Source organism: Spea bombifrons, chromosome 2 (genome assembly GCF_027358695.1).
Source record: "Spea bombifrons isolate aSpeBom1 chromosome 2, aSpeBom1.2.pri, whole genome shotgun sequence".
NCBI classification, from domain to species: Eukaryota; Metazoa; Chordata; class Amphibia; order Anura; family Pelobatidae; genus Spea; species Spea bombifrons.
In genome coordinates, this window is record NC_071088.1 from 49,230,830 (window position 1) to 49,302,918 (window position 72,089).

Here is a 72,089-nt window from a genome sequence, read left to right on the forward strand (position 1 = left end):
GCACTAAAACCAGGACCCTGTCCCCAGGATTAAAGGCCCTCAACCTGGCAGATCTGTTATAAATTCTGCTCTGGGCCTCCTGCGCTCTTTGCAGATGCGTTTTAACTATAGGCATCACCGTCGCTATTCGCTCCTGCATCTGAGCCACATGTTCAATAACACTCTTATATGGGGTGGCCTCGGTCTCCCAAGTTTCTTTGGCAATATCTAACAAACCCCGTGGATGTCGGCCATACACTAACTCAAAGGGGGAAAACCCTGTAGACGCTTGGGGCACCTCCCGGATAGAGAACATGAGGTAGGGTAATAGACAGTCCCAATCCCGACCATCCCTTTCTACCACCTTTTTTAGCATATGCTTTAGGGTTTTGTTAAACCTCTCCACTAACCCGTCTGTTTGAGGGTGGTACACTGAGGTACGGAGGTGAGTGATTTTAAACAACTTACACAGGTCTTTCATGACCCGTGACATAAAGGGCGTACCCTGGTCAGTAAGAATTTCTTTAGGGATCCCCGTGCGAGAGAACATGTAAAACAACTCCCTAGCAATATTTTTGGAGGCCATGTTTCTTAAGGGTACCGCCTCTGGGTACCGGGTAGCATAATCCAAGACAACCAAAATGTATTGGTGTCCCCTAGCAGATTTGACAATGGGCCCTACCAAATCCATGGCAACTCTCTCAAATGGTACTTCAATGATGGGAAGTGGCACCAAGGGGCTACGGAAGTGTGGTGTTGGGGCACTCTTCTGGCATGTGGGGCATGACTCACAATACCTTTTTACTTCTTCATATACCCCAGGCCAATAAAACCTTTGGAGGACCCTCTCTTGTGTTTTATTAGTCCCCAAGTGCCCCCCAAACACATGGTTATGGGCTATGTCCAGCACCAGGTGTCGGTATGGTTTTGGCACCAGAAGCTGTTCCACAATTTCCTTGTTAACTTTGGTGACCCGGTACACTAGATCCCCATTCATGGCAAAATGCGGAAATTTCTGGTCAGCTTCGGGTTCCTGTGGTACCCCATTTACTACCGTGACATTTGCCCGTGCAGTTCCCAGAGTGGGGTCTCTCACTTGCTCGGTCCCGAAGTTACCCCGAGACATTTCTAAATCTAAGACCTGTTGGCCGGGTAGGGAAGTTTCTTCTTCTTCCTCCCCAGCTAACACCTGCAAGGGGAAAGAATCTTCACTATACATTTCAGGTGGGCCTAGATCCTTTTCATCATGCCCCTTACTGGTATCATTGTTCCCAATGGCCGTCTCACCTGACCCATTATTTACAGGGAGGGTTACAGACTCTGCCGGAGTTTGTTCCCCAGCTGCAGAAACTTTCCCCCTTCTCCACAACTCCCAGAACAAGGGGAAATCGCGGCCTAAAATAACCGCACGCATAAGTCTTTTTACAACTCCGACTTCGTAGGTCACAGTTCCAGATGGGGTCACCAACTTAATGGGGGCCACAGGGTAAGCTACAATATCCCCGTGGATGCATAGCACTCTTATGTGCTTGTTCGGCACGTAGTCCATAGTCACAAGGCCAGCCCGAACCAAAGTCACCAGGCTACCCGAGTCCAAAAGTGCCTTCACGGAGCAGTCACCTATCTTCACCATACAAAAATGCGGCTCAGTCTCTGATTCTGGAATGGCTGCACAAACAGGTTCTGCAAACAGGGACTGACGCCGACTAGCGTCACACACCATGGGCTCTGAGTTAAGAGGGCAATAGGCGGCTATGTGTCCCCACTCATGGCACCTCCAGCACTGGGGGGTCCCTGGCCTCCTTAGTAGGGAGCCCTTTCTAGGATTGTGGGGTCCCAGGGGTTCAGGATCAGTCTTTTGCCCTTGCCCAAACTCTAGAGCCCTGCTCTCTCTCACATTTTTCCATACACCTCCAGCTGGAACTCTCTTACCCAAAGATGTCGCGGGTCTGACAGTCTTGGAAGGTGTTGGTGCCGCAGGAACCTCACGGAGGAAGTCCTCGGTTGCTATGAACCTTTCCACCATGTTGACCAGCTGCTCAGCAGTTCTGGGGTCTCCATGCCCAACCCACCGTTGTAGCTCCGCCGGGAGGGCGCGGAGGTAGTGGTCCACTACCACCTTTTCCACAATCTGGGCTGGTGTAGTGGATTCTGGTTCCAGCCACTTGCGTACAAGATGAATCAGATCATACATCTGGGACCTGGCAGGCTTGTCCATGGTGTATTTCCAACAGTGGACTCTCTTGGCCCGAACAGCGGGCGTAACACCCAGGCGAGCAAGGATCTCCATTTTTAGTTTTGTAAAGTCCCGGACATCCTGCTCCCCGAGGTCATAGTAGGCCTTTTGCGGTTCACCAGTCAGGAAGGGTGCAATCACTTCTGCCCACTCTGCAACTGGCAGTCTCTCTCTCTCCGCCACTCTCTCAAATACGGTGAGGTATGCCTCAACGTCGTCGTCGGGTGTCATTTTTTGTAAGCCCCGCTGAACGGCCCTCCTCACGTTAACAGTCTCAAGGGGGCTTGCCTCCACTTGTTGGGACTGAGCCACAACAGTCTCTCTGAGCGCAGCAATCTGCTCCATTAACAGGCGATTCGTTTCCTGTTGTTGGGCCATAGTCTGCTGTTGCGCATGTTGCTGGGCGTGAAAAGCCTCTGCATGAAACTTCCGTTGCTGTTCCAAGGCCTGCTCATGTCTCAGGTTAGCCTGTATCAGCTGCTTTATCACTTCCTCCATTGTGCCGGATGGGCCTTACAGTGCTGCAGCCTTCACTCAGGACATATGCTTCCGGCCCTTTAAATGTCCACAAAATTCAGATGCAGTGTTTTGTCATGCCGTTGCTCCTAGCACCACTGTGCCCGCATTCTCCACCAATTGTAGGGGACAGCTCACGCATGGGGCGGCAATGACAGTTTCACACAGGTTTCCAACGTAAAAGCGCGTTTATTTAGATGTTGTAGTCACAGAGCACCTTGTAAACAAAACAAACTATAAGCCTGTCCGGCTCTAACTAAACAGCAGGATACCTCTCTAGCAGCCTAAGGTCTGACGCAAAGCAAAGTAACCAGTTTTGTATGGGGTAAAGCTTCATACCTGGTGAGCTGCAGCGCTGGCTGTAGCTGCTCCTTCATTCAGTTTCTCCCTCCACCTGCAAACTTAACAGCCCTCTCTTTTAAGGCTTCCTCCCCAGTAACGAGCTTAGGAAGCCTCACCTGAGAGCACCTGGGTTTGCTACCATGCCTGGCAGAGGTAACCAGGTGAGATATATATACCATCAACCACGCTCCCATACACTTTACCACAATATATATATATAATGTGTATGTGTGTGTATATATATATATATATATATATATGTATGTAATATATATATATATATATTTGGGCTACTGAAAGTTAGGGGAGGTGGGGGTTAATTTAGGGGCAGTTATGGTTAGTGGGGTGTTTAGGGTTAATTTAGGGGCAGTTATGGTTAATTGGGTGTTTAGGTTAATTTAGGGGCAGTTATGTTAATAGGGTGTTTAGGGTTAATTTAGGAGCAGCTGTGGTTAATGGGGTGTTTGGGGTTAATTTGAGGCAGTTGTGGTTAATGGTGTGTTTAGGGTTAATTTAGGGGATGCTGTGGTTGATGGGGTCTTTAGGGTTAATTTAGGGGATGCTGTGGTTAAGGGGGTGTTAAGGGTTAATTTAGGGGCAGTTATGGTTAATGGGGAGTTTAGGGTTAATTTAGGGGAATCTAAATCCTGGGGGCAGTGAAGTGACATATCTGGGGGTATAAGGCATATACAGTATATAAGGCATATGTGGGGAGGGCAGTGTGGCATGTCTGGGGAGGACGGAGTGGTGTATCAGGGTGTATAAGGCATATCTGGGGGTAGAGTGGCATATTTGGGGGTAGAGAAGTGGCATGTCTGGGAGGCAGGGTGGCATGTCTGGGGAGGATGGAGTGGGGTATCAGGGGATATAAGGCGTATCAGGCACAGTGGCAGATGTGGGAGGCAGCGTGGAGTGGCAGATGTGGGAGGCAGCGTGGCATATGTGGGAGGCATTGTGGAGTGGCAGATGTGGGAGGCAGCATGGCGTGGCATATGTGGGGAGGGCAGTGTGGCATGTCTGGGGAGGACGGAGTGGTGTATCAGGGTGTATAAGGCATATCTGGGGGTAGAGTGGCATATCTGGGGGTAGAGAAGTGGCATGTCTGGGAGGCAGGGTGGCATGTCTGGGGAGGATGGAGTGGGGTATCAGGGGATATAAGGCGTATCAGGCACAGTGGCAGATGTGGGAGGCAGCGTGGAGTGGCAGATGTGGGAGGCAGCGTGGAGTGGCAGATGTGGGAGGCAGCGTGGAGTGGCAGATGTGGGAGGCATTGTGGAGTGGCAGATGTGGGAGGCAGCATGGCGTGGCATATGTGGGAGGCAGCATGGCGTGGCATATGTGGGAGGCAGCGTGGAGTGGCAGATGTGGGAGGCAGCGTGGTGTGGTAAATGTGGGAGGCAGCGTGGAGTGCTGTGGTAGGCAGCGTGGCATATGTGGGGGGGCAGCATGGCATGTCTGGGAGGCAGCGTAGCAAGCCTGGGCTCAAATGTGCATATATTGGGGGGCTGGTTGGGAAATAAAGACAAGAAATTTATTATCAAAGTTTTTTTATTCTGCTGTTTGTATTTAACATCATTTGTTTAGTAAATTATTTTAAATAAATGAAAAATTTACATTCATTTTTTTTATCCGATTAATCGATTAATCGAAAAAATAATCGGCCAACTAATCGATTATTAAAATAATCGTTAGTTGCAGCCCTACTCCTAACCCCTCCTACTCCCCCCCCTATAAGAGCCCCAGCAGCCCCAATACCTCCAGAAAGTACCAGGAACACAAGACAGCTTGCAAGAATAATTTTAATACAAAAACGTACAGGGAGGGATATATGTACTGACACTATACTAAGGAAAAAATAATTTATGGTAAGTAAAATTACTATTTTTCCTGTCATATAGTGTCAGTACCACGGGGATATAGCAAGATGCCCCCTCTGGGTGGGAAATACGGTCACGAGGTAACTGCCTGAAGCACCTTACGCCCGAAATCAGCATCAGAGGAGGAGAAGATGTCTAGCCGGTAATGCTTGATAAACGTGTGAAAGGAAGACCAAGTAGCTGCCTTGCATATTTCTTCCGGAGATGCCGAAGACCTTTCAGCCCAGGACGTAGCCATAGCTCTGGTGCAGTGAGCAGTAACGTGAGATGAAAGAACCTGACCGCTGAGAGTGTAGGATAAGCGAATAGTGTCGGAAAGCCATCGAGATATCATGTGCTTGGAGGCTGCATTGCCTGTGGATCTACCAAAATAATTAACAAACAATTGATCCATAGAGCGGAAAAGAGCAGTGCGGTCTATATAAATTCGTAGAGCTCTGCAGACGTCTAGAGTGTGCCAGAGAGGATTCTTCCGGAGTAGCAGGAGACGGGAAGAAGGAGGGTAAAATTAACGGCTGATTGACATTAAATTCAGAGATAACCTTGGGCAAAAAAGAAGGCTTAACGTACAAGACGACTTTATCTTGGTGAAAAATCGTAAATTCTGGAGCCGCGGAAAGAGCCTGAAGTTCACTGACCCTCCTTGCCGAGGTATTGGCTACCAAAAAAGCCGTCTTGAGAGATAAAAACTTTAGAGATACCACTTCCAAAGGTTCGAACGGTTCGGAGCAGAGTGTTTGGAGGACCGATGTCAAATCCCAGGAAGGAAAATGTGAACGTCTGGGTGGCCATTGAATGGTAGCTGCCTTAAAGAAACGCCTGACGAGAACTTGTGACGCCAGTTCAGACAGGAGAAAATGGCTCAGGGCTGAAACCTGGCCCTTAAGCGTCGAGACCGTGAGACCCGCTGAAAAACCTTCCTGCAAAAAATCCAGAATGGAACTTGTTGAGGGAGAAGAGAAATCCAAACCTTTGGTAACACACCAGTGAAGAAATTTATTCCAGACTCGAAAATAAATAGTGGACGTAGATCTTCGTACTGAACCCAGGAGGACCTCTGACATAGAATTGGAAAGGCCTCTGTCCTGGAGAATCATCCTTGCAGCAGCCAGGCCGTCAATCTGAATCGTAGAAGAACATCCCTGGATAGGTTCTTGTTTTCCAGAAGATGGGAGGATACTGGCAGCTCCCATACTGAAATCGCCATACTGAGCAGCTCCAAAAACCAACTTCGATTCGGCCAATAAGGGAGAATAGCTAAAACCCTGGCTCCGTCTACCCGGATTTTTAGGAGGATCCGAGGAATCATGGCTACTGGAGGAAACACATAAGCCATCTTGAAAGACCAAACCACTGACATTCCGTCTAGCAGGGGAGGATTGTCCTGCCTGTAAAGGGAGGCGAAAACTGGCAATTTGCTGTTTTGTCTGGTCGCCATAAGGTCTATATCTGGCAGGCCGAATCCTCGAACTAGGAGAGAAAAGATGCTCTTGTCCAGGGACCAGTTTGCTTGGGAGCAACAAGATCTGCTGAGATCGTCTGCCAGACTGTTGTCTACTCCTTTGATATGTGTCGCTACTAAATCCTCTAGGTTTCTTTGGGCCCAGCGCATTATTTCGTCTGACAGGTCCTGTAGCCTTGGAATTCGGGTGCCACCCTGCCTGTTTATATATGAGACTGTGGTGGCATTGTCAGACTGAATCCTCACAGCTTTTCCCCGTAATCTTGGACCGAATGTCTTGAGTGCCAGAAACACAGCTTTCAGTTCCCGAAAGTTTGATGATTGGGCTTGATCGATTAAGGACCAGCTGCCCTGACTGCAGAGGTCGAGCAAATGAGCTCCCCAGCCTACCTTGGAGGCATCCTTGGTGAGGGTGACCCAATGACGTGGTAGAAAAGATCGCCCTTGGGCGAGGCGCCCCTCCGCTTTCCACCAATTCAGCCGGAGTAGAACCTTCTTGGACACCGTGAAGGTGACATCCAGATCCTCCGGTCTCCTGGACCACTGTTGTAGGATGTCCCATTGCAGTGGTCTCAACTGTGCCTTGGACCAGCTTACTGCCGGAATACAAGCTGTAAGACTGCCCAGGATACTCATAGCCATCCTGAAGGGAAGGGTTGGATTTTGTTCCAAAAAGGAAACCTGATTCTTTACTTTCTTGATCTTTGAGCGTGGGAGATATACCGTATTTGCTCGATTATAAGACGACCCCGATTATAAGACGACCCCCCAAAATCAAAATATTAATTTAGGAAAAAAACAAAAAGCCTGAATATAAGACGACCCTATAGGAAAAAAAGTTTTACCAGTAAATATTAATTCATGTAAATATATTTTTTAAATTTACTTTTATTTGCCAACCTGCCCCCCCCCAGTTATGCCACTCTGCCCCCAGAAATGCTTTATACCCCCCCTATTTGCCACTCTGCCCCATGATATGCCTTATACCCCTATATGCCACTCTGGCATATAGGGGGTTAAAAGGCATATCATGGGGCTGAGTGGCATATAGGGGGTTAAAATGCATTTCTGGAGGTATATATGCATATCATGGGGCTGAGTGGCATATAGGGGGTTAAAATGCATTTCTGGAGGTCCAGAAATGCATTTTAACCCCCTATATGCCACTCAGTCCCATGATATGCCTTTTAACCCAGCATGTACTGGCTGCCTTGGCTTGATAGGAGTGTGATTGCTGCTAACAGCAATCACACTCCTATCAAGCCAAGGCAGCCAGTACATGCTGGAACCTGGGGATGATAGTAGTGGGATTACAGCCTCCCTATGCCATGCTACAACCCCCACCCCCCTTACACATCCATGCTATCACACACAAACACACATTCACAAACATTTAAATACTCATTCATTCCATTAATCACACATACTTCACACATTAATCACACATACTTACCCAAAAACCCTCCCCCACCCCCTTACCTGAACTGCAGATCTCTCACTCGAAGACTTCTGCAGGGGACCGGCTGTACCAGCAACTTCTCTGGCCCTGCCCCCAGAGGAGGGAGGGGGAGATAGAGTTCTGTGAGGAAGCTACAAGCTTCCTGTCCTCCTGCTTCTAACGGAAGAGACGCTGCTCGCGACCGGTAAGCAGCATGGCCCCAGCCATTTTTTTGGGGTCTGATTAGAAGACGACCCCGATTATAAGACGAGGGGTATTTTTCAGAGCATTTGCTCTGGAAAAAACCTCGTCTTATAATCGAGCAAATACGGTAGTCTTGATTAGACGGAATCCACTATGAGCCCCAGAAACTGGATCTTCGTTGGTTGGAATGAGGTTGGATTTTTTGTGGTTTATGATCCAGCCGTGCTCCCCCAAGCATCGGGTCGTAAAGCTGAGATGTGCCAGGAGCTCCTGAGAAGAACTTGCTTTCAGAAGCCAATCGTCCAGATAAGGGACGACTGTGACTCCTTATTTCCGTAAAGCTGCTGCAATAGGGGTTAGAAGTTTCGTGAAGACCCGAGGAGCTGACGACAGGCATATACAGTATATAAGGCATATGTGGGGAGGGCAGTGTGGCATGTCTGGGGAGGACGGAGTGGTGTATCAGGGTGTATAAGGCATATCTGGGGGTAGAGTGGCATATTTGGGGGTAGAGAAGTGGCATGTCTGGGAGGCAGGGTGGCATGTCTGGGGAGGATGGAGTGGGGTATCAGGGGATATAAGGCGTATCAGGCACAGTGGCAGATGTGGGAGGCAGCGTGGAGTGGCAGATGTGGGAGGCAGCGTGGCATATGTGGGAGGCATTGTGGAGTGGCAGATGTGGGAGGCAGCATGGCGTGGCATATGTGGGGAGGGCAGTGTGGCATGTCTGGGGAGGACGGAGTGGTGTATCAGGGTGTATAAGGCATATCTGGGGGTAGAGTGGCATATCTGGGGGTAGAGAAGTGGCATGTCTGGGAGGCAGGGTGGCATGTCTGGGGAGGATGGAGTGGGGTATCAGGGGATATAAGGCGTATCAGGCACAGTGGCAGATGTGGGAGGCAGCGTGGAGTGGCAGATGTGGGAGGCAGCGTGGAGTGGCAGATGTGGGAGGCAGCGTGGAGTGGCAGATGTGGGAGGCATTGTGGAGTGGCAGATGTGGGAGGCAGCATGGCGTGGCATATGTGGGAGGCAGCATGGCGTGGCATATGTGGGAGGCAGCGTGGAGTGGCAGATGTGGGAGGCAGCGTGGTGTGGTAAATGTGGGAGGCAGCGTGGAGTGCTGTGGTAGGCAGCGTGGCATATGTGGGGGGGCAGCATGGCATGTCTGGGAGGCAGCGTAGCAAGCCTGGGCTCAAATGTGCATATATTGGGGGGCTGGTTGGGAAATAAAGACAAGAAATTTATTATCAAAGTTTTTTTATTCTGCTGTTTGTATTTAACATCATTTGTTTAGTAAATTATTTTAAATAAATGAAAAATTTACATTCATTTTTTTTATCCGATTAATCGATTAATCGAAAAAATAATCGGCCAACTAATCGATTATTAAAATAATCGTTAGTTGCAGCCCTACTCCTAACCCCTCCTACTCCCCCCCCTATAAGAGCCCCAGCAGCCCCAATACCTCCAGAAAGTACCAGGAACACAAGACAGCTTGCAAGAATAATTTTAATACAAAAACGTACAGGGAGGGATATATGTACTGACACTATACTAAGGAAAAAATAATTTATGGTAAGTAAAATTACTATTTTTCCTGTCATATAGTGTCAGTACCACGGGGATATAGCAAGATGCCCCCTCTGGGTGGGAAATACGGTCACGAGGTAACTGCCTGAAGCACCTTACGCCCGAAATCAGCATCAGAGGAGGAGAAGATGTCTAGCCGGTAATGCTTGATAAACGTGTGAAAGGAAGACCAAGTAGCTGCCTTGCATATTTCTTCCGGAGATGCCGAAGACCTTTCAGCCCAGGACGTAGCCATAGCTCTGGTGCAGTGAGCAGTAACGTGAGATGAAAGAACCTGACCGCTGAGAGTGTAGGATAAGCGAATAGTGTCGGAAAGCCATCGAGATATCATGTGCTTGGAGGCTGCATTGCCTGTGGATCTACCAAAATAATTAACAAACAATTGATCCATAGAGCGGAAAAGAGCAGTGCGGTCTATATAAATTCGTAGAGCTCTGCAGACGTCTAGAGTGTGCCAGAGAGGATTCTTCCGGAGTAGCAGGAGACGGGAAGAAGGAGGGTAAAATTAACGGCTGATTGACATTAAATTCAGAGATAACCTTGGGCAAAAAAGAAGGCTTAACGTACAAGACGACTTTATCTTGGTGAAAAATCGTAAATTCTGGAGCCGCGGAAAGAGCCTGAAGTTCACTGACCCTCCTTGCCGAGGTATTGGCTACCAAAAAAGCCGTCTTGAGAGATAAAAACTTTAGAGATACCACTTCCAAAGGTTCGAACGGTTCGGAGCAGAGTGTTTGGAGGACCGATGTCAAATCCCAGGAAGGAAAATGTGAACGTCTGGGTGGCCATTGAATGGTAGCTGCCTTAAAGAAACGCCTGACGAGAACTTGTGACGCCAGTTCAGACAGGAGAAAATGGCTCAGGGCTGAAACCTGGCCCTTAAGCGTCGAGACCGTGAGACCCGCTGAAAAACCTTCCTGCAAAAAATCCAGAATGGAACTTGTTGAGGGAGAAGAGAAATCCAAACCTTTGGTAACACACCAGTGAAGAAATTTATTCCAGACTCGAAAATAAATAGTGGACGTAGATCTTCGTACTGAACCCAGGAGGACCTCTGACATAGAATTGGAAAGGCCTCTGTCCTGGAGAATCATCCTTGCAGCAGCCAGGCCGTCAATCTGAATCGTAGAAGAACATCCCTGGATAGGTTCTTGTTTTCCAGAAGATGGGAGGATACTGGCAGCTCCCATACTGAAATCGCCATACTGAGCAGCTCCAAAAACCAACTTCGATTCGGCCAATAAGGGAGAATAGCTAAAACCCTGGCTCCGTCTACCCGGATTTTTAGGAGGATCCGAGGAATCATGGCTACTGGAGGAAACACATAAGCCATCTTGAAAGACCAAACCACTGACATTCCGTCTAGCAGGGGAGGATTGTCCTGCCTGTAAAGGGAGGCGAAAACTGGCAATTTGCTGTTTTGTCTGGTCGCCATAAGGTCTATATCTGGCAGGCCGAATCCTCGAACTAGGAGAGAAAAGATGCTCTTGTCCAGGGACCAGTTTGCTTGGGAGCAACAAGATCTGCTGAGATCGTCTGCCAGACTGTTGTCTACTCCTTTGATATGTGTCGCTACTAAATCCTCTAGGTTTCTTTGGGCCCAGCGCATTATTTCGTCTGACAGGTCCTGTAGCCTTGGAATTCGGGTGCCACCCTGCCTGTTTATATATGAGACTGTGGTGGCATTGTCAGACTGAATCCTCACAGCTTTTCCCCGTAATCTTGGACCGAATGTCTTGAGTGCCAGAAACACAGCTTTCAGTTCCCGAAAGTTTGATGATTGGGCTTGATCGATTAAGGACCAGCTGCCCTGACTGCAGAGGTCGAGCAAATGAGCTCCCCAGCCTACCTTGGAGGCATCCTTGGTGAGGGTGACCCAATGACGTGGTAGAAAAGATCGCCCTTGGGCGAGGCGCCCCTCCGCTTTCCACCAATTCAGCCGGAGTAGAACCTTCTTGGACACCGTGAAGGTGACATCCAGATCCTCCGGTCTCCTGGACCACTGTTGTAGGATGTCCCATTGCAGTGGTCTCAACTGTGCCTTGGACCAGCTTACTGCCGGAATACAAGCTGTAAGACTGCCCAGGATACTCATAGCCATCCTGAAGGGAAGGGTTGGATTTTGTTCCAAAAAGGAAACCTGATTCTTTACTTTCTTGATCTTTGAGCGTGGGAGATATACCGTATTTGCTCGATTATAAGACGACCCCGATTATAAGACGACCCCCCAAAATCAAAATATTAATTTAGGAAAAAAACAAAAAGCCTGAATATAAGACGACCCTATAGGAAAAAAAGTTTTACCAGTAAATATTAATTCATGTAAATATATTTTTTAAATTTACTTTTATTTGCCAACCTGCCCCCCCCCCAGTTATGCCACTCTGCCCCCAGAAATGCTTTATACCCCCCCTATTTGCCACTCTGCCCCATGATATGCCTTATACCCCTATATGCCACTCTGGCATATAGGGGGTTAAAAGGCATATCATGGGGCTGAGTGGCATATAGGGGGTTAAAATGCATTTCTGGAGGTATATATGCATATCATGGGGCTGAGTGGCATATAGGGGGTTAAAATGCATTTCTGGAGGTCCAGAAATGCATTTTAACCCCCTATATGCCACTCAGTCCCATGATATGCCTTTTAACCCAGCATGTACTGGCTGCCTTGGCTTGATAGGAGTGTGATTGCTGCTAACAGCAATCACACTCCTATCAAGCCAAGGCAGCCAGTACATGCTGGAACCTGGGGATGATAGTAGTGGGATTACAGCCTCCCTATGCCATGCTACAACCCCCACCCCCCTTACACATCCATGCTATCACACACAAACACACATTCACAAACATTTAAATACTCATTCATTCCATTAATCACACATACTTCACACATTAATCACACATACTTACCCAAAAACCCTCCCCCACCCCCTTACCTGAACTGCAGATCTCTCACTCGAAGACTTCTGCAGGGGACCGGCTGTACCAGCAACTTCTCTGGCCCTGCCCCCAGAGGAGGGAGGGGGAGATAGAGTTCTGTGAGGAAGCTACAAGCTTCCTGTCCTCCTGCTTCTAACGGAAGAGACGCTGCTCGCGACCGATAAGCAGCATGGCCCCAGCCATTTTTTTGGGGTCTGATTAGAAGACGACCCCGATTATAAGACGAGGGGTATTTTTCAGAGCATTTGCTCTGGAAAAAACCTCGTCTTATAATCGAGCAAATACGGTAGTCTTGATTAGACGGAATCCACTATGAGCCCCAGAAACTGGATCTTCGTTGGTTGGAATGAGGTTGGATTTTTTGTGGTTTATGATCCAGCCGTGCTCCCCCAAGCATCGGGTCGTAAAGCTGAGATGTGCCAGGAGCTCCTGAGAAGAACTTGCTTTCAGAAGCCAATCGTCCAGATAAGGGACGACTGTGACTCCTTATTTCCGTAAAGCTGCTGCAATAGGGGTTAGAAGTTTCGTGAAGACCCGAGGAGCTGACGACAGGCCAAAAGGGAGAGAAGTGAACTGAAAATGACGAACTCTTGTCCCGACTCTTATGGCAAACCTGAGATACTTCCTGGAGGCTGTGGCGATAGGCACATGGAGATAAGCATCTTTTAGGTGTAATGTAACCATAAAGTCCCCTTGTCTCAACAGGTGGGTAACCGTGAGAATGGATTCCATTCTGAAGTGACAGTAAGGAATACAAGCATTGACTCTCTTTAGATCCAGGATTGGACAAAAGGACCCATCTGGTTTTGAGACCAGGAAGAGACGGGAATAAACTCCCTGAAACTCCTGATTCTTTGGAACAGGCTCTATGACACCCTTTTTTAGAAGGGTAAGGCTTTCGGCAAACAGTGCTGAGTTCTTCACCTGAGAGGGGTGAAACATAATCAGGAACAGAGGACGTGGAATTCTGAAAAATTTGATCCTGTACCCGTCCGCAATGATCCTGAGGACCCAGGAGTTGTTTGTGGTTTGTCTCCATTTTGGTAGGAACCATTGCAGACGACCTCCAACACCGTCAGACCTTCCTGCCCTCTGGTTTCTTAGGATGTTCCTGAAACTTTCTCTCGTGTTGTTTATGAAAGGTTTGAGCTTTGAACACTGGTTGAAAAGGCCTGGAAGGTCTATACTGGTATCGTTTGTTCCATCTGCTTTTCCTATCCTGAGGAAGTGCCTTTTTAGTATCAGACATGTGTCTGATCAGTTCCTCTAAGGAAGAACCGAATAGTTTGGTTCTTTCAAAGGGTAGGTCGCATAGTGTAGATTTGGAAGCAGTATCTGCTGCCCAGGAGCGTAGCCATAATGCCCTTCTAGCAACGGAAGACAAACCCATGTTACGGGCTGATAGCTTAAGGCTCTCTTCTGCAGCTTCCAACAAGAAGCTATTAGCCAGTCTCAGGTTTTTAAACAGATTAGACAAACCTTCATCCATAGAGTCTGAAAGACTGCCCTCTAAGGACTGCAACCAGATACTTTGCGCTTTAGCCACAGATGCGCTAGATAACGCCACCTTGCCCTGGAACCCAGATGACTGGTACACTCGTCTACAGGACGTTTCTGCCCTCTTATCCATAGGATCCTTTAGACCAGCCACTTCACTAATGGGAATGGTCGTACGCTTGGAAAGCTGGGCTATCTGGACGTCTACTTTAGGGATATCTTCCCATTTCTCATCGGCCTGAATGTGAAAAAGCTGCTTAAAGTGCTTTGATATAAAGGCTCTTTTGCCTGGATTATTCCACTCTCTATACATGAGATTCTGCATGTTAGATAACATAGGCAACCCTTTAGGGTGCGCCGACAGGTCTGAATCCTGAAAAAGCCGTGAGACTTCCTTAACAAATTTACGTAGTTCCTGTGGAGGAAAATTGGTCTCATCCTCTGACTCTTCGCTAGATGAAGCCGAATAGGATGAGCTAGAGACCTCTCCAGAGGATAAATAAGAATGAGGGGAAATTGATACCCTTTTACGTTTGTGGGATTTAATTCTTACGGGTTCCACAGGTTTAGCTGTTGCTGCCTTAAACGTGTCAAACGTTTGTGCCAGGTTGTCCTGGAACCAACCTAGGAAAGACTGCATGTCTTTTTGTTTCCCTTTTGCCAAACTCTCGGCGGAGCAGGCATTGCAAAATTTCTTTTTACAACCATCCGGCAACGGAGTGGCACATTCAGTGCACGATAAAGGTTTAGTTTTAACCACAGCCTTTTTTTTGGAGCAGGTGTAATAGATTTCTCCTTATCCGGCTTATCTGGTGAAACCGGACCAGACATCTAATATAAAAAAAAATCCGTGTGGGGGGGCTGGTGACACGGAAATCCCAGTGTTGACAAGCTCCTCTGCTGTCAGACTGGGCAGCACAGCCATTATATGAACAAGAGAACAAGAGAAAACTGTCACGCATGCTCAGTAGCCTGCCAGTACTCTTGGTGGAACGCAGCACCGCTGTGCGCATTCTCCAAATTTTGCCGGCATAAGAGTGTGGCGTCTAAACGGCCTCGCTCTGCTCACCACCCGGGGAGCAATCGGAGGGAACCTCGGACACAACCCGTGTGTCACACCAACGAAAAAGAAAAAGGTCCGTCCCTGAGAAGGGACAAGGAAGAACTGGAGGTATTGGGGCATCTTAACCACTTCGTTTCTAGGTCCCTGTCCCTAGGAAGAGCGACACCTCGTGGTACTGACACTATACGACAGGAAAATTAATATATATATATAAAAAATTTCCCTTTCTAAATTGGTCTATCTACATATGCAAGGTTTCAATAAAAGGGGGGGCTTGCTTGTCCAAACAAATATCCTACATATAAATTTATGTAGTATATAATATTAAAAAAAAAAGGGGGGGGGGAAAATCACACTTAAGACTTAAGATAAACTTCTTAGCCACCTAAGAATCAGGGCGTTTTGCCATTCTAAGCATGGGAATGAAATGCAGTAAAGTCTGACCATGTGACTTCTTAATAAGGAGGAGACCCAAGAGACTTTCTGACCAGAGAATTTCCTGAACCTAAAGGCAGCTTGTGGTATAAGCATGTGAAACAAAGATTCAATGCCTCAAACACGCGCTTTACATCTCTCTAAAATAGACGGAGTTGACACATTTGCAAAGTTTAAAACACAAAAACATTCTTACAAAGTACAACCTTTAATATAGTAAAAAAAAAAAAAAATCTGGAGCAAAATGATCTGGGAAAAACATTAACTGAATAACATTTAAAATTTAGACCCGCATTCATTAAATTATATAGGGGCAGCTGGCTTTTTATAAAGGTATTTTATCTTCTTAAATGTCATACATAGGTCTCCTAAAGCCCCATGTTCGTTAAACACCCACAGAAGAATGAAGCAGAAATTGCAGTTAAAGGAATGGTGATGTATTATCAAAGACCGATAACCAAATGTACAGCAACACTTTTTTGCCTCAGGGGTTGAATTAATTAAAAATGGGCTGAAAAACTTTCACGGCTACGATTTGACTGTTCCATAAATCCATTGGCAAGATGTCCTTGTGACCATGTTTACATTACAATTAGTACAAAATATCCAGGGTCAAGTCGAATGCAAAAGTGTCAGGATGAACTTCTATCGATCAGGACGTGCCATACCAGGCCGTGACTGGAGCATCATGGGGCGAGAAGGCGGTCGCATCATAGGAGGTCCAGGCATCATAGACATGTGGGCGCCTATAGGTGGTCTCATCCCTGGACCTAGAAGGGAGAAAAGAACACTTAAAGATTACAATGAATTCTTAAATGTAGGTAACATTACAAAATAAAAATAGGAATCGCCAATGAATAAAAAGATACAAAGGTCTATCCAAAATGGTTTTACATCATAAGGGAAACATGCTTTAAGAATTGTAAAACCAACAGACAGACCCAGGTGAAATTATAGCAGCAGGGTCTTCTTAACGCAAAGTTAAGGAAGTTGAATGGGCACTTCTCCTGCCTTGGTGAACCACAGAGTTCAAACCTTGTGAGGTGGCTATACACAACCCAGTAAAATAAGCAACATACTTCCTACTAGAGGACTGCATTGGGAGGCGGGTCCCACCAAAAAAAACTCGCGGGCGGTCTTGCTGGTGCTGCGGACAAGAGTGGGGGATCAGGCACTGTACCTGCGGGTCCCAGTAATCCTGCGCAGTCCCGCAATGCTGCCTTCTCACTGCTCCCTTACAGCGTCTCCTCTCTTGCTCCACCCAGGAACAAAACTGAGTCACGTGATGCGACATCACTTCCCATGACTCCGCCTTGTCCCTGGGCGAGTAAGAAAAGAGACGCTGTGAGGGAGCAACTCGAGGGCAGCCTTGCGGGACCGCGTGGAAAATCTGCAGTTCAGGTAAGGAGGTGGGCTTGATTAGCCTCAAATGTGGCGGGAGTGGAACACCCACATTGCAGGAGCAGGCGGTATTGGGCAAAAAATCAGCGGGATTAAAAAAGCAGTCCCGTACAGGGCTCTACTTCCTACAATATTGGTGGCATACAAAAAATATCAGTATGGCTGCCCCTATCAGGAAGAGAAAGTTCCTCGCCTGCAAACTTCTGGTTTTCAAAACAATTCTTAAACCCTTCACGACCAAGACGTAGGGGATATTACATAAAACTGGTCCTCGACTGCTCCTAAATCATTGTCATTTTGCACTGGCAGATCGTAATCCCATCTGAGAGCCCAGGTCCACAATTTGTCACCCAGAGCTGTAAAACTGAATTTAACAGCACTATAACCAATCATCCTAACATCGGTTCGGGCATTTCCTTCCTGCAAAGTCACCACTGATATAGCAGAGAGCTATTAGGTCTATTGCCACAGTAACTCACTGACTGATCACACAATATGCAATCAGCCGATGTGTCTGCATGTATGCTGGAGCCGTGACAGAGCTGTTGAAGGGGTCAGATATCACAGAGGTCGCCCTATGTGAAGAGAATCATACAAAGACTCTAAAGTGGGTCTCTATAAATTGTATACATTTGTGTAAAACCACACACCCCAAAAAACACCTTTGTTAAACAAAACAATATTAAATTTAGCCAAATTCTGGAAAGTAATATTAGCATACGATGTAAAGTACAAGCTAAATATGGAACTTACCGTGCCCCACCGGCATCATTCCAGGAGGTGGTGGTCCCATCATTGGCATCATAGGAGGGCCTGCCATGGGAGGAGCAGGCATCATTCCAGGACGTGGAGGGCCACCTAAAGAGAAATAAATCATATATAGATCTCTATCTATCTATAGAGAGTTTGATAGATATAACCCATTAAAAAAAGGATTAGGTATATGGACCAAATGACATAAACGTGGAAAAAAATAATGTCTGCTTACCCAAGGTAGGTGGGGGGGGCATCATGGCACCACCAGCTGGTGGAGCTGCGAAAGGCGTTGGAGGTATCTTACCCTGCTGAAAAGCAGCAGCTGTGAGAGTAAATGGCACATGTTTCTTGTAAGTTTTTAAACATAAAAAAGTAAACAAATTGGAAGGGATACATGTGTAACCAGTACCCAAAGGAACTTCTTATAAGGTATCAAAGTAAAACTGCAGAAAGATATACATTTTTATGTCATGCAGAATACACTTCAAATATCCTTTAAAAGTGTCATAAGGTGACACACTTAGTGACATCATGGCTAAACTAGTACTTTGAATCTTTCACTCACTGGTTTTGTCAATGAGACTCTGTGCCTGTTCTTCCATCCATTTTTGATAGTAGTCTTTAACATTTTCCTTGTGCTTTCTTCCGCTGCAATGTGTTTTGCGTACTGAAGGCTAAACAAAAAAAAAAACATACACGGATAAACCATCACCATCACATATTTACACTAACCTATAACTTTTCATGTTTTCAACTCCTAGATATGTTAAATTGTAACCTAATTTGCGGCAAAGATCAGTCACATTGTGGCAGGTCATAGATTTGTAGTATCCTGGTCTTAAGTTCTCACTTCCCTTCAACCCATCCTTAAAAAGCCTGCCTGATTCAATGAGCAACTTAATAGGCATGAGATAAATTATCCAGACCCTGAAATGAAAGTTCAGATACCTTTTCCTGTTGTATATACACACCAGGTAGGTTAAACATATTTTAATCTGTAATTCGCCCTACACCGGCGGAGGTAGCAGACGTTGCCACACCGCAAACAGACGCAGCCAGGGGGAGAAGCTACCTTGAACATTAGGGACATTTGAAGCATGATTTCAGCCAGGAAGCAAACTGGCAAAAGATGCTGGCACCACCACCAGCATTGGGAAAGGCGAATGAGTGGGCTTTAATAGATGGAACTATAGATCATACTTTTCGCTATTTTTTTTTTTTTTTTTTACATATACTCAGAATTAGAAGTAAAAATCATAGTTTATTTGCACTTTCTTCCATTGAAGGTTAATAAAGGAATACCCCAGCCGTCCCCAAACAGAGCTACCAATGGAGAATTCCATTTTTGCACCCTAATTTTGGCTAAAGTGCTTTATACACATGTCTAAGGGAGGGGAGTCATATCAGACCCACTTGAACTCTCCTATGAGTTTTGGCAAGCAAATCATACCTCCTGCAAACCTACCAGATACCTTGGAAATGCTTGTCAGGACATAAAATCAAGCATTTAAAAATAAACTCTAAAATTCATCCAAGTGTTCACAATAGGAAAAAAATGTTTTAAAGTTAAGCTACCAGTGTCAAGAACACATATCCACTGAAATCATATCCACCGCCTGCAGCTTTTATAAAGACGACATTGGAGACTGGAGGTTAGTATAATAAAGCGCACAGAGATGCGTTCCTACAAAGAAAATAGGTAGAGGTGGATTATGGGACAAATGCATGTGGGTGGATTTTGCAAGTACCCTAACACAGGAATTAGACATTTTCACCCCACTTTTCTACTGCCTTCCTTCTACTAAAGGAAACCACACAAAAAGAAAGCTGCTCAATCTTGAGCAGGAGGACATGTTAAGCTTTGTTCGCAAGGATGCAAGTTAACATCACAAACTTGCCAGCTGTGCTGCAGCCACACATTTGTAGAATAAACGGAGGTACTAATGCACCAGGAAGAAACATACAGTTTAATTTACTGAAAGAAATACGGGAAGACTAAAATTAAAAACAGCAAAACGCACTACAAAACGGACACATGCAGCCCCACACAAAAAAAAAAAAAAAAAAACAAGACAATATGGACTTCTACCGTGACACCAAACAATAAGCATAACTGAGTTTTCCGGTTTTATTATTTAAAAAAAAAGTATTAACTCTACATTGGTACTTACGGAATCATGGGTAAGATATGTATCGCAGTAATCACAATAAAACCTACAAATAAAGACAAAGGGTCAAATACAAAAGGCACCGTCAAACATAACAAGTGTACGCATGTAAAATTGCTCTAGAAAACCCACACCACATAAATTAAAGCGGATGTTTGGGTTTTTTTGTTTGGGTTTTAATGCCCGTGCCTGTTACAAGGCGAAAATATACACCGGTCTTACTTAGGCATGATAGCGATGGCCACCCACTCTTTAACGTCGCAACAGGAAATGATATCGTTCTCAGCTCGTCGCTGTTGTAGCAAAGCCTGGCCGGAAATGACATCACAAACGAACCTGGCGATCTAAGTCTCCATGTTTGTTGAGGGTGTGCCTTTATTGACATATTCAAGTATCATGTGGAACCCAAACTGAATGTATGGATGGAGTAGGATGTTTATGTGAAGTAAGCGCGAGTTATCCGCAAGACAACGTTTTGGTTTTTTTATGCGTCCGTTCCCGCCATACGAAAAGGTCACCATGGGTGGAGCTGTGCGTTGTGTGCATGTTCGCTCGCCGGTCTCGTGATGTCATGACGCAGTGCGGTGCTTAGGAAGCGGAGAGGCCCTCAGCGGCCTTCTGCGGAACCCGGGACTGGGGCCTGGGGATAGGGGGCCCTGGTTTTGCAAAATTGGTTTGTGAAAAAAGAACCCGTGCCGGAATCACCTCCTAGGCTTTGCAGAAGTTGTCAGCGTTTTGGTCAAAAGTCATTTTCAGGATATGGGAGGATACATTTAAAGGGATTGTACAGCTCAAAGGTCAGTGCATCATGGGGGGGGGCGGTGTAATACGGCTCCAGGTGGGCTGAAGATGATCCAGCTGAGATATTCTGGAGGACGATTCGGTCAGTGTTCAACCCTCGCGGTTCTCACGCAATGAGTTCTGGGTTTACGGGATTGGAGGGCGGGGAGATGTCAGGTTGAAAGCCCAGGTGTCTAAGTTGTTTCTATATATTTTTTTTCTTCTATTTTTTCGAATTCTGATCTATGTCAGTGAGGTTATAACGAGATTGTACTGTTACAGATAAGTGTTGCTGTTATGGAGGGGATGGACGTTGATCTCGATCCAGAGCTAATGCAAAAGTTTAGTTGTTTGGGAACTACAGATAAAGATGTCCTCATCTCCGAGTTCCAGCGTCTGCTTGGTTTTCAGCTCAATCCTGCAGGCTGTGCCTTCTTCTTGGACATGACCAACTGGTAAGTTGTAGTTTTGTGGTGTAGTAGAGCTCACTAATAACAAAATAGTGTCTAAAATGTTTGAGGTGTTTTCTGTAAATTTGGTGGAATTGTTTATATGTGAGATTCTTATTAGCTAGCGATTTAGTGTGTGTTAATCTCCTCTGTTGTAAATGGGCAGAGGATGGTGACAATTTACATCTTTGGTATTTGGAGTGGTTGAGGGCAACAAGGTCATGTGGTACCAATTTAATACACTCATTTTACTTATAAACTTTTGTTCATACCAAGGAATTATAAAATTTGTGTTAGAACAAGCCTACTTTTAGTTTCCCAAACTCCATGTCAGGTGTGTTACAGTTTACAGTTACTATCCAATTGCTTGTCACACAGATCAAAAACAATATGAGCCGCCATTTGTTGAGGTGAAGGGGTTAAACAGCGGTCTGGGGGTATGTAGTGGCAGTCAGGCCCGGGTGCTACTACACAGTTAAAGACATTACATTAGGCTCGCAGTCGGTTTAGCGCTTGTGCCCACTGGCAAGCAGGAGATGTGTTCAGCTAACTTCTGTGCATGTGGTGGCTCGAGGAGTAAACATCATGCATGTTGACAAGGGCGATGTTAGTAAACTTTTTCATTGCCTTTCTGTTTCTCACTCTGATCGTAAGACAGAGAGAGACTGAGCAGTTGCTACAGTGTCACACAAGCGTTCCAAAGTTTACATTTGCTTGTTGTACGATTTGCATAAGCACACCTGCCCTTTTCTTCTTTTTTTTTTTTAAAGCGATTTTATTGAGTTTTCAGAGGTAAGTATAAACATGATAAAGTACATCAACATCCAATAACATACTTGACCTTAAGCCTCCCTGTTTTTTTCAGGGGGTCTGGGTGCATATGTCAACTTGTTACATACAGGATGGAGATTATAACATTACAAATTTTTGCAGTACTAACGTTCAATTATATTTGCAGCCATATGTTTCTATATCTATGAATGTCGTACCTCGTGTTATACTCCTCTGTTATTTTAAATGTACTTTGTATGTTTAGATTCAAACGTTGCTGAGCCATGTTGAGTAACTCTGGTTGTCATTTTGCATACTACTTTTCTTTTTTTTTTTTATTATCTAGTTAATCTTATTAATTTGGGTGCAAGGGCAGTTGTATGAGAATTAGTTTCTCTAGGAAGAGGCAAATGCCATTCTGGCATTTGTTACTGATGCCACTGCATCAGAATTTGATGCACATGACTTCCGTCTTGCAAACTACCCAGATCAGTCTGACTCCCCTGGTTTCATGTTAGAGAAGAGTGGCTACCTCCTTGAGGAACCTAGCCTGAAATTATTGCTTTCACCACCAACAGTGGGAGCAGAGTGGATGTCAAGATTGACACCACTCCACATTAGAGATTGGAGGTAGGTTTTTTTCCAAAGCCATTTTTTTTCCCGGAAAAATTGAAACAAAATGGAGTGTGGAATATCTTCTTTTACAATGACAAATAATATGTTTGACAAGGTATTCAAACTATACTACATGAAGGCCTTTATGAAAGATGCACAAATAATGCCAGTTACTTAACTTTTCCATTTGTTATTAGTGCTAAGGTGCAAATCTGATTGGGTGACTGTGATTGCTCTCCTTGTCAAATCCATGTAGGAGCCTTACATGTTAGTACAATGATTTTAAATTTAATTCTTAAAGTAATGGGGAGCCAGTGGGATATTTCACAGAGTGGGAAGAGCGGTGTGCAAGGAAGATAAGCCTAGCAGCAGCATTTAGGACAGACTGCAGAAAAGAGAGAGAGATGAGACAGTAGACTGCCAACCAGAAGAGTGTTGCAGTATTTCGTGTGGTTAATGGTAATACAGAATTCAGGTGCTGGGGTGGAGATGGAAGGAGGGAAGATAATTAATTCAGTTTTCGAACAATTAAGTTTCAGGTAGCATTGTGACCTCCATGAAGAAATAGCAGACAAGCAGTTTGTAATACAGGCCATTAGCCTAAGCTTCTTTAGCAAGGCAGTGGTTGTCATGGAGGTGTGTTTGGGGTTGTTATCATGTTGGAATACTGCCCTGCAGCCTAGTCTCCGAAGGGAGGGGACCATTCTCTGCTTCAGTATGTCACAGTACATGTTGACGTTCATGGTTCCCTATATGAACTGTAGCTCCCCAGTGCCAGCAGCACTCATGCAGGCCCAGACCATGAAACCGCTGCATGGTCTTGCCCACCGTGCTACAGCTCAGTTTCAGGGTCTTGATCTTCTTTAAGCCTAGGCCATCTTTATGTAGAGCAACAAAGTGGGTGTACTCACTTTCGTTGCCAAGGTTTAGACATTAATGGCTGTATGCCAGTTATTTTGAGGGGACAGCACATTTACACTGTTATACAGGCTGTACACTCACTACTTTACATTGTGACAGAGTGTCATTTCTTCAGTGTTTTCACATGAAAAGATATAAAATATTTATAAAAATGTAAGGGGTGTGAGATACTGTATATGATTGCTATCAGCAATCACACTCCTATTATGCCCAGGCAACCAGAACCTGGGCATGATAGGAACGTGATTACAGCCTCCCTATGCCATGCTACTCCCCCCACACACACACACTTACACATTTGTGCTATCACACACACACGCACTCTCATTCATATACTCATATTCATTCCCTTAATCACGCATACTTGCTCATACAACTTCCCCCACCCCGTTACCTGTACTGCAGATTTCTCACTCGCAATAATCCTGTATTTATTTATAAAAGTATTGTGTCAGTGTGGGGAGGACGGAGTGGCATATCAGGGGGTATAAGGCATATGAGGGGAGGACGGCGTGGCATATCAGGGGGTATAAGGTATATAAGGCATATGAGGGGAGGACGGCGTGGCATATCAGGGGGTATAATCGAAAAAATAATCGGCCAACTAATCGATTATGAAAATTATTTTACACCTGAGAATTGTATTTTCAGCCTTTTTACCATGTAACTTCCCTTTCTTATTTAGTGTACCTCATAAATGATGCATTGTTTTTGTTCTTCGTGGCAAGCAGCACTTATTACGTTTGTTCAGCTCTTCACCTAAAGTCATATATATATATAATTAGTAGAAGTATTATTAAACGCTCATCTACAGATGCCAGACAAGCCAGAAGGCTTGTTTTTCCCTCAGAAATCTCATGGTGCTGCCACAACCACAAGGGATTCTGGGTAGGCACATGCAAATAAGGTTAACAATTATCACCTTTGCCTCTGTATCCACTTTATACATGGATCCCTTGAAAGTAATTGCCCGCTGTACAAAACTCATGAAGAGGTGCAATAGCCAGATCACCGCTCATGGATAGCTGTTTTGTCCTTCATGGGACTCGTCAGCATGAAGTTGTGATACTGGCTTAATAGCTGAGGCTTGGGGTAGCTAAGAAATACCATTACATAAAGCAGCAAAACTTGATCTGCCTCCCAGAGACAACAGGGTCAGTAAAAAGATTAACAATACAATAGGGGTCCCAACCTCCACTATTACTGGCCAATATCAGTTCCAAGGTTTGGCCGGGGTAAATGTCTGTAGTGGTGGAACTGGGGGCGGGACTGACTTATACAACACATTAATGCACCATGGGGTGGGGGGAACTGACATGAAACTAAAACAATGGTGGTCACTCCCTGGTTGCAGATCCTGGCTGTCTGCCAGAGATAATGGGATGATATACTGCTGGGGGTAGCCACAGAAGTCTTTACGAAAAGTCAGAGCCCATAGTCAATAGGGAGGAGGCTGGCTCTCAGGCCTCTCCAGGGCCCCAGTGATGGATGGTTCCGTCACACCCCGTTTGACTTTGCCCCCCAGATATGCCTTATACAGCCCTATATATACCTCTCTGTCTTAGACTCAGCATGGTAGGCAAGAGCCATTTACGCTCATAAGCTATATCATGACAAATGTTTATTTTAGTAAGAGAGTCGGCTTTAGTAGGCTCCCTAACTGTATATTTTTACTTTCAACTTTTGCCTTTATTTAACTTACACAATTTTTTTTCACTCACAGGAATCTACAGGCTGCCATTGGAGCATATTATGACTTTGAAAGTCCCAGTGTCACAATCCCTTGCATGTCCTTTGTGGAAGATGTTACAATCGGGGAAGGGGAATCTGTGCCACCAGACACCCAATTTACCAAGACATGGAGGATCCAAAACACTGGTAAAAACGGTATTTGTTTAATGTTAAACTTCTTGCTGTCGAAGTACGATTAACCCCTTGATGACAATTGCCGGTCCGGGCACGTCACCGAAAATCAAGTCGATAACGACAATTGACGTGCCAGGACCGAATGAGGCATTCAGCAACGCCATGATCGGCACAAACTTTGTATGGCGGCGGGCGCCCATTTTAAAAGCGTTCAATTCCAACTTCAATGGTGTCGCTGGAATGCCTCGATCAGGACACTTACCTTGGGATGGACTGTGACCGCTCCGGAGAGCGGTCACAGCCGCCGCTGCAGGTGATCTTCGCCATCAAGGAAGATGGCGGCCGCCCTGTAAAAAAAAACAATAAAGACTAAAAAGTTCGCTAGACGGTCTCCAGACCCTCTAGAGAACTCTGGCTCCACTTGCAGGTTGAATACAGGTACTGCATTCACCATGCAAGTCAATGGAGCTCAGCTTTCTAATCACAGTGTGATTAGTAAAAATAAATTAAAAATAAAATTAATAATTAGAAAAAAATAGTAAAAAAACAGTAAAATGTAAAAATAATTTCCCACTGATGTCACTATCAGGGGAACCTTCAAGTTGAAAAAAAAATGTAAAAAAAGGCAAAAAAAAAAAAAAAAAAAAAAAAATATATATATATATATATATATATATATATATAAAAAATATATTTTTGTGAGCAAGTCCTAAAATTAGCTTATTAGCTTAAAACAATTCTCGCATGGAATATTAAATGCCCATGGGGTGTCTACTTTTAAAAAATGTATGGTTTGATGGGGTAAATTGAATTGGCCGGGTTCAACAAGGTCCCAATTAACACGGGGGGGAAGGATGGCCACACATCTAATTTCCAATTAGAAAAATGCACACGTACCAAATGTGGCCTTTTAGTTCCCCCAAAAAATGACAAACCCATGCATGTGGGGTATCTCTGTGCTCAGGAGATGTTGCTGAACACATATTGGGGTGTCGTGTGACAGTGGCATATACCAGGAGCTGTAAATAAAGTAGGTGTGTGTGGGGAAAAATACACACACAAAAATACTACTGCAAACTTTGAAGCAATGCTGGTGGTAAAATGTGTGCATGCAAAGAGTTAAAATACCAGCATTTAAAATACCCTGTGGTGTGTAGTTTTCAAAAATATATGGTTTTGTTGGGCACACTGAAATGGCCCGGCTCAAAGATGTACCAAATAGGGCATGGGCAGTGGATCCCCAAATGCCAAAGTTCAACATTGAAAAATGTGCATGCCCCAAATGTGGCCCTTTTGCCCCCAAACAGCCAGGCAAAATCATTCATGTGGGGTATCACTGCACTCAGGAGATGTTGCTGAACACATATTGGGGTGTTTTGTGATAGTGACATATACGAGAACTTTTGAATTCATACCTGAAGTAAAATGTGTGTGACAAAACAAATGCAAAAAATGACTACCACAAAGTTTGACAAAGACTGGTGGTAGATATGGTGCATGGAAAGAGTTAAAATACTAGCATTTGAAATACCCTGGGGTGTCTAGTTTTCAAAAATATATGGGTTTATTGGGCACACTGAAATGGCCCGGCTCAAAGATGTACCAAATAGGGCATGGGCAGAGGATCCCCAAATGTCAAAGTTCAACATTGAAAAATGTGCATGCCCCAAATGTGGCCCTTTTGCCCCCAAACAGCCAGGTAAAATCATTCATGTGAGGTATCGCTGTACTCAGGAGATGTTGCTGAACACATATTGGGGTGTTTAATGATAGTGACGTATACAGAACCTGTTTATTCATACCTGAAGTAAAATGTGTGTGAAAAAACAAATGCAAAAAAATTACTACCATAAAGTTTGACAAAGGCTGATGGTAGAATAAGTGCTTGGAAAGGGTTAAAATACTAGCATTTGGAATACCCTGGGCTGTCTAGTTTTCAAAAATATATGACTTGATGGGGTAAATTGCATTGGCCGGCTTCAAAGATACCCGAAATGGCACATGGGGGAAGAATTACCAGATTTGGAAAAAATGGCTTTGAAATAGCAAAACACTACCTGTACTTATTGCCCCATAATGTGTAGAAAAAAGCAAAAAAACATAAAAACATTGGGTATTTCTAAACTCAGGACAAATAGTAGAATCTATTTCGCAGGTTTTTTTTATTACCCTTTATAGATGAGTAAAAGATTTTTCAACTAAAAGTTAGAAACAGTCATTTTTTTCTAAATGTTTCACCATATTTTATACTTTTTTTAATAGTACCGTATTTGCTCGATTATAAGACGAGGTTTTTTCCAGAGCAAATGCTCTGAAAAATACCCCTCGTCTTCTAATCGGGGTCGTCTTCTAATCAGACCTCAAATCGAGGTCTGATTAGGAGACTAAGATCCAGATCCCCCGCACCGCTGCAGGGGACCTGGATCCTCCTATCTCACCCCCCCCCCCATCATACACACACTTACCGGTGCTTCCTGCTGTGTTGCGGGGCAGCAGGTTGACGTCTACGCGATCCGCGTAGACAACGTCCGCTGCAGCTGGAAGGAGGTGTGGCTAGCAGCGGGGGTTGTCTGCATCCGTCGCGTAGACCTTCCCCGACTGTCAGTGATCAGAGCTCCCCGCACCGGTGCCGGGAACTCTGATCTCTGACAGCCGGGGAAAGTATACGCGACGGACGCATACAAACCCCCGCTGCCAACTCCACCTCCTTTCGGCTGCAGCGGAAGGCGACGTCAACCCGCTGCCCCGGCTGGAAGCACCGGTAAGAGAGGGGTGAGAGAGAGAGAGAGAGAGAGAGAGAGTGTGTGTGTGTGTGTGTGTGTGTTAGTTAAATGGGGGTATAGGGTGTGTGTGTGTGTTAAATGGGGGCATAGGGCATTTCTGGAGTGGCGTTAAGGGGGCATTTAATAGAGCACTCTGCCTCCTGAAATGCCTTATACCTCCCTATATTGCACTCTGCCCCATAATATGCCTTTTAACCCCCTAAATGACAGAGTGGCATATATAGGGGTAGAAGGCATTTCTGGAGGCAGAGTGCTCTATACAATGCCTTTTAACTCCCTCAATGCCACTCTGCCTCCTGAAATGCCTTATACCTCCCTATATGCCACTCTGCCCCATAATATGCATTTTAACCCCCTAAATGCCAGAATGGGATATAGGGGTATCAGACATTTCTGGAGGCAGAGTGGCACATAGGGGGTCAAAAGGCATACCATGGGGCACTGGCATATAGAGGGTTAAAAGGCATATCATGGGCCACAGTGCCATATTGGAGTGGCAAGCCTGGGTGCAGATGTGCGTAACTAGGGGACAGGTTGGAAAATACAAGAAATAAAAACAAAAAAAATATTTTTCTCAATCATAGCTTTTATTAAAAAAAAATAGTTTACATGAATTAACATTTACTGGTAAAACTTTTTTCCTTTGGGGTCGTCTTATATTCAGGCTTTTTCTTTTTTCCTAAGTTAATATTCAGATTTTGGGGGGTCGTCTTATAATCAGGGTCGTCTTATAATTGAGCAAATACGGTAAATAATATGATACAATCAAAACAATGTCATCTAAAGAAAGCCCTTCTTGTCCTGAAAAAAACAATATATAATGTGTGTGGGTTCAGTAAACAGGAAAGAAGAAAATTACAGCTAAACACGAGCAGCGCAGAAATGTTAAAACGGCCATTGTCACGAAGGGTACAAAAAGTAAAATCAGCCTTTGTCACGAAGGGGTTAAGATATGAACTATCATAATAAAACATTGCAGCCTCTGTAAAGTGGTTTTAAGAACACTTTAGATTATGCTGGATTTCACTGTCTTAAAGTAATATGAGCCAGTAAAACCACACAGGAGAACCAGCTGTTGAATGACAGCCTGATTGCGGCTTTCAGCTGCAGACGTAATTGCTGTGATCTTGAAGGCAGGTCAAGCAGACTCCTGCTGCTTGATCACTGTGAACTGTGATAAGCGCAAAGACCAACATTTCTCAGTCTAAATGTCTGTGTGTGTTTGTGTATATATATACATACACACACCGTATTGGCTCAATTATAGGCTGTACCCGAATATAGGCCGCACCCTAAAAGTTAGGTGCTTTTTTAAAGAAAAAATGTTCTAAGTAAAAAAACCACTTAGTGGAACAGATATGCTGCCGATGTGCCCCCCGAGATATGCAGCAACTCTATCCCCCCCGAGATATGTTGCCACTCTGCCCCCAAGATGTGCCCCCCCCCTAGACTTGTGCAGACTCCCCTGGGGCAGAGTTAAAACGCATCCTGTAGACGTTCACCGGCTGCGGCGATGCGAGCATAAACAACCTCCGCTACCGGCACATCTGCACAATGTGCTTAAACAATCTCCCTTGCCGGGACCACGTGGGAATTCCCGGTAAGGGATATTGTTAAAGCACATCGTGCAGATGTGCCAGCAGCGGAGGCTGTTCACGAGCATCGCCGGTGAACGTCTGCACGATGCACTTATACAACCACCCGTGCCGGCACCCCCCACCCCCACCCGTGGAAAGTGCCGGCAGGGGAGGCTGTCTGAGCGTATCGGAAAGACGGAGAGTAGGTTGCAGGTCCCTGGCGTCGGGCAATACTAATTGCGCCTATATTCGGGCAGATACGGTATATATATGTATATGGGCTGCAACAACTAATCGATAAAATCTATAATCGATAATGAAAATCGTTGCCAACACATTTAATTATCGATTAGTTGAAACTATTTTATCGAATATATAAATCTCACCTCAAATAGAGGTCGTATAATAACACTAAGATACAGATCGGCCGCAACGCTGCAACCTCCTCTCTGAGAGCCGGCGGGCATTGGGCCCAAAGTGTCAATATTTTGTGTGACAACCATTATTTTCCAGCACTGCCTTAATCCTCTTGGGCATGGAGTTCACCAGAGCTTCACAGGTTACCACTGGAGTCCTCTTCCACTCCTCCATGATGACATCATGGAGCTGGTGGACCTTGCGCTCCCCCACCTTCCATTTGAGGATGCCCCACAGATGCTCAATAGGGTTTAGGTCTAGAGACATGCTTGGGCAGTCCATCACCTTTACCCTCAGCTTCATTAGCAAGACAGTGATTGTCTTGCAGATGTGTTTGGAGTCGTTATCATGTTGGAATACTGCCCTGTGGCCCAGTCTCTGAAGGGAGGGGAACATGTTGGCATTCATGGTTCCCTCAATGAACTGTAGCTCCCCAGTGCCGGCAGCACTCATTCAGGCCCCGACCATGACACCTCCACCACCATGCTTGACTCTAGGTAACACACACTTGTCTTTGTACGCCTCACCTGGTTGCCGCCACACAGGCTTGACACCATCTGAACCAAAAAATTAAAGTTTTTATTTTGGTCTCATCGGACCACAGGACATGGTTCCAGTAATCCATGATGTCTTTAGTCTGCTTGTCTTCAGCAAACTGTTTGCGGGCTTTCTTGTACATCATCTTTAGAAGACGCTATCTTCTGGGACGACAGGCATGCAGACCAATTTGATGCAGTCTGTGGCGTATGGTCAGAGTACTGACAGGCTGACCCGCACCCCTTCAACCTCTGCAGCAATGCTGGCAGCACTCATGTGTATTTACCAAAGACGACCTCTGGATATGATGCTGAGCCACGTGCACTCAACTTCTTTGGTCGACCATGGTGAGGCCTGTTCGGAGTGGAACCTGTATGGTCTTGCCCACCGTTCTGTACTCTGGCATATAGGGGCTAAAAGGCATATCGTGGGACAGAGTGGCATATAAGGGGGTTTAAGGCATTTCTGGAGGCAGAGTGGCATATAGGGGGTTAAAGGGTATTTCTGGAGGCAGAGTGGCATACAGGGGGTTAAAAGGCATATCATGGGGCGCTCTGTCCCATCCCCCCGGACTTACCACTGCTTCTGACTCCCTGGTGTCTGGTGGGGGCAGCCGGTGTTCCGCCGGAACCACTATGAGCACCGGAAGGTCATGTGATGCCGGTGCTGCGTCATAGAAGCTATGGTGGAAGTACAAGCAGTAGCGGGGGTTGTCTCCGTTCATCGCGCGGACGTTCACCGGCTGGCAGAGAAGAGCATTCTCCACGCTGGGGGGAATTCTCTCTGGCAGTCGGGGAACGTCTGCGCAATGCGCGTAGACAACCTCCGCTGCTACCGACACTTTCGCCGGTGTAAGTGCCGGCAGCCGCTGAGGTTACCAAACAGGAGGATCCAGGTCCCCTGCAGCGCTGCAGAGGATCTGGATTTTAGTCTCGTAGTCAGACCTCATTTGAGGTCCGATTATAAGACGAGGAGAATTTTTCACAGCACTTGCTCTGGAAAAAAACTTCGTCTTATAATCAAGCAAACACGGTACCGGTTATTCACCTTAATATTATCTAAAAACATACGTTTTTTTGTGGAATGTTTTCAGTTTTCGCAATGCAATTTTCCTTCCCCATGGTTCCTACTTTTTTTTTTTTCTTTCTTTTCTACACCCAGGGTCAGAAGCATGGCCCCCTGGGGTATGCCTACGGTATGTTGGTGGTGACCAATTTGGCCATGTAAACATGGTTTTGGTGCGCTCGCTTGACGCCCAGGAAATGACAGATGTGAGTGTACCGATGTGCAGTCCAAGCCAGGCTGGAATGTACCAGGGCCAATGGAGAATGTGTACGGCTACCGGCCTGTATTTTGGAGGTGAGTGAAAGTATGTCGTTTTTCATAACATATAGTGGTAGTTAAAATTACTTAGTGCCCTCATTTATTATCCCTTGTACACATATTTCTCTTCTTGCATTTTTTTTATCCTCTATTCATTTTTTGCCTATTTGCTAATGTGTTCCTACTCGTAGCTTTTTATTTTTTCTTATTCATGAAATGTTTTGTCGTTACTTTGGGAGTGCAGGGAATACATGTGCATACATTTTTAATGTGTTGTGCTCCCTCCTCTGCAGGTTATAACCCCTCTACAGGTTATTACATACTCTTTCTTTGCCCTTTCTCAGCTTTCCTTCCTTTCTTTAATCTTAACCTGTATGTATGCTGTATTACATGCTCTTCATTTTTTATGAACACCTGCCTTTACTTGAAAAGCACCACTGATTTAATATGAATTAGAAATGATCCTCGCATATAACAGAATAAACTGTTCTGAAAAAACAGTTTAATTTTATATTTGAAATGCTCACAAAGGAAGTGTTTTTTCCATAAATAAATACTGTAGCGTTTATAATAAAACCAGCCCTCAAGAAATTTTATTTATTAATACAATATGTTTAGCTTTTTAGGTGATTGTCTGTGTAAGAAAAAGGTAAATAGTAGGGCTGCAACTAACGATTATTTTCATAATCGATTAGTTGGCCGATTATTTTTTCGATTAATCAATTAATCGGATAAAAAAATGAATGTACATTATTAAATTATTTTAAATAAATGAAAAAACAAATTATGTTAAATACAAACAGCAGAATAAAAAAAAACTTGTCTTTATTTCCCAACCAGCCCCCCCAGTTTATGCACATTTGAGCCCAGGCTTGCCATGCTGCCTCCCACATATGCCACTCCACGCTGCCTCCCACATATGCCACTCCACGCTGCCTCCCACATATGCCACTCCACGCTGCCTCCCACATATTCCACTCCACGCTGCCTCCCACATATGCCACTGTGCCTGATATACCTTATACCCCCTGATACACCACTCCATCCTCCCCAGACATGCCACACTGCCCTCCCCACATATGCCTTATATACCGTATATGCCTTATACCCCCAGATATGTCACTCCATCCTCCCCAGATATGCCTTATACCCCCTCAGATATCTCATAGTCCCCTCATAGAGTCACAGACCTGTTCACAGCACAATGACACCATACTTTTATAAATAAGTACTGGGTTAATCTTCACTGCCCCCAGGATTTAGATTCCCCTTAGTCTGCCCCCCTTTACCTCTAACTGCGCCTTAAGTTAACTTTATTAAATTAACCCTCAGTCCTCATCATTAAATTAACCCTAAACACCCCATTAACCATAACTACCCCTAAATTAACTCTAAATACCCCATCAAACGCAACTACCCTAAATTAACCCTAAACACCCCATCAAACACAACTACCCTAAACACCTCATTAACCACAACTGCCTCAAATTAACCCCAAACACCCCATTAACCACAGCTGCTCCTATATTAACCCTAAACACCCTATTAACCATAACTGCCCCTAAATTAACCCTAAACACCCCATTAACCATAGCTGCCCCTAAACATCCCATTAACCATAACTGCCCCTAAATTAACCCCCACCTCCCCTAACTTTCAGCAGCCCAAATATTAATTTTATACTTACAGTTAGATGAGTGTCACAGCCATGTGGTTTTGGCCTTCTGGGAGAAGGAAGGGGCGGGGTCAGTTGTCACAGTGATTACAGGGAGGGACTGGTAAGTAGGAGCTGCTGCTGTGAGTCAGACTAAACGGATTATATAATGAGGGGTATTTTTCAGAGCGTTTGCTCTGAAAAAACCCTCATTTTATAATCGATAATCGATTCAACTAATCGATAATGAAATTCGTTGGCAACGATTTTCATTATCGATTTTATCGATTAGTTGTTGCAGCCCTAGTAAATACAGTGTGGGATAAACTGGCAGTATGCAGCTAAAACCAGCTAAGTCCTGTTACTGGTTTTATATCCCAATAAGGTGCAGTTTTGTCCACATAATACAGTAACCTGCCTGTACAGGCTGAGGTTCTGTCCTGCTTTATTCCATATTCCCATCTTGAACGCGTTCCCCAGTTTTATCTTCCTTGCTACCATGTTTGTTTAGAACAATCTTGCAAAGTTTTTATTTTTATATAATGTATGTAATTTTATGTTCACTCAGTGGTGAATACTACATTCCTCACTAAATAACCCTGTTGGGGTTTCTGTGCCGACTCCTGTTTGATTAGATTTTTGTTTTTATTATTTTCTTAGTTATCCATTCTAAGCAAGACTTGCCTGATGCCTCAAGTTTCTGCCAATTTTAAAGAAATGGAGAAGTGAATATCTGAGTTTTAGAATCTTTGTTAGAATAATATACTAGGGATAATATTTGACATCGCATGTGCTGTGCAGGAACCTCACGATGTTTCCATGATAAAAACAAGTTTGAAATGCTCACAAATAATGAACAGCTTGTGCATGGTATTTCTGTACTTCACTGATAAGGTAAAAGGGGAAAATGAAACAAGCAAACTGTAAAAAGGAGCAACATAAAGACCAAGAACAAAAAAAAAAGTAGCATGTTAATAGCCTAGTGGTTGTAATTAACAGATAACAAATCTTTCTTTCTTCAAACTTGTTGTTCTAGATCTGACATAAAAATAGAATTAGGATTGCCTATGTATATTCAACACATATATATATTGTGACAAGGGCTTAATTGAAAAAAACTCAGGGAATAAAATATACAGATATTGAAAAAAAAAAACAGAGTAGCTTGATATATTTCTGTGAGTGATTATTTGATTGGGCCAGGTAGCCCTTTGGAGCACCTTAATGAGGCAGGCACTGCAGCACCCAGGCAGGGCTAGTCTTAAAACCAGGTGGCTCTGAGCGTAGAACGTAACTTCCAGGAAAGAGGGGTGTCCGTCACCATGCCAGCCCTCTGCTGGAGGAGCAGGGTTGGTTGAAAAGATAATCAATCTCAATCTAACTGGCCCAAAACCAAGATACCACAAGGTGTGTTCCTACAGACATCTGCTTCAGCGATTTTTAGTATTTCAAATGAAAAAAGAAATATGATGGTGTTCTATGTTGAACCCAGCAATTGTGAAAATGTCTGTCGTGAACCATATATGCACCTATTCCCGGTTAAAATGATTTTAGCATTGTACTAACACATACACTCATTGTAGCACTGTACACTGATACATGCTGTAACACCATACACTGACTAACCCCCCCCCACACACACACTCATCCATTGTAACCTTCCCACACACACTTATTGTAACCCTGTATACCGACAGGTTAAAATAAATGTGTGTGCGGGTCTGAGTATTTCAGAAACTGCTGGGATTTTCACACACAAGCATCTTTAGGGTTTACAAAGAATGGTCTGAAAAGAAGAAAATATCCAGTGAGCGGCAGTTGTGTGGATGAAAATGCCTTGTTGAGGTCAGAGGAGATTTGCATCACTGGTCTGTTGTTTAAACCGCTGATCTCAGCGATCGGAAGGTCTTTAAAAACTTTTTTTTTGTTTATGAGGCTTCCGGAAAAACCGCAATACCACGAAAACGCCAGGATCAAAGGCTAATAACGCTACCACGTACATGTACGGGCATTGTCACTAACACATTGCATCGTCACCCCGAACTATGATTGAGGAGAAAAAAAAATTGTTTTTATTTGCCACTCTGCCCCCAGTTATGCACATCTTCCTCCCTGATATGCCTTTAGCCCCCCATATGCCACTCTGCCCCCAGAAAACCGGAAGGTCATGTGATGCCGGCGCTCCGTCATAGAAGCCCCAGAGGAAGTGCGGGCAGTAGCAGAGGATGTCTGCGCGCATCGCGCAGACGTCCACCAGCTGCCAGATAGGAGGATCCAGGTCCCCTGCAGCGCTGCGGGGGATCTGAATCTTAGTCTTGTAGTTATACCTCTATTTGAGGTCTGATTATAAGATGACCTCGAATATAAGACCAGGGATATTTTGTGCAAAGGAGGACCTGATGAAGAACTTTGTGTGGTTTGTTGTGTCTATTGTATGTAAATTACCTCTTTGTACTGTTTAACCCCTTAAGGACCGGGCTCATTTTTTCTTTTTGTACCCTGTGGGACCGAGGCTGTTTTTAATACTTTTGTGGTGCTTGTGTTCAGCTGTAATTTTCTCCTCGCCCATTTCGTGTACCCACATAAGTTATATATTGTTTTTTCAGGACAGGATGGGCTTTCTTCAGATACCATTATTTTGATCGTATCATCTTATTTACTATAAAAAAAAAAAAAAAAACTGTTAAAAATTGAAAAAAAACACATTTTATGACTTTTATTTGAAAAATCTTTTACTCGCCTAAAAAAGCAAGTAAAAAAACTAGCTAAATAGATTCTACTACTTGTCCTGAGTTTAGAAATACCCAATGTTTTTATGTTTTTTTGCTGTTTTTTGTAAGTTATAGGACAATAAGTACAAGCAGCGTTTTATGATTTCCAAACCTTTTTTAACAAATCTGGTCAGTCTGCCTCCATCTCCTCTTTGGAACATCTTTGAAGCTGGTTAACTCAATTTAACCCCGTCAAACCATATATTTTTGAAAACTAGACACCCCAGGGTATTTCAAATGCTGTTATTTTAACCCTTTCCATGCACCAATTATACAACTACACTTTGTCAAACTTTGTAATAGTAATTTTTTTTATTTTTTTCCACACAAATTGTACTTTAGTTATAGATATACAGGTCCTGGTATATGTCACTGTCAAACAACCCCCCAATATGTGTTCAGGAACATCTCCTGAGTACAGCGATACCCCACATGCATGGGTTTGTCAGATTGTTTGGCTGGTAAAAGGCTACTTTTGAGGCAACACAGACTTTTAGCATCTGGTCATTCTGCCTCCATCTCCTCTTTGGAATATCTTTGAATCCGGTTAACTCAATTTAACCCCGTCAAACAATATATTTTTGAAAACTAGACACCCTAGGGTATTTCAAATGCTGTTATTTTAACCCTTTCCATGCACCCATTATACAACCACACTTTGTCAAACTTTGTAATGGTAATTTTTTTTTCCCACACAAATTGTACTTTAGTTATAGATATACAGGTTCTGGTATATGTCACTGTCAAACAACACCCCAATGTGTGTTCAGGAACATCTCCTGAGTGCAGTGATACCCCACATGCATGGCTTTGTCATGTTGTTTGAGATTTAAAATGCCACATTTGGGAAGTGTGCTTTTTTTCTCCATTTTGGTCAGTCTGTACCTATGCCCTATCTTTGAGCTCGGCCACTCCAATTTACCCCATCAGCCATTTTTTTTTATATTAGACACCCCTTGGCTCTTTGAAGTGCTTTTATTTTAACTCTTTGTTGAGATTTTTGAGAAATTTTAGCACTTGCTCAAAATAATAAACTTTATTTTTGTATTTTATTTTTTTTAATACTTTTTTTAATATTTTTTTTACACATTTTGCTGGTACTGGATGGTTCCTCTAGTGACATCACTGCATAATTATTTTTAAATGTTAGCACATTTTTTTTTTTTTTTTGAATATTTTACTGATCGCATTGTCATTAGAAAGCTGGGCTCCATTGACTTGCATGGTTGGATGCAGTACCTGTATTCAACCTGCAAGTGGAGCCAGAGTTCTCTAGAGGGTCTGGAGACCATCTAGCGAACTTTTAAAACTTGATTGTTTTTTTTTTTTACAGGGCGGCCGCCATCTTGCTGATGGTGAAGATCACCGGCAGCGGCGGCTGTGACCGCTCTCCTGAGCGGTCACAGTCCATCCAGAGGTAAGTGTTTGGTGTCGCTGGATGCCTCCTGATCGAGGCATTCCAGCGACACCATTTAAGTTTAGGTGGTGATCGTTGATCGCCTCCTAAACACTTTTAAAACGTGCGTATGGCGGCTGTTGACGCCCCGGGGAGGGGCCAGACATGGTCCCCGGTGCCGATCTCGGCGTTACTGAATGCCTTGACATCGAGGCATTACAGCAACGCCGTTTAAGCGAAGAAAGTGATCGTTGATCACTTTCTAAGCTTATTAAATTTTTTGACGGTTCAGGACCGTCAAAGGTCGTTAAGTGACAGTTTTTCTGTGACGGTCCTGAACCGGCAAAGGTCGTTAAGGGGTTAAATAACCCTGTGTTTCCAAATAAACTGAGTCCCGTTTTCACCTCAACATGAGTGGTGTCTGATGCTTGGGGTGGGCTACTATGATCCTTTTATTGTCCTTTTCAGGACAATAGCCACACTGTGTAGCTAAGCTTCGGCTTCCTCCCTTCTCTCTACAACTCTGGTTCTGTCTGGCGCAGAAGGGGTTAATCACTTGTGTCCCGGCAGGAGAAAGCAACGTTTGGCGGGAGGACTCAGTCAGGGTACAGGCCGTTCCCGTCACACTCTGCACCCTGTAATAGTGATGTTTATTTCACTACTTGTGGCAAGGTTTCAATCCTACTCTGAAAATTTTAACCAAACACATTATTTTAAATACACATTTTTTATTTTTATTTTATTAATTTTAATAGATACATACATTAGTACATACATAAATATATGCATAACATACATACATACATACATACATATAAAAATACATACAGGGTACATAAACAAGCATTCAAAGAAATGGTGTATTGTTATGTTAATTCTCTTTCTCCATATCCCTCCATGTCTTAATTCTTATTGAGATTTTGTTTTAAGAGAAATGAAATATGTCCAATCATAATATAGTTAAAATTCACCCATTCTAATCGCATACAATCATCCATCTCTATAATAATAATAGCTTAGGTATCTCCTAAAATTTTCTGGGTATTTTTATCTATTTATTACTTTACTGTCGCAATCTCTGAATGTGCAAGGGGAAATCCGTGATTTCCAGATATCCATTTATTTCTTGCATTTAGCTATACCTGCATAGTATCCCTCTTCCATTTTACATTGGAATTGAGTTTGAGCATATATCTCATTCCAAGATATTCTGCTTGTTTTATTATTTTACGAGTATTACCAGTTAAATGTCTACCTGCAATAAATCCAGCTTGATCTAAGTGGATTATTTCTGGGAGGTATATCTTAAGTTTTTCTGCCAGTATCTTTTAGTATATTTTAATATCTATATTTATCTGTGATATTGGTCTATAGTTCGATACACTATTTTATTAGGCTTTAATATCGGGCATATGGAGGCCTGTGGCATCTCGGGTGGGAAACTAGAGCCATCCACAATTTCGCCAAAAGATTTAAATAATAATGGAATGACAATTTATTTAAATGATAGATAAAATGCTGCCGTATATACATCTGGTCCTGGAGCTTTTTTTCTCTCTAAATTTCCAATAACTTTTTTAAATACACAAATTTAACCCCTTCAATCCCAGGTCTCGGAGCAATTTTTTCATTTTTGCGCTATGTCGGTTCAGCGATTATTCTTTTTCCTGCGAATAGTGTACACGTAAACTATATATTATTTTTTTCAAGGAGAGATAGAGCTTTCTTTTGATACCATAGTTAGATGATTAGCTGAAAATTTTGAATGAGAAATTTAGTAAAAACTAGCGAAAATTAGAAAAAAAAGTGATGGAAAATCCCCCTCCAAGTTTATCAGTTAAGGTGTCCTGATTTCTGAAATACCTAATTTAAATAGATTTTCCTTACTTTCCCAGCACTTATAGGGAACGTACTATAAGGTATACATTATTCTTAGCATTTTTATGTTTTTGGCTTAAGGTGTTTGGGGGTTGTGAATGGGGCAGGAGGGGTATACTGGGTAGATGTTGTGTTAGGGCAATGGAATGTAAAGGTTTATATATATATATATATATATATATATATTTTTTTTTTTTTTTTTTAATGGTTAGAGTTCCTCTTAGGGACCTCTTGAACATGTTATTAATGCCAGCGATATCACAATGACATCACTTAGCTCACTTTATTATTTTGATTATTATTGTATTATTTTGGTGACTTATTTGTTTGTTTTTTTTAAATCACTAACCTTTTTTCTCTTCGTTTTCTGTTTCAGCCTTGGAGGAGGGTGAGAAACATGGTTTCTCACTCCCCTCCCTGTGATCCGCCTGCACACTGTGATCTCTATGCAAGTCCCTACAGACTTGCATAGAGATCATAGCATCTGTGCCTCGTCAGAGGACAGGATATCCCCCGCAGGGTCTCTACAGATCCTGCAGAGGATATCCTGTCCTCCGATGACCTTCCGGGTGACCTCAGCAGTGACGCGACCTGGAAGGGAATGCCAGATCACGTGTTCCGCATTTAAAAATGTAACAGTTTTCCGACTTTCGTGCCGGAAGCTGTTACATCAGATCGGACAGCAGAAAGCCGGCGATGCCGTCTTCTGCTGTCGGTGAAGAGTCTAGGCTGTCAAACGACAGCCTGATCTCCCTTGCAGCAGCAGGGATGTGTCCCTGCTGCTGCAAGAAGGGCAGGACGTACTGGTACGTCCATAGGGGACTGAAAGGGTTAAACCAAACAATTAATAAATTAACTATAATATTTAGAAGCAAACACAAATGTTAATCATATAACTCTCAATCTCTATATGTTATTTTCAACATTATGTATACCACCACCATCAGAGAAGAAATTTATTTATATAAACCATACAACACTGGCACTCAAGACAGACATGCTATTTGCAAAAATGCTCCCGCACTGCTCAGCGTGTCTGGAGGAAATCTCGCTCTGAAGCGGACTACAACCACTACAAGTTCATCCTCCACGCTTACACATCTGCCCTTCAGCTAGCTAAACAAATATACTTTTCTCCCCTCATTTCATCTTTCTTCCGACCCCAAAATACTTTTCTCCACCTTTCACTCGCTCCTCGCCCCACCCACTAAAAACAAACCAATCCCGTTCCCTGGATCAAAAATACCCTTATAACCCCACCTTAAAACATAACTTTTATTAATATGTTTGTTAAAAGGTATAACCAAAAAAAAGGATTTTTAAAAAACACCAGTGTCACCAGTCCTACCATGAAAGGTATACGTCACTGTAACATAAGGGCATATGCCCACAGTTGTATAACACTAATAATATCGGATCATATATACTGTTGATGGCTGCAGTCCTAACAACAGAAATAATTGAATTATGACCAGTGACACAGGCTTATTAAAAACTCAGACGAATAGCCCCCCTGACATGTTTGGCTCCTCAGAGCTTCATCAGAGGTCTGGGCTAATGGCTTCCAAATGGAGACTGTTTGGCCTTATATCTCCTTTGTTAATGACATCACAGATTCACCCCACCCACACCACCTGCCTTTAGTGCCCAAGATATTGCAGACTATTTCCAAAATAAAACACAATCCATCCGCAACAAAATTCCTGTGCATGGTCTCTACGTTCCTCATCCCTCCCCAATCAACCCTTCGGCCTCTCTCAACTCCTTCCCCCCAACCACAGTGAACAAAGTTCATGCTCTACTGTCTTCCTCACACCTCACTACATGCCATCTCGACCCCATCCCTTCATACCTAATTCCATCACTCTCTAGCCTCTACTGGCATATTCCCATCCCCATTCAAACATGCACAGGTCACTCCCATCCTCAAGAAACCCTGCCTTGATCCAAATTTCCCTGCTAACTACCGCCCCCATATCACTACTTCCAATAACATCTAAACTCTTAGAAAAACCCATCTATGACCGTCTAACCCACTTTCTGTCCTCAAACTCCCTGCTAGACCCCCTGCAATCTGGTTTCTGCCCACAGCACTCGACTAAAACTGCTCTCACCAGTCAAACAACCTTCTATCTGCTAGAAACAATGACCACTACTCTATCACTGTCGACGGTACCACTATCTCTCCATCACCACAAGTCCGCTGCCCTGGACTCAAACCTATCTTTTATCCCTCACATCAAATCGCTCTCTAAATCCTGCCATAACCAACTACGCAACATTTCCAAAATTCCTCCATTCCTGACTGCCAGCACCGCAAAACAATGAATCCACTCCCTCGTAATCTCCTGTCTAACCTATTGCAGCAACCTACTTACTGGCCTCCCTCTCTCCCAACTATCCCCCCTCCAATCTGTCCTCAATGCATCTGCCAGACTAATCTATCTCACCTGATGCTCTGCATCTGCCGCACCTGTCTGCGAGTCCCTCCACTGGCTCCCCATCCATAGCAGAATTAAATTCAAAATACTAACTCTATGCTACAAAGCTCTCACTAACACCAGTCCCCTCTACCTATCCTCCCTCATCAGCAAATGCACTCCAGCCCGCCCTCTAAGATCCAACAAAGACCTGCTCCTTGCATCTTCACTTATCGGCTCCTCCCACGCCCGCAGTCCTCACCTCCTATTTCTCACCCTTATCCACCTAGATCGTAAGTTCCTGTGGGAACAGGGCTCTTCATTCCTCTTGTAACTGTATGTCAATTGCTGTATCGTACTTGTCGTTATCTGTAAAATTTTCGTCTTGTACAGTGCTGAGGAATCTGTCGGCGCTTTATAAATAAAGTATAATAAATCTGGAGAGGCTCAATAAACAGGCCCCTTCCTCCGCTCTCCCCTCCGAAATTCAATCCGTTAAACTCAAATTGGCCACAATCCAGGCACGTTTGACAACTCGGATTTGCCAACGTTTTTACTCAAAGGTAGGGCTGCAACTAACGATTATTTTCATAATCGATTAGTTGGCCGATTTATTTTTTCGATTAATCTGATAAAAAAATGTAAATTTTTAATTTATTTAAAATAATTTAATAAAGTAACGTAGAATGTAAAAAACAAACCGCAGAATAAAAAAAAAACTTTGATAAAAATGCATTTCTTGTTTTTATTTCAAACCCCCCAGTTATGCACATTTGAGCCCAGGCTTGCCACACTGCCTCCCACATATGCCACATACCCCCAGACATGCCACACTGCCCTCGCCATATATACCCTATATGCCATATATATACCCCCTGATATGTCACTCCGTCCTCCCAAGGTATGCCGTATACCCCCCGATATGCCATAGTGCACTCATAGGTTTGCAGACTCGTTCACAATACTTTTATAAATAAATACAGGGTTAATCTTCACTGCCCCAGGATTTAGATTCCCCTCAGTTTGCCCCACTTTACCTCAAACTGCACCTTAAGTTAACTTTATTAAATTAATTAAATTAACCCTCAGTCCTCATCATTAAATTAACCCTGAAGAGAAGGCCCCATTAACCACAACTGCCCCTAAATTAACCCTAAACACTCCATCAACCACAACTGCCCCTAAATTAACCCTATACACCCCATTAACTATAACCGTCCCTAAATTAACCCTAAACACCCCATCAACCACAACTGCCCCTTAGTTAACCCTGAAGACCCCATCAACCACAACTGCCCCTAAATTAACCCTATACACCCCATTAACTATAACCGTCCCTAAATTAACCCTAAACACCCCATCAACCACAACTGCCCCTTAGTTAACCCTGAAGACCCCATCAACCACAACTGCCCCTAAATTAACCCTGTAGACCCCATCAACCACAATTAACCCTAAACACCGCACTAACTATAACTGCCCCTAAATTAACCCTAAACACCCCACTAACTATAACTGCCCCTAATTTAACCCTAAACACCCCACTAACTATAACTGCCCCTAACTTTCAGCAGCCCAAATATACATTTTATACTCACCAGTTAGATGAGTTCTTGAGCCATGTAGACAGCAGTCACTGCCGATTGGCCCCGCCTCCTTCTCACTGTCCCTCCTTGGAGCCAATCGGCAGTGACTGCAGGGAGGGACTGGAAGAAGGAAGTGGGGGGGCAATCGTTAGTGACTGCAGGGAGGAACTGGAAGCAGGGTCTGCAGCTGTGAGTCAGACACTAAACGGATTATAAAACGAGGGGTATTTTTCAGAGCATTTTATAATTGATAAAAATCGATTCAACTAATCGATAATGAAATTCATTGGCAACGATTTTCATTATCGATTTTGTCGATTAGTTGTTGCAGCCCTACTCAAAGGGCAACAAAGCTGACATCACGCTAGCAAACAAGCTTCGATACCTGACAGCCTTGTCGCGAACTTAGACGAACTTCGCACCACTATATCCCAATTGAAAAAAACACTCTGCCCCTGGCCCGGATGGTTTATCTAGCTACTGCTACAAAATCTTTTTCTCGGTCTTGGGTCCGCACTTGTTGGCACTCTTTCAATCCTTTATGTCTAAGGGACTCATCCCTCAGGAGAACCTCCACGCACGTAATGTGCCCATTTCCTACCCATCTCACTCCTTAACACAGACGTTAAACTGTATGCCAAGGTAATTGCCAATAGACTTTCCTTGTTGCTCCCTTCCCTTTTACACTTAGATCAAGTGGGCTTTGAACAGACAATCCTTCGATAACGCTCTCCTTGGACGCTTCCTGCAAACGCTCTCCTGGCCTCTTTATTTCCTTTGATGCAGAATAAGCCTTTGACAGGCTACATTGGCAATTTCTCTCGTCGGTACTCGAAAAATGTGCTTTTCCCCCTTCTCTTATTCGCTCTATCATGGCACTTTACTCCGCTCCCTCGGCCTCAGTTTTTCTGGCTTTCTCTCCTCCCCTTTTCCCATTTCTAAATAAAGTGTAATAATAGAAATGGCACCAACCTCCCTATTCATTCCATTGGGTCTCTGGAATGAATAGGGACTTTGCCATGAGTAGGGGGTTAATATGCTGTGTGTGTGAGAGAGAGAGAGAGAGAGAGAGAGAGAGAGAGAGAGAGAGAGAGAGAGAGAGAGAGAGAGAGAGAGAGAGAGAGAGAGAGAGAGAGAGAGAGAGAGAGAGAGAGAGAGAGAGAGAGAGAGAGAGAGAGAGAGAGAGAGAGGACATAATGTAAAAGAAATGTCAAAGCCATGGCACTCAAAGGGGTGTCTAATGGGATATTGAAGTCTCCAAGTATGACCGAAGTTAAATTAGAGGAGAGGAAGTTATAGTAGCAGGGCCAGTGGTGTATGGAGGTGGTGTTAAATACAGTCTTTATTTCAGTGGTGAGTTTTTACCTGAACAAAGTGTCAGGGATTTATAAGTCCTAGGCTATGTGTGTAAATAAGTATGTATGCATTTATAAATGTATATGGAAATACCAAGAGCACACAGGCGCCCCATGCATATCAACACAGTTATAATGAATATCCAGGTTTAACCCCTTAAGGACAATGGGTGGTCCCTAAACCCGCTGAAAACAATGCTTTTTTTTTTTTTTTTAACAAAAAGTATATATAGGGGAACCTCTCCCAAAGTGTGTCTGTGGGCTTTTGGCTGACAAGGCCACAAAAGTAAAGCATTAACTAAGAAATGTAGTTGTGAGACCAAAATAAATTATTTAGACATAACACATGGGGTCATCTATGATATGGTACTTGTGAATGAAATGCATCTAAATACTGTCACTGAGTGTATGAAGTTTTAATTTATTTTAAAATAGTAATTTTAAAAGATCTCCTGTTTCCCACCCACTTGATTTTCCTACAATTTTTTTTTTATGCGCAATTAGATTGGCATCTGCCACGACTTGATGGTTATTAATCTGAGTCTATGGATACATTTGTTTTTAGAAGAAACAAATGAAAAAACTATTGTTAATTGCTTATTATTGAAGACCAACTTTATTACTATGTTCTAAATCTTGCCTTTTTTGATTTTGTTGCTAACAAAGCATGGGCGATCTAAACTGTTGGTGATCTCACTTTTTTTGGGGGGGTGCTAACCTTGTCTTGGATAATTGCGGTATGTCTCCGTTTATATTGGCATAGCAGGGCTTGATGTTTAAATTTTTGTCACCCTCCCTTTTTTTAGTATGCATCCTATATTTTATATAGTCATTTTCTGCTGTTCATTTAGTACCCCTACCCTCTTCCTTTTGCCTATTATGTATATTAAATGCATTTATGTACATTTAATCTTCTTGACACACATATTTTTCCCACCTTCAGATGTCATATGGGTTATACTTAGTGTTGAAGCTGGTGGCCTGCTGGGTGTTACTCAGCAGCTCTCATCCTTCGAAACAGAATTTAACACTCAGCCACACCGCAACCTTGGGGGCAACTACAACCCATTTGCTTCACCCCAAAAGAGTCGGTCTCCTGAACAGGAGCACATGGGAAATTGGGCCCCAGAGACAGAGATCCCTGAAAATGAGCAGAATGGACTATCACAGACCCCAGTAAATATATGTTCAACGGATCTCCCGGCCAGCCACTCTGTAGCAACATATAGAGAGGTGAGAGTGGGTTGGGGGGGGCTAAAAGGCCACATTTGAGGGGTGTGTATATTTCAATTTAACATCTGGTTTTCATTCCCCTTTTCCTAAAGAAAAACAATTTTACCCCATGAAACCATGTTTTTTAAAAATAGACATCCAAGGTATTTCTATTTCTACTCATTTTATTTTAATTTTTTTTGTAACAAGCATTCCGATGAGCACCGATCAGCTTGCAGATAATAAAGCCATCTCCAGCTGAAAGCAAGGAGATCAGGCTGCCGATTAACGGCTGAATCTCTTGACTGATGCAAAACAAAAAAGCACGTGGCAATTTTGCAGGGACATAATATTATGTCCTCTGTCCATAACGGTTTGTAAGAGTGCATGGCAAAATCAATGGCAAATTAGCTAATTGACTATGATGTTTTCAGTGAAGTGGGTAAAGTACTGTGTGTAAGCTACTATGAGTTGAACACATGTTAATATTGGTATAATATTTGGTATATGTAGGACATTTTTTGATAAACCATTTTATTCAATTTGGGTTATAAAGCAAACAGGATTTTTAAGAACCATATGTTCTTTTCTTTCATTGCAGAGTGTTCATGGGCCTTATTCGTTTGGAGAATCCTAAAAGAAAACATGTTTCTTTCTCAATGCACCTGCGTCTTCTTGCCTCCCCTGGATATCCGGCACCAAGAGAAACCTGTTGAAGATAATGTATAGGGGAGGTGTATTAACCAAATTAATTTTATACAGGGTGCTGCCTTTGTTTCCTCCTGCTGAATGATTTACCCTCTAACCCTTACAGATTACAGCTCTTTAAGGAGTGGGAATGGAAAAGTAATCTGGGGAGGGAAATGTGATAGCTCCAGAGATTTAAAGTGCGAGGATTGCTGTGTTTTTTAATTTAATTATAATCCTTGCAAAATGACTACCCTACAAAAACTCATGTTTTCTGTCCCTCCAAAAGCAGCTTCAGATGCCTTTATCTTTTAGTTTTATAAGTATTTTCTGCTTTGGATTTCGGTCAGAAACCAGATTGACTGCATTCAACCCACTTGGAGGCAGCGCTATGAGAATAAACTACTATCTGTATAACAGTATAGGTATACTTAATTTTGTTGGCCCCTTTGCATCCGTATACATTATATTGCTAAAATGAGAAAAATTGTATTCACAGGAGCAGGCATCTTTTCTAGTGCACTCAAGTCAAAATAGTTACTGCTTGTAGGTTTTATAGATTGTACAGGTTATTTTACCAGATTATAGAATATGGCCACATGAGTCTAACTATGGGTACCTAAAACAGTGGCGCCAGGAATGGTATCTATATTTAGAAATAATCAGTTTATTTGTTTGAGCAGTCGCCCATTGTACTATTTTTACAAATTCTGTACTAAAAACAACTGATGAACAAGAAAAAGATCCAATTTCTAAAATTATGCCATGTCAAAAGTTCAATTTAAAAGGTATATTTTTGTGATATTTTTTATTTTCTGGGCACAGGTCGAGGATAAGCATAGTTGCTAAATCCAGTGTTTTATTCAAGGAGTTACTCAAAATAATCAGCATCCAAGGGTTGGGATAGTTTGGGGAAATTTGTTTTTAAGAACAATTAGTCTAGAGAATTGGAAACTATTTCATAGGTGTTTTTTTTGTGCTTGGGTTTAACAGAAACAGTAAGGTTTGCAGGCAGAATTTTAATTACAGATTGACTATTAAAGAATTGCATTAGTAACATGTATTTTGCTAATTACCAAGCAAGTTACAGGTTTGGGTATTACTTTTATGTGGCTATTACTAAAGGCCATATGACTTTCAGGCAGAAGGCCACAGACAACCCAGTAGTTTTAGCTTTTTCTTGCATACACTTCAAGGCCAAGCTCGTTAAATCTTAAGTGTTTTATTGGTCCTTGCTGGTAAGACTTGTGGACTTCCTTGGTATCTGAGACCATACAAAGTTTAAACCAAAATGAGCAGTACCCTCTAACTTTCAAAATCGGAGAAAATGCAGTTTGGGGAATCTTTGCGTTTCCACTATTACCACAACTTAGTGGATCTAAAAGCCTGATATTGGTTGCTAACACCCTTTATTCTAAATTTTATCCACAGTGATGTAGCGAAGGATGTAAGTCGGTGACTGCTAGTGCCACTCAATTTCAATCCATAAGAATCCGTTAGAATCCATAATCCATAAATCCATAATCCATAAATGCTTCTAGGTGTTGTGGGCATTCCTTCATTACAGATTGCAGAGCTATTTGTTAACTGGTCCAGTTAAGGTGTTATGCAAATATGGTCTTTCTGTGAAATCTTCATTTACACAATCAAATTCTTTAAGCAGAACTTCAGGTTAGTAAAATTGAAAATTTGTGACTTGTGTTAAGTCAAGTTAAGTAATTGAGGATTGCCCCAACTACTATGCACAGTAACGGTCATCATACTCCGAGCAGGTATGTAGCCCAAATAAAGTAGAATTCTCACTTGTTAAACATTTTAGGTTGAATGATGATTCCCCTTAATATCACAAGTAGCATCTGAAAAAATGGCCTGCTAACCTTCAGCTCATTGTTAAAAATGTGCAAAACCTTAAATATCATGCATAGTTTGTACAGCATTTTCTTAAATCTGTGATAACCAAAATATGTTTTATTCAAAATTTCAGAATGTATTTTTTCTGTAAAGCCAAAAAGAGAACTAGAATATTATACCACTTTATACCTGCCTCTTCCTCCACCTCAATCAAACTCGATTATACTGTTTGACAGTAGTCTGTCATCGTACCCTTTGGCTTCAGAGTTCTTTAAGATAAACTTGTTTTTAGATTCCAGATTCTGTTTAGGAATTTTTATGTTAATTTTGTTAATTTAAAAATTGACCCCATAAGCTCTTGATTTCTCCTATTTTTTTATGGTTTGAGCGTTTAGTAAGTAGGGTGTGTGTTTTTGGTCGGGTGTGCATGAGACAAGCGTGTGGAGTGATTGGGGTTTTGTGGGAGGATTGGTTTACAATGCTTGGATAATAGAACAAGTGAGGAATATTTTTTTCCTTAATGTAAAAGTTATTTGTATCAATAAATTAACATGGGAAAACATGTCTCCTGATTTATTTTAACTATACTCAACTGGTTTTCAGGTCACCAAATAAAATATTAATTGTGTGTTATCTTGCACTGTTCTGTCTCTGTATACTAAACATTTGCATATTGTTTAACTAGTTGCGTGTATAATTGGTGGTGATGTTTTATACCATCTATTCATGATGCAGGATAATTTAACAGTGGTGGCCACCATCATATGTTGCCACCAAATTGGGCAATTTTAGTCTCATAATGAAATGCAAGTTTACTATCTGCAGTCTGTGTGAGACATTAGTTTGGCTCTGTGTGGGTGACCGCAGAAAAAAAAACATGTGCACATGCTTGTATTGAACATAGTCTTTCATAGTATTTTTTCTGACACAAAGACGGGAACAATCAGAGGCTGATAGGAACATCCACCATTGGCTTCACAATGATGCATCATGTAAGTAAGAGGTGTTGTGGAAGTAAGGGGGTTTGTGTAAATATCTTTGTGTGGCCAGCAGTACAGGGTTCTGGTAACGAAAAAGAAAATTTGTTAGGTTAAAAGCAAAATTGCCTGTTATTTGAAGATGTTTACCTTAGAGGCAGATCCCTTAGGTGCCTCCATCTGAACCATGGTAATTTTGTAATAACTTCTTGTGCATTCCAGCTGACGCACATATACTTTGTAAGGAGTCCAGCATTTGTATTGTCCATACAGTATTTGTGTCAATCATTTTTGGTGTCAAAAGCTAATGATCAAGGATTGAAATGTTTTTGATTTTGTCTTCCCAATGTTTTACCCTAAGGATGTCAATGATTGCATATGTGATGCACCAGATGTTAAATTTAGAACAAATGGAGGTTGAGAAAAACAGGGATTTTGTGTTTTACAACTATATAACATTTCACAGACAGCTCCTGGAACACTGTTTAACAGGTAGACATTGTACAATGACAGAATAACCTCTTTATGATTACAATTGCCTTATTGATTATACAATAGAAAGGGGTAGGCCAGTGATGGGCAACCTTTTTGGCGTGGTGTCAAAAATCGAGCATAACTCGCGTGGTGTGTCACTTCGACAAAAAAACATAATTTTGCGCAATTTATAGTTTAAACTACAAAAATGTATAATTGCAATATATAATTGTATTTAATAAACCAAAAACAAATTATTTAACATACCTGCTTAGTAACTACTTACCTTTCAGGAGTCCTGCGGTGGGGGTGCAAGGCCTCTGTCTCCCAGCTCTGCCACTGTATGGAACAGTATAGAGTGATGGGAGTTATGATGTACTTTAGAGCATAATTATATAATGAAAAATACATTGGAAATGGTACAGCATAACACCCATCACTCTCACACACTTACCAATCCACACACATACACCAATCCACACACATACACCAATCCACACACACATACATAGGGCTGCAACAACTAATCGATAATAATCGATAATGAAATTCGTTCAAAACGAATTTAATTATCGATTAGTTGAATCGATTATTATCGATTATAAAATGAGGGTTTTTTCAGAGCAAACGCTCTGAAAAATACCCCTCATTATATAATAGTTTAGTCTGACTCGCAGCAGCAGCTCCTACTTACCAGTCCCTCCCTGTAATCACTGTGACAACTGGCCCCGCCCCCTTCCTTCTCCCAGAAGGCCTGAACCACATGGCTGTGACGCTCATCTAACTGTAAGTATAAAATTAATATTTGGGCTACTGAAAGTTAGGGGAGGTGGGGGTTAATTTAGGGGCAGTTATGGTTAATGGGGTGTTTAGGGTTAATTTAGGGGCAGCTATGGTTAATGGGGTGTTTAGGGGCAGCTATGGTTAATGGGGTGTTTAGGGGCAGCTATGGTTAATGGGGTGTTTAGGGGCAGCTATGGTTAATGGGGTGTTTAGGGGCAGCTATGGTTAATGGGGTGTTTAGGGTTAATTTAGGGGCAGCTATGGTTAATTGGGTGTTTAGGGTTAATTTAGGAGCAGCTGTGGTTAATGGGGTGTTTGGGGTTAATTTGAGGCAGTTGTGGTTAATGGTGTGTTTAGGGTTAATTTAGGGGCTGTTGTGGTTGACAGGGTCTTTAGGGTTAATTTAGGGGATGCTGTGGTTGACAGGGTCTTTAGGGTTAATTTAGGGTAGTTGTTTTGATGGGGTATTTAGAGTTAATTTAGGGGTAGTTATGGTTAATGGGATGTTTAGGGTTAATTTAATGATGAGGACTGAGGGTTAACTTGGTTAATTTAGTAAAGTTAAATTAAGGTGCAGTTAGAGGTAAAGGGGGGGCAGACTAAGGGGAATCTAAATCCTGGGGGCAGTGAAGATTATTTATAAAAGTATGGTATCAGTGTGCTGTGAACAGGTCTCTGACTCTATGAGGGCACTATGAGATCTGGGGGGTAGAAGGCATATCTGCGGATGATGGAGTGACATATCTAGGGGTATAAGGCATATACGGTATATAAGGCATATGTGGGGAGGGCAGCGTGGCATGTCTGGGAGGCAGTGTGGCATGTCTGGGGAGGATGGAGTGGTGTATCAGGGTGTATAAGGCATATCAGGCACAGTGGCATATGTGGGGGTAGAGTGGAGTGGCATATGTGGGAGGCAGCGTGGAGTGGTATATGTGGGGGGCAACGTGGAGTGGCATATGTGGGAGGCAGCGTGGAGTGGCATATGTGGGAGGTGGAGTGGTAGATGTGGGAGGCAGCGTGGAGTGGTATGTGTGGGAGGCAGCGTGGAATGGTATATGTGGGAGGCAGCGTGGAGTGGCATATGTGGGAGGCAGCGTGGAGTGGCATATGTGGGAGGCAGCGTGGAGTGGCATATGTGGGAGGCAGCGTGGAGTGGCATATGTGGGAGGCAGCGTGGAGTGGTATATGTGGGAGGCAGCGTGGCATGTCTGGGATGCAGTGTGGCAAGCCTGGGCTCAAATGTGCATCAAATGGGGGGGCTGGTTGGGAAATAAAGACAAGAAATGCATTTTATCAAAGTTTTTTTTATTCTGCTGTTTGTCTTTAACATCATTTGTTTATTAAATTATTTTAAATAAATGAAAAATTTACATTCATTTTTTTTATCCGATTAATCGACAAAATAATCGGCCAACTAATCGATTATGAAAATAATCGTTAGTTGCAGCCCTACACATACACCAATCCACACACATACACCAATCCACACACACGTACCAATCCACACACACGTACCAATCCACACACACGTACCAATCCACACACACGTACCAATCCACACACACGTACCAATCCACACACATACACCAATCCACACACATACACCAATCCACACACATACACCAATCCACTCTCACTGTATGCTTTCCTACCTTTCCTCTTTTCTCCTTACAGCTCCTTTTCCTGCTCTTCGCTCCTCTTCTTCTTCAGTTCTTCTGTCTTCTTCCGAGGGCAAGGGGTTCAGAGGGCATGGACAGCGGTGGGCGCCGGGATCTGACAACAAACCCCGGCGCACAACAGCTGTTGCCGCGCGGATCGCAAGGGAGCGGTATCGGAGGTTTTTAACAGACCTCCGGCTCCCTTGAGTGATTTTAAGCCGGGTTCAAGGGAGATCCTTGAACCGGCTTAAAATCACTCAAGGGAGCCGGTGGTCTCTTAAAGACCTCCGATACCGCTCCCTTGCGAGCCTGCTCCTCCAGCGGCGGACATTACTGTCCGTCTCTGGAGGGGTGCCGGCAAGTTGGCACCCCCCTGATGAGCGGCACCCGGTGCGGACCGCCCCCCCGCCCCCTGCTAGGTACGCTACTGCACGTCCCGCCCCCCGTTCCTCCAGCACAGATTCTTTCATCCTCTGCGGCCGTGCAGGAGCCGAGGATGAATCGCAGGAAATCCTGCGCGTGTCACCCCAAATGGCTACGCGTGTCAGCACAGCGTGTCATAGGTTCGCCATCACTGGGGTAGGCAGTAGTTCAGTTTTACAATGTCTGTGGCTGCTATGTATATATACGGTGCTGAGAAGGGGTATTTGCCCCTTTTTTTATTTCTTCTATTTTTGCCATGTTTCAGATCATCCTAACTAATTTTAATATATGACAAACATGAGTAAACACAATATGCAGCTATTAAACTATCATTTATTGAAGGTAAACGTGTATCACTTATCTGAAAAAGTAATTGCCCCTAAACCTAATAACTGATTGTTTGCAATAACTGACAATGTCTTTTTACACCCCTGTGGATGAATTTTAGTGCAATTCTGTGCAGAATTGTTTTAATGCAGATGCATTGGAGGGTTTCAAGCATGAACTGCCTTTTTAAGTTCATGCAGCAGTGTCTCAGTTGAATTCAAGTCAGCACTAGGCCACTATAAAATAAATAAATTAAAGCCATTCAGACTCAGTCCACAGACATCTTTCTGGGTAATCAAGATTAATTAAATTAACCCTCAGTCCTCAGCATTAAATTAATCCTGAAGAGAAGACTCCATTAACCACAACTGCCCCTAAATTAACCCTGAAGACCCCATCAACCACCACTGCCCCTAAATTAACCCTATACACCCCATTAACTATAACTGGCCCTAAATTAACCCTAAACACCGCAGCAACCACCACTGCCCCTAAATTAACCCTATACACCCCATTAACTATAACTGCCCCTAAATTAACCCTAAACACCCCATTAACTATAACTGCCCCTAAGTTAACCCTAAACACCCCATTAACTATAACTGCTCCTAAATTAACCCCCACCTCCCCTAACTTTCAGCAGCCCAAATATTAATTTTATACTCAGATGAGTGTCACAGCCATGGCGATGCTAAGGAAATGGGCGGAGCCAATCGGCCGTTTGACTCTGCCCCTTTCTTCCTCCCTGCAGTCACTTCCGATTGGCCCCGCCCCTTTCTTTCTCCAGCAGTGATTGCAGGGAGGAACTGTAAGTAGCAACTGCTGCTGTGACTCCTGTGAGTCACATTAAACGGATTATAACATGAGGGGTATTTTTCAGAGCATTTGCTCTGAAAAAACCCTCATTTTATAATCGATTTTAAAACCCTCATTTTATAATCGTTGCCAACGAATTTCATTATCGATTATCGATTTTATCGATTAGTTGTTGCAGCCCTAATGTGAACACATATTGGGGTGTTTTATGACAGTGACATATACCAGGAGCTGTTACTTCATACCTGAATGAAACGAAAAAAAAATTGCAAAAAAATAACTACCACAAAGTTTGACAAAGACTGGTGGTAGAATTAGTGCATGGAAAGAGTTAAAATACCTGCATTTGAAATACCCTGGGGTGTCTAGTTTTCAAAAATATATGATTTGATGGGGTTAATTGCATTGGCCAGCTTCAAAGATATCCAGAATGACCAGCTTTGGGGAAAAATGGTTTTGAAATTGCAAAACGCTACCTGTACTTATTGCCCCATAATGTGCAGAAAAAGGCAAAAAAACAAAAACATTGGGTATTTCTAAACTTAGGACGAATAGTAGAATCTATTTAGCAGGTTTTTTCATTACCTTTTATAGATGAGTAAAAGATTTTTCAACTAAAAGTTAAAAAAAAGTATTTTTTCTATATTTTTCACCATATTTTACACTTTTTTTTTTAATAGTAAATAATATGAAACAATGTTGTCTAAAGAAAGCCCTCCTAAAAAAAAAAATATAACTTGTGTGGGTTCAGTAAACGAGAGAAGAAAATTACAGCTAAACACGAGCAGCGCAGAAATTTTAAAACGGCCATCGTCACGAAGGGTACAAAAAACGAAACCAGCCTTTGTCACGAAGGGGTTAAAGAGACCGATAACTCCCCAGCCCACTAGAGAAGAATGCATGTTAGTCATGTGTGAGTACATTGACATGAATAAAACAAACAAATTTACCCCTTGGCAACAATTGAAGCGCCGGACACATGATGGGGTTAAACGGGTTGAAAGTAACTTTGCTGTAATGCTTTAATATCGGGTCATTTAGCTACTTAACCCCTTCGTGACAAAGGCTGATTTTACTTTTTGTACCCTTCGTGACAATAGCCTTTTTAACATTTCTGCGCTGCTCGTGTTTAGCTGTAATTTTCTTCTTTCCCGTTAACTGAACCCACACACATTAGATATTGTTTTTTCAGGACAAGAAGGGCTTTCTTTAGATGACATTGTTTTGATTGTATCATATTATTTACTATTAAAAAAAGTATAAAATATGGTGAAAAATTTTGAAAAATCTTTTACTCATCTATAAAAGGTAATGAAAAAACCTGCTAAATAGATTCTACTATTTGTCCTGAGTTTAGAAATACCCAATGTTTTTTTGCTTTTTTTGCTTTTTTTCTACACGTTATGGGGCAATAAGTACAGGTGGCGTTTTGCTATTTCAAAGCCATTTTTTCCGAATCTGGTAGTTCTTCCCCCCCATGTGCCGTTTCGGGTATCTTTGAACCCGGCCAATGCAATTTACCCCATCAAGTCATATATTTTTGAAAACTAGACAGCCCAGGGTATTCCAAATGCTAGTATTTTAACCCTATCAAAGCACTAATTCTACCATCAGCCTTTGTCAAACTTTATGGTAGTAATTTTTTTTTGCATTTGTTTTTCCACACACATTTTACTTCAGGTATGAATTAAAAGGTTCTCGTATATGTCACTATCAAAAAAACACCCCAATATGTGTTCAGCAACATCTCCTGAGTACAGAGATACCTCACATGAATGATTTTGCCTGGCTGTTTGGGGGCAAAAGGGCCACATTTGGGGCATGCGCATTTTTCTTTTTTTTTTTTTTTTTTTTCAAATAATCTTTATTACCATTTTCTTTTAAGACAATAAAACAAAAAATATACCACAGAGGTATATATACATATAACAGCCAAAAACAAATTTCTAACATAATATAAGATCATCATAAATAAAATTACTATATAATCCATACAGAAAAAAAAAAAAAGAAAAACTAATATAAACATACACAGACTTGGAGACAAAATCATATTTACAAAAAAAAACAAACTAGAATAGAGGTAGCCCTTTTATCAGCTTCATCTACTATCTATTGGTATAACCCAATTTTTGGAGACATTGATCCCAAATATATGTTTTTTTAATATTTGTTTTTAATAGCCGGGAGACTTCTTTTTCCATTATTAATTGGGTCTTCTAATTGGTTCAAAAAACAGGACCATTCTAAGTCTCTACTTTGCTTCCATTCCCTTGCAATTATTTTTGCAAAATAAATAAATAAATAAACCGTGTATAAGTGTCTCATAGTAACTAAGTTCATTAATGTGTATGTGATAATAGTCTACATACAATGGAAAGATAGATGCATCATGTGAGTGCATTGAGAGATGTGTGTGGGGGGGGAGGTGAAAAAATTCCTAGTAATAATCAAAACATAAATCAAACTGAAGTGTAAAGAGTGTCTGTTATAGCTACTTCATACTGAAAGTACTTTATCAGTGTGGTGTAAGTTCATATGTTCGTGTATACTATAAAGAAAAAAAAATATATATATAAAAATCGCATCTAATAGGTATCTTATATACCCTGTCAGTATTATATGTTTCTGTGAATTGTGATATGTGTATAGTGTAAGTAGTGCAAGTATTAATAATGTGTAAAAAAACAAAAAAAAAACTCCAAACCCCTTAATAATATATAACGAAAAACTGTGTCCCAGTATGGCCATAGATAGAGTATAAAAGAAAAAAAAAAATATATATATATATATAATAAAAAATGTCACAAGTTTAATATAATAATGATACCAATACATCTATTCACTAAACCTATAAATTATTCTTCTTAAACCAATTTTTCAAATCAGTCGTTGAAGTAAAAGTTTCAAGATCATTATTCCAAAAGACTTTCAGGGTTCTAGAAAAACCCCAAATATATTTAATATTTTTTTTCTCTAAGGTATCTTAGCTCTAGTTGGAAAGTTCTTCTCCAGCTTCTCGTTAAGGTGGAAAGGTCAGGATAAATTTGAATGTTCTTGATGCGAAAATCTTTCATAGTGTTGTTTCTTCCTGCTCTTATAATTTCTTCCTTCAGGTGATAGGATGAGAATATAACTATAACGTCTCTGGGAATTTCATCGGCAATTGATTTAGGCTTCCTCAAGCGATAGCACCGTTCTATTTGATTCCCTATAGAGATATCTTTTATTTGTATATGCTGAAACAATTCCATCAAAAATGTTTGAAATTTTTCATTAGAGAATGACTCTGGGATATTTCTGAAACGTAAGTTATTTCTGCGTGAGCTGTCCTCAAGATCTGAAATCTTATTTTGTAGTTCTTCATGGTTTTTTTCTAAGTTTTTAACTCTTTCCGCAGTAATTATCTGTTGATGTTCCAAGTTCACCAATTTAGCTTCTATTCCTGTTAGTTTCTTAGACAATGTAGTGAAACTCTATTTTGAGGTCATCAAAACTGTTGTGAATTTCTACCTTTATATTTTTCATTAAATCATCCAACGAATTTCTTAGCATATCAGGAGTTATAGTTTCATTGTTTGTTTTAGTGGGGGTAAACCGTGACTCCTCCATTGAAGAAAATGAGTCTCTATGTGAATAATCCAGAACCTCTTTAGTTAGTTTAGGCGAGAATAAGGAAATTGCTCCTTTATCTTGTTTTGGATCTTTTTTTTCAATCAGGTTTTCCTTTGAAAGTTGCAGTGATTCGTTCCAAGAATTTAACCACTTTCACTGAGCTTTTATATTTTGTATTTAAAGTATACAGTATAAAGTATACACCTGCATGTAGTGTATAGAAACGCTCAAAGTTCATATAGGTTGCATAGGTGACATTGGTATCTTTAAATAAGTAGTAAACAACAACAACAACAAAAAAAAAAAAAAAGAAAAGAAAAATAGAGCAAGCTCTTATCTGTTTGTCCAGTCCGTCTCCTAGACCCGGAAGGAGGAAGGGAACACAGCCTGTTTTCTCTTCTAGGCGTTCTCCTCTTTTCTCCCCTCTCCAACGCCTGTAATACAAACGCCTTTTCCTCTCTCCCCTTTGTTTGTTCCTGTTCGGTTTTTTTTTTTTTTTTTTTTTTCTTTCTCCTTCTTTCTTTGTTTTCTCCTTCCTTTTCTTTTCCTTTTACCTTCTTTCTTTCTCTCTCCTTTCTTTTTCTCTTTCTCTTTTTATATTCACTTCAATGGCGCTTAGAGCCGGACCAACTTAGTCCTTAATGAGGGTTTTAATCCCGGCACTCGTCCGGCATTCGTCGGCTCAGGCATACAAATCTTCGGCGCTTCGGCACAGCCCCGCACTTAATCCAGGGGAACCCGCCGAACCGCTAAACCACCGGATAAACCCCGCTCGCCGAGCTCTCACGGTCTCACGCTGAAGTCCTCTCAGCGTTCCCCCGCCATGCGAGACCCCCTAAACTCCACCTCCTAGAGCGTCAGCGTCATCACGTCAACGCTCTCAACGGGGCATGCGCATTTTTCAATGTTGAACTTTGGCATTTGGGGATCCACTGCTCATGCCCTATTTGATACATCTTTGAGCCAGGCCATTTCAGTGTGCCCAATAAAGCCATATATTTTTGAAAACTAGACACCCCAGGGTATTTTAAATGCTGGTATTTTAACTCTTTGCATGCACACATTTTACCACCAGAATTTTTTCAAAGTTTGCAGTAGTATTTTTTTGTGTGTATTTTTTCCACACGCACCTACTTTATGTATGAATTTACAGCTCCTGGTTTATGCCGCTGTCACACTACACCCCAATATGTGTTCAGCAACATCTCCTGAGTGCAGTGATACCCCACATGCATGGGTTTGTCATTTTTTGGGGGGAACTAAAAGGCCACATTTGGTACGTGTGCATTTTTCTAATTGGAAATTAGATGTGTGGCGATCCTTCCCCCTGTGTTATTTGGGACATTGTTGAACCCGGCCAATTCAATTTACCCCATCAAATCATACATTTTTTAAAAGTAGACACCCCATGGGCATTTAATATGCCAGTATTTTAACTCTTTCCATGCGAGAATTGTTTTAAGCTAATATGCCAATTTTAGGACTTGCTCACAAAAATATTTTTTTTATATATATATTTTATTTTTTTTTTGCCTTTTTTTTTAAACAAAAATTTTAACATTTTTTTTCAACTTGAAGGTTCCCCTGATAGTGACATCAGTGGGAAATTATTTTTACATTTTACTGGTTTTTCACTATTTTTTTCTAATTATTATTAATTTTATTTTATTAATTTATTTTTACTAATCACACTGTGATTAGAAAGCTGGGCTCCATTGACTTGCATGGTGAATGCAGTACCTGTATTCAACCTGCAAGTGGAGCCAGAGTTCTCTAGAGGGTCTGGAGACCGTCTAGCGAACTTTTTCACCTTTATTGTTTTTTTTCCTGGGCCGCCGCCATCTTGCGGATGGGGAAGATCACCGGCAGCTGCGGCTGTGACCGCTCTCCGGAGTGGTCACAGCCCATTGAGAGGTAAGTGTTTGGTGTCGCTGGATGCCTCCTGATCGAGGCATTCCAGCGACATTATTTAAGTTTAGGAGGCGATCGTTGAAACGCTTTTAAAAAAAAAAAAAATACAAAGTATGGTGTTGACGCCCCGGGGAGGGGCCAGAGATGGCCCCTTTGTGCCGATCATGGCGTTGCTGAATGCATTACAGCAACGCCGTTTCGGCACAGAAAGCGAAAATAGATCGATTTCTGCACCCGTTTAAAGACGTGCCGGTTCTGGCACGTCATTTGTCGTTAAGGCCTTGATTTTCCGCGACATGCCCGGACCGGCAATTTTCATCAAGGGGTTAAAAAACTGCTGCAAGGGGCCTGTGTGACTGCGCACCAGTGAAGAAACAACGTGCACCGTATACAAAATGGCTGTGGCCAACTGCTCGTCAATTGCCTCCTACGCCTCAATGTCAAGGCATTCAGTGATGCTGAAAACCCACACCAGGTTGCCCCATAGTGAGAGACATGTCTCACAAGATGCTGGCGCTCACTAAAGCCTAAACGCGTCTCAAGAAGGTCTTTCCAGACCCTCCTGAGAACCCTGAGCTCCCTTTGCAGACACTGCATTCAATCATGCAAGTCAATGGAGTCCAGGTTACTAATCACAATGTGATTAGTAAAATATATATATATATATATATATATATATATATATATATATATATATATATAATTGGTAAAAATCATTTTCCAGTGATGTCACCAGGGAAGCCTTCGAGTGACAGCAAAATCATATATATATATATTATTTTTTTTTAATCCCCTTAATGCCACGCTGCCTCCAGATATGCCTTTGAACCTCCTTTATGCCGCTCTGCCTCCAGGGATGCCTTTTAACCCTCTATATGCCACTCTGCCCCATGAAATCTCTTTTAATCCCCTTAATGCACATCCCAAAGCCAGCCCTGGCGTCCACACTGCCCGCATAGAACCTGACCAGCACGCAGATTACACACAGAAGATTTGCCATCTTTGTCCCCAAATAACCCAGCACAAGTCAACTTTGTCCCCAAACAGTCCGGCCTGTGCCATCTTTGTCCCATATACACCCTGCCTGTGCCATCTTGGTCCTCAAGGCTCAAACATCCTGCCAGTGCCATCTTTGCCCTTCCACAATTATACATCTATAATGCACACAAACATTTTTACAGTCACTCACTAATTCACACTTTCATTCAGACAATTCATCTACACATGAACTAATACTCTCCCTCATTCAATTTATCCACACATTAACTCATGTTCTCCCCCATTCAGACAATTCATCCCCATATTAACTCATGCTCTCCCTCATTCAGACAACTCATGTTCTCCCTCATTCAGACAACTCATGCTCTACCTCATTCAGAGAACTCATGCTCTCCCTCATTCAGACAATTCATCCACACATTAACTCATGCTGTCCCTCATTCAGACAACTCATGCTCTCCCTCATTCAGATAACTCATCCACATATTAACTCATGCTCTCCCTCATTCAGACAATTCATCCACATATTAACTCATGCTCTACCTCATTCATTCAATGCATCTACACATTAATTCACACTCTTTACTTATTTCAATATTCTTACTACCCTCTTCCTCAATATCTACCCCGTCTCCCCCTTTCTCACTTTGTAACCCCTCTCCCTCCCTTATAACTTTCTAACCCCTCTCCCTCTTTGTAGTTTTCTCACCTTTAGGTCCAGCGATGGGAGCACGAGGCTTGTGTCTTCCAGCTCTGCTGCGGTGCCCGCTGCTTCACTGCTTAGCGCCGAAATATGACGCCATATTCAGGCGCTCAGCATGAAATGCCGGCACCGGGACGGAGGTAGAGGCCTCGTGGAGGAGAATGAGGGCCGCCGAGCGGTTACTAGGCGCCCCTCTCTCCTCCGCATCATAAAAAAAAAAAAGCATTTAAAAGCCGCTCACTTGCACCCCCCTTCCAAATGGCGCCAGTGAGCGCCATACCTTAGATACGCCTCTTTCCTAGGCACCAGGACAAAAATCTGTCGCCATGGCAACCTGGCGCCCGGGATATGTCGAGCCCTGATATATATATATATATATATATATATAGATAGATAGATAGATAGATATAGATCTATCTATCTATCTATATATATATCTATATATCTATATCCGCAGCCTGATGATTATTGCTATTAAGTGGCTGCTTGAAGCCAATATTCCTCATGGAAAATAGCTGAGTGGCAGGGAAAAGGGCAAATACATCGGGGGGGGGGTTCTGCATACATGTGCAGAAGTGTTACAACGGAAATAATTTGTATAAAAGTACAAATAATAGCTGGTGTGTCTCTTTAACTGCAAGGTTTGTGTATCACATGATATTGGCGTTCTCTACTAAGCCTCAAGGCAAACGGTCAGCAACTCCTGTTTTAGAGAATGACTTGCAATATTTTGGCAAAGCTATTCTGTGGAATGAAGTTACTTGAAAGAAATATATCATAAACTCCATAATTGTATATTTAACCCCATCTTTACTGGGGATATTTTGTGCCCACAGACCTGAGAATTTTTTAGCATCTTTACGTTTTCATAGACCCGCACAAGTTTTTAAGATTTATGGTCCGACATTTATACATTTTTGGAAGAAAAATATTTTCTATTACTATTAATATTTTAATATTACTATGAACATGGTCTCCAAGGGGGTGTGACTTGCCTTGGTTGAAGATGGCAGCTTGAGAGCGCTAGCTCACTATAATCCACATCCATCCAACCTTTGCGTCCACCATGGGTAGGCTGAAAAGACTCACAGCGCTAGGAACCCCCCGAGGCGCTATCTAGAGCGTTGGGTCAATCTTTCTGCAATTATATTCAAACTCTGCGCCAGCCAGCACATCACCACCACTCACCACCTCTGGTTGATGCTACTCCGTCCGCTGCCGTCTTACAGGACGCTCCCTCCCCACCAAAGCGGAATTCAGTAATCTCATTGCAGAAGTAAAGCTTGCTCTACACAAAGAGCTGAGGGCGGACATCACGGGACCGAGATGCAGAGACACTACGGAGGAGGGCAGACTCCCCACTTACTCTCACGAAGAGTGATGCCCTTTGGCTTATCCTGCACACGTGCCCAAACAGTAGAGAGGAGGAGGGAAGAAAAAAAAAAAAAGAAACAAACAAAGGGGTTGCGTGGCGGATGAAGATTCCATGCACACACACTCACACGTTTTTTTTCTTTGAAACTTTTCGCAAAGGTCTTGGCTGCCAGACTCCCCCTCCGCTACTATCGCACGTTTTGGGGGCAGTTGGGGGCTCCCTTCACGAAGCTCCTTAACGCCTTGCGGCTGGGGGAGCTCCTGCACCCACACTCTCTGATGGCCACAATCACTGTCCTGCCGAAGGAGGGTAAAGATCCGCTGCTCTGCCAAAGTTATAGGCCCATATCCCTTTTGAACTCCCATTTGAAAATCTTCACAAAACTGCTGGCCACTAGGCTGCAGGAGGTGCTGGGCTCTCTGATCCATCCTGACCAGTCGGGATTCATGATGGGGAGGGAGGGAGGGACGAGATGAGACCTATTGAGCTCTTAACACGATTCACCTGGCTCGCTCGACCGGCCAGAAAATTCTCCTCTTGTCTACTGACGCGGAGAAGGCGTTCGATAGGGTCGCTTGGGACTTTATGTTCCAGACCCTACGTGCCATGGGATTCGGGCAGGCCTGGCTCCACTGGATACTAACACTGTACTCATCCCCTTCAGCGTGTCTACGCCTGAATGGGACCCTCACGGCCTCTTTCCCCATCCACAATGGGACGCGGCAGGGCTGCCCCCTGTCTCCGCTTCTTTTTCGCTGTTTCCCTTGAACCCTTTTTGGAGGCAATCAGGAACAATCCTAGCATACGCGGTCTGATCTGTTCTGGCCGCAAACACAAGGTCTCTGCCTACGCGGATGACTTGCTATTCGCGATCTCTTAGCCTGTCGTTTCCCTTCCCCACATACACGCTGCACTGCGGACCTATGGGTCCCTCTCCCATTTTAAGATTAATGCCGACAAATCGGAGGTTCTGGATGTGTCTTTGTCGGCGGCTGAATCACGCGCTGTACGCGCTTCATTTCCCTACAGGTGGTGTCCGGACCATCTTAAGTACTTGGGGGTGCAACTTCCCAGGGATCTTACATCTATCTACAGGGTGAACTTTCCTCGACTTCTCCAACAGTTACGCGCCGATCTTACTCGATGGAACTTCCCTCATTTCTCCTGGCACGGGCGAGTTAGTGTGATCAAAATGAACGTCCTCCTGAGAGTCCTGTATCTTTTTCAGACCCTGCCGATTGTCATCCCAAAGTCTTTTTTCTTGGACCTACGCGCACTAGTGACGTGATATGTTTGGAGGGGCAGTCGTCCTAGGCTCAGTTACAAGCTGCTAACGCGCCCGAAAGATAGAGCGGGTCTCTCCCTGCCCAACTTCATTGGCTACTATCATGCTACCCATCTATTGCATTTCCTTGAATGGATATTCCGTCCGGCCTCCAAGCTTTGGGTGGCAATGGAACAGTCTGACACGCATATACCCCTTGGGGGCAGCTTGGGTCTTCGCCCTGAGGCGCTTCAGCCCTCCCTCAGTCGGAACCCCTTTGTGCAGACGACCTGGGGGGTGTGGCGGAGAAGATGTGTTAGCGGCACTCTCTCCTCCTTTCCGTCACCGCTTACTCCACTTGCTGGCAACCCGGACTTTGCCGGGTCTGGAGGTCGGTTATCTTCAAACGCTGGAATTGCCCCCTGACGCCACTGTTTCGACAATCTGGGATGGTGATGCCCCTGTGCCTTTTCACCGAGTGAGCCCTACAATCCAGGGCACCCTGTTACAACGTTTTCGCTACGCCCAGATGGCGAGATATGTACGGTCTCTCCTGGGCAAACATCATGTTACTCGGCCCCTTACCCCGTTCGAACAGCTTGCTGGCCGGGATCGCCTCCTTAGAGGTGGAATCTCTGCGGTCTACCACATTCTTCTGGAGGTGGACTCTTCGGTTCCCCCGGCGTTTATGGGGAAGTGGGAGGCTGAGCTTGGTGCGGTGCTTACAGCTCAGGAGTGGGAGAAGACCTGCGTCTTGACGCATAAATGTTCTATTGCGTCGCGGTACCAAGAAACCGCTTATAAACTGATGTCTCGTTGGTATAGGACTCCGGTTGCTATCAGTAGGGTTATCCCGGGGAGTGATCCGACTTGTTGGAGGTGTGGGGTGAAGAGGGGCACTTACTTGCACATCTGGTGGGGCTGCTCTCGACTTCAGCCCTACTGGACTGGGATATTTCGCTGTCTGGAGGAGGTGACGGGTGAGCCGCTTCGGCCTTCTCCGGGCTTGGGCCTCCTTCTTCACTCGGAGCACTCCTTGGGGCTGATGAAGCGTTCGGTCCTTCGCCACCTTCTCAATGCGGCTCGCAGTCTCATCCCCCTTTACTGGAAACGATCGGAGGTTCCCTCGTTGCGCCAATGGGTTACTCATGTGGAAGAGATCCGGGGTTTGGAGGAGATGGTACATTTGGCTTCGGACAGGATGGAGTCGTATACTGCGGTGTGGGCTAGCTGGTTGTCCTTCCAATCTTCTCCCGTTTTTGGCCTCCCTGCTTCGGGAGTGATCGCCCGCTGAGCGTTTGGGTGTCTTTCCCTCCCCTCTGCCATAATGCTCTTACTTCTTGCTCTTGCTCTTCTTCCCTCCCGGTGTTTGCTTTTTCTTCTCCCCTTGCCGTTCCTTCCCCCCGTTTCCCTTCCCCTCCCTTCTTCCTCCCCCCCTCTTGTTCGTGTTGGTCTGTTCCTGTCCTCGTTTTAATGTGGGTCTCTCACGGAGGCAGGCGGCACCTTGCCAACACGGTCTGACTGACCTCACCCTCACTCTGCATTGCTTCTCCACCGTGCGCTACTCAGACTTGTGTAAAAAGTGCAGTAATAGAATATTGCCGCTGCTCTTAAGATTCGGAATTTTTTGTCTGCCCCATTACCCCACCCTTATTATTATGTATTTCCCCCTATTGTCTTGATGTATTGTGTTTATCCATGTTTTAAAAAAATTTCTATAAAACTTTAATTTACCTAAAAAAAAAAAATGAATGATTTGATGGGGTAAATTGAATTGGACGGATTAAACAATGTTCCAATTAACACATGGGGAAGGATGACCACATGTCAAATTTCCAAAATGTGGCCTTTTAGCCCCCAAACAACCCGACAAACCCATGCATGTGTATCACTGTACTCACAAGATGTTGCTGAATACATATTGGGGTGTCACATATACCAGGACCTGTAAAATCATACCTAAAGTACAATGTGTGTGGGGGGGGAAACACAAAAAATACTACTGCAAACTTTGACAAAGACTGGTGGTAGAATTAGTGCATGGAAAGAGTTAAAATACCAGCATTTGAAATACACTGGGGTGTCTAGTTTTCAAAAATATATGGTTTTATAGGGCACAATAAATTGGCCGGGCTCAAAGATGTACCAAATAGGGCGTGTGCAGTTATTAACCAAATAAAGTTCAACATTGAAAAATGTGCATTCCCCAAATATGCCCTTTTTGCCCCAAAACAGCCAGGCAAACCCATGCATGGGTGGTATCACTGTACTCAGGAGATGTTACTGAACACAGATTGGGGTGTTGTGTGACAGTGAAATATACCATGAACTGTTAAATCATACATGAACTAAAATGTGTGCGTGGGGAAAAATAACTACCACAAAGTGACAAAGACTGCTGGTAGAATTAGTGCATGGAAATGGTTAAAATACTAGCATTTAAAATACCCTGGAGTGTCTAGTCCTCAAAAATATATGGTTTGATGGGGTAAATTACATTGGATGACTTCAAAGATACCCAAAATGGCACATAAGGGAAGAATTACCAGATTTGGAAAAAATGGTTTTGAAATAACAAAAGCAAAAGAACATAAAAAAAACATTGAGTATTTCTAAACTCAGGACAAATAGTAGAATCTATTTAGCAGGTTTTTCATTAGCTTTTATAGATGAGTTAAAGATTTCTCAAGTAAAAGTCAAGTAAAAGAAATTTTAAAACCCCATTGTTAAGGGGTTAATTGTATTAAGAACTATGGAGATGGAGACTTTTGTTGCCATGTTTTGTTTTACAATTGTGCCATTGTGTTAGAACCTACAGTTAAATATGAATCCCATAAGAAATAAAAGATGTTTTGCCTGCTCACTTTTTTTAAAAAATGGTACATATATATACAATTCTCCAAAGGTATGCAAACTTTTGATCACTGTAGGAACTGTAGGAACACAGAAAATAAAAGATTAAATAATAATGCACTATACAAACACAGTTAATATAACTAAAGATACATTTTCACAAGTATGCCAGCCTTTTGCTTGACTCGTGCATCGTGCAAAAAAAATGTAATATAAAATAGGCAAATAGGCATGGCTGATCCCACTATTATACATTCAATCTAATTTAATTGTTTTAATTGTTATTTTTATTGCACAAAATATAGGACTCCAATTGTATTAATTTTTCATATTACATACAGTATTTGCTTGATTATAAGACAACCATGATTATAAAAAATCCTGAATATAAGACTACCTTATAAGAAAAAACGTTTTACTAGTAAATGTTAGTAAACTTTTTTCATATTTAAGAAAAACTGATTGAGAAAATTGCATTTTTTGTTATTTCCTTTTATTTGCCAACCTCCCCCCAATTATGCACATCTGCCCCACCGCTTGCTACTCTGCCCCACAAATATGCCTTATACCAACCTAAATGTCCTCTCCAACTTACTGATGCAATCCTTGACTTTTTCCCCGTGCTCCTGACTCCCTGGTGTCAAGTGGGGGCAGCCGGTGGACGTCTGCGCGATGCGCACACACAACCTCTGCTGCTGCTGGCACTTCCGCCGGGGCTTCTATGACTAAGCACCGGAAGGTCACGCCAGTGCTCCGTCATAGAAGCCCCGGTGGAAGTGCCATCAACAGTGGAGGTTGTCTGCGCGTATCGCACAAACGTGACCGACTGCCGTTGAGCGTCTACTGGCACTTCAGCCGGGGCTTCTATGACTGAGCACGGGAAGGTAAAGTGTGTAAATTGAATGCTATAAGATCTTTTTTCTGACCTTTTTAAAGGCGGGTTATTTAGGTGGAGAATAGCCAATTCAAGGGAGCTAACAAGATCGTGTCTTAATAGTTTCTTCAGAAATGAAAAAACCCTTCCTGCATTGTCCTCAACAAGGAACAGCTCCACCATATATGTAGGAAATCTCTAGCTTGTTGGCGACATCTCCAACATGCAGTTGGAGAGCCTGGTACCATTTTGTCCAATCGAATGAGCACTAAATACCATCTGTTAATAACTTTAAATTGAACCTCGCAGAGATTCACGCAGTGAATTGCACTACACATCTGGTCAAATGCCTTATAGATGTCTTTTCCTTGAATAACAACTTTTAAATCTCTTGCCCATTTATAAAGTGCTGGTGTCAAATGTACTCAAATGTATTATCTCTGTACAACTGCTCAAGAGTTTTTTTTTTTTTTTTGAGAAGTAATTTTTATTTTGTCAATAGAAAAGATGACTTCCAAATAAACTCAAATACAGACAAAACACCACATCATAGGTACAGTGTACACATCACGACAACGCCAATGAGTGCGAAACAGGAGATAACGTAAACAGAATGTACCCTAATAATAGGCCCAAGGCACAACGCCCAAAAGACGAAGGCACACATTGAGCGCACATAATAACAGCGCCGGTGAGTCTGGAATAGGTGTAAGTATCGAAAATCATCTCCAGAGAGAAATGCAGAGAAAAGAAAAGAGATAAAGCCAGAAGACCAAAGATAAGCACCGAAAAAAGGAGAGGGGGAGAAAAAAGAAAGAAAGAGAGAAGAAAAAGAAAAAAAAAAAAAGAGATAGAACTCTCAGAAACCTCAGAGCCTCAGCCAGCCGAACAACAGGTAGCAGCCACAGGTCAGATCCACGAAACCGTTGCTGGTGACATCCCAAATTTCTCCATCCACGGGCCCCAGGTGAGAAAGAAAATGTGGGACCTGTCATGCAGGTAAGCCGTGATCTTTTCCATCTTCAGCATATGCCAAATTTTAGCCTCAACGACGTGCAGCTCAGGAGTGCCAGATTTCCACACTTGGGCAATAGCGAGACGGACCGCCGTACAGACTCGAAATATAAGACGATGCGCTGGCTTAGACAGAGTATCCGAAGGATAGCATCTACAGAGAAGAGCCGACCAAGGCTCGGGTCGGATGGATTCCCCAAGAGCATCGCTCAGCAAACTGAAGAAATGGGCCCATATCGGCACAAGCTTGGGGCAGGCCCACCAAATATGCAGCGGGGTCCCCACCTCGTCACAGCCACGAAAACAGAGAGGGGAATGCGTCGGGAACATACGGTGCAGGCGTGAAGGGGTGAGATGCCAGCGAGACAACACCTTAAAGCAGTTCTCCTGCACAAGAGTGCAGGCGGTGACTTTCCAAATGTTCTCATAAATCTCCCCCCAATCAGAGGAGTCGAGAGCTTGATCCAAATCGGTCTCCCATTGGCTTTCAAAAGAAGGCGAGGACGGGTACTTCACCCCCAAAGCGTGGTTGTACAGAAGTGATATCGCCCCACCGATTCTATGGGGACGCGCGCACAAGTGTTCATAAAAGGTAGCAACGTAATCCGGAAAACGCTTGAGGAACTGAAGGAGAAAATGAGAAATCTGGCAGTATCGAAAAGTTTCAGACATAGGCATGTCGTGCAATGAGGCTAGTTGCTGGAAGGAGTAGGGCCGACCGTTGAGGAGCAGATCTCCCACTGTAACCAGACCCTTGTCAACCCACCACTGGAACGGACGAATCTGAAGACCTGCCGGGAAATCTTGATTCTGGAACACCGGTTGCAATCTAGAACCATTGTCCATGAGCTTATATTTGTGACGAACCCGGTACCAGAGAGAGAACGAATGTAGGAGGGTAGGGCTGTCAGATATCCTGCTGTTATCCAGGGTAGGGATCCACATAAGCCATCGGAGATTCGCCCCAGAGGAGAGATCAGACTCCAGCTGAACCCAGCGCGCAGGGGAGGGGCGCACCGAGAGGGACAAAAGCATGGCCAGCTGAGCCGCAACATAGTATTCATAAAGGAGGGGAGTGGATAGCCCTCCAGCCTTCTTCGACCTATATAGGGTCGATCTAGCAAGCCTGCTCCTCCGGCCCTGCCAAACAAACCTCTCAATAGCCCCCTGAAGGCCCGCAATATCTTTCCGAAGGATCGGCAAGGAGATGGAACGAAAAAGATACAACAACTTGGGCAACAAATTCATTTTCACCGCATAGATCCGCCCCATAAACGATAAAGCATAGGTGGACCAAGTGGCAAGATCGCGCTTTAGGGTCTGAATTAGCGGCAGGTAGTTGGCCGCATACATCTGGTGATGAGAGGGGGTGATATTAATGCCCAAAGACCGCAGGGAGAAAGGCCGCCATTTAAAATCAAAATTAAGGGAGAGGAGCTTAACCGTAGGGGAGGGAAGACTAACATTGAGGGCTTCGCATTTATCGGAATTGATTTTGTAACCCGAAAGCTTCCCGAACCGTCCAAGCAATTGATACAAATTAGGCAGGGACGTGAGGGGGGACGTCAAAGAGAGCAGGACATCGTCTGCAAACAAGCTGAGTTTGTAGTCCCGACCACCCACAGTAAGACCCTTAATATCCGGGTGCAGACGGATGGCCTGAGCTAACGGCTCAATGGCCAGTGCAAATAACAATGGCGAGAGGGGACTCTGCTCAAGAGTTTTTTATGTTCTTTTGACACTAGCAGGTTTTCTAGGTTTAAGATACTTTGGATTCTATGGCCTCTAAAGAGATGTCTCTCTATCACATTTTTAACCCTCAAAAAAAATGAACAGTTGCCCTGACATTAAACCATATTTTTCGCTCAACTCATGGAAGGTTTCAATATTGTTTCCCTCGATTAGGTCAGAGATGTTAGTAATACCTTTTTGTGACCATATTCTTAGGTCTAGATTGCTAACATTATTTGATATCACCTTTTTGGGGAGGAGTTTATTAGTGAGGCCAAGTCTCTATTCGTCTCCATTCCTCTAGGATATGTCCAAAGGTCATGCACACATTGTCCCATTTAATGTTTTTTTTTTAATTGTCAAGTTGCCAGAAGAGTGATAAGATATCCCTTCCTTCAACCCCCATTGCAGATTCAAAATTAAACCATCTGTCCTCCTCGGCCCAGCGAGACTGGGAGAAAATTGCATGGGATAGTAACACTACCTGTGCGTAATCTTGTAACATAGGGCTTCCCCGGCCCCCCTGTTTCTTCTTTCTTGCAAGTACGTTAATTGAAATTCTAAGGCGTCTGCCTGCCCAGATAAATTTATTGAAAGCAAATTGAATCATCTTGATCCAACTGCAAGGGATTTTCAAAGGAATTATTCTTAATAAGTAAACAACTTTGGGCATAACATAAGCCTTCGCTATGTTTATTCTTCCCCACCAGGATATCTAAATTTTTTTCTTGGGCCTAATTGTCTGTTTATATCTCTTATCAGGGGGAGTAGATTGAAGTAACTATAAACTTCCTTTGCCCATGTGAAACCAAATCTAGAATCTAGTTTAACTATTTCCCCATGGCTCAGATGAATCTGCAAAGCTACTGTCTTATCTACATTGAAACATTACTATATATCTTAATCACCCTCCATAAGTTCTAGTGTGGACAAACAGGATCTGTCACAGTAACTAGAATATAATCAGCGTGTAAATTAAGTTTACTCTCCTCCTCTCCATGCTTAAATCCTGAAATCTTGGGATTCCTCCTAAATTATTCTGCCAGTGGTTCCACAGAAAGAAGATAGAGCAAAGGAGAGCGAGGCCAATCCTGTCTAACCCCATTCGTGATCTTCCCCAAAAAGCCGAACATCTTTAGAGACTCTTTCATATACTGCCAATTAACCCTATCATCTAGTGAGAGGGTAAGCAAAGGTATCCTCTCTCTCCTAGCAAATTCATATATATATAAAACTCTTCTAATGTGGTTAGAAGCAGACCTTTCCGGGAATAAAGCCCACCTGGACGTTATGGATCAAACCGCTGACCACTTCTCTGCTATTATTCCTGCGTAGATCTTGGTATCGACTTTCAGCAGTGATATCGGTCTATAACTGCCCACATTTCCTGGTTTTAAAAAGGGAACGATATTTCAATTCAGCATCTCTTCTGGGATTTCGCCTCTTTCTGATATCTCATTGAACATCTCTACCAGGTGACTACACAGTTGATTTTTAAAAATTGTATAGAAAGCATTATCAAAGCCACCTGGC

General features: G+C 43.1%; 2 protein-coding genes across 2 annotated transcripts; one reads left to right on the forward strand and one right to left on the reverse strand.

Annotated features, from left to right (window-relative positions):
* Nucleotides 1-15,930: 15,930 nt before the first annotated feature.
* On the reverse strand, nucleotides 15,931-20,222 carry SNRPC (small nuclear ribonucleoprotein polypeptide C). The gene is made up of 6 exons (XM_053457868.1): nucleotides 20,130-20,222; nucleotides 19,911-19,953; nucleotides 18,305-18,413; nucleotides 17,972-18,061; nucleotides 17,737-17,841; nucleotides 15,931-16,352 (listed from the first exon to the last, which is right to left on the reverse strand). Exons 1-6 carry the CDS (start codon nucleotides 20,135-20,137, stop codon nucleotides 16,228-16,230), a joined length of 480 nt encoding a protein of 159 aa, XP_053313843.1. The 5' UTR covers nucleotides 20,138-20,222; the 3' UTR covers nucleotides 15,931-16,227.
* A 211-nt stretch (nucleotides 20,223-20,433) lies between these two features.
* ILRUN (inflammation and lipid regulator with UBA-like and NBR1-like domains) lies at nucleotides 20,434-47,647 on the forward strand. Its single transcript, XM_053457867.1, has 6 exons — nucleotides 20,434-20,704; nucleotides 20,970-21,142; nucleotides 25,167-25,321; nucleotides 31,785-31,982; nucleotides 45,950-46,239; nucleotides 46,820-47,647. The coding sequence occupies exons 2-6, from the start codon at nucleotides 20,985-20,987 to the stop codon at nucleotides 46,853-46,855; spliced, it is 837 nt and encodes a 278-aa protein (XP_053313842.1). The 5' UTR covers nucleotides 20,434-20,704; nucleotides 20,970-20,984; the 3' UTR covers nucleotides 46,856-47,647.
* The last annotated feature ends 24,442 nt before the right edge of the window (nucleotides 47,648-72,089 follow it).

Excerpts from the sequence above, each read along its gene's own strand:
- SNRPC (XM_053457868.1), bottom strand. Across the intron at positions 18,414-19,910 it reads CATATCTTACCCATGATTCC|CCTTCAGTACGCAAAACACA; the intron begins GTAAGTACCAAT and ends TTTTTTGTTTAG. Across the intron at positions 17,842-17,971 it reads GCCCCCCCCACCTACCTTGG|GTGGCCCTCCACGTCCTGGA; the intron begins GTAAGCAGACAT and ends ATTTCTCTTTAG.
- ILRUN (XM_053457867.1), top strand. The coding sequence starts at position 20,985 with ATGGAGGGGATGGACGTTGATCTCGATCCAGAGCTAATGCAAAAGTTT. Across the intron at positions 21,143-25,166 it reads TTCTTGGACATGACCAACTG|GAATCTACAGGCTGCCATTG; the intron begins GTAAGTTGTAGT and ends TTTCACTCACAG. Across the intron at positions 46,240-46,819 it reads CTGTAGCAACATATAGAGAG|AGTGTTCATGGGCCTTATTC; the intron begins GTGAGAGTGGGT and ends CTTTCATTGCAG.